Below are 72,089 nucleotides of genomic sequence, written 5' to 3'. Positions count from 1 at the left end.
TTTTATGAAACTTATTAATTACACCTTGCTTCCCTTGTCTTGATAGGCAATTTTGTTTTGTTTTGTTTCTTACATTTACTTCCTTCCCCAGATAATTTCCTCCTGTGATGTTTCGGCATTCATGTCATCTAGATAGCATGCTAAACTTCAGCGTCCTTGATTTTGCTCCTACACTTTGTCATCTTTAACTGCAGGAAGGTCATTCTTTCTGTGGATGAACAACTGTAGCTCTAAACATGTGCTCTTCCTTCAGTACATTAATACCACTTTGCCTTATATCCCCTCTCTTTTCACTCTGTGGCTTTTTGTCCTCGACCCTCATGTTCCCATGAAAATTATTCTGCTTGTTTTTTCATGGATTTGGTCACATACCAAAGGGTCTTGATAGGGATCCCCAGGGCTCTATCCAGAGCTCACTTTCCATTCTGTGTTGCACTGGGTGATTGTATCCTGACTCATGATCCAACACACATAATGATGCCTGTATTTTATAATGTAGATTATTAGATCAACCCTTTCAAAAGAAAATCTACGACTCTATCACCAAGTACCTATTGGATACTCCTACTCTCAGAAAACTCACACTTCAGTGGGAAAGACACAAAGAAAGGCAATTATAGTTCAGAGTACTATAAAAGCACAGAAGGGGAGCACCCACCACAGTCTGGGATGTCAGAGAGATTCCAGAAGGCTGAGGTATTGAGGATGAGCAGTAGAAACCGGCCAAAGAAATGGGAAGAGAAGTAGTGCAAAATCACTAAAGGCAACTGAGTGAAACTGCATGAATGATAGTGCGTGAGGGGATAACACAGTAGAATGTGGCTTAAGAGGTGAGCGGGGCCAGATCATAAAAGACTTCCCTCTTGAATGCTGTTGGATAAGTGCTTAGAAATATAATGGAGTATGACACAGAAATTAGATTCTGAAGTAACAAGGCAGGAGTCAAGGAGTCTGGCCACAAGTTTACTGCAGTAGTTCTCATAGAGAGATAGCTTGAATTAGAATAGTTATTTATTAATTTAGAGTTAAGCAAATGGACTCAAGAAATAGTTACAAAGACAAAACTGACATATTTTTGGAATTGGATATCAGACCTATGTAAAAGGAGATGTCATGACATAAGTATATGGCTCGAGTACCTAAGTAGGTTCAGTATGTGAACAGAGCAGTTTTGGTTGAAGATGAAAATTAGGATTCAATTTGAAATATGCCCAATGTGGATATTCTGTGCAATATTTGGGTGGATTTTCCCAATAGATAGTTAACTATTTGTGTTGAAAACTCAGAATAAATATATGGAGTCAAGATTTGGGGAAAGGGATGATATAAAGATCATATATCGGGGGGGGACACTTTGTAAAGTATATGATTGTCTAATTGCTATGCTTACACCTGAAACTCTTATAGGAAGTCTTGGTTATGCACAAGACAGGTTCTGTAGGTCCGTTCCTAAGTTGAATCTGTATGTTAAGTTGGAACAGGTACACTTATCTATTAAATACAACTTAGGTGTTTGTCTTAACATACTATTTATTTTTACCTTTCTGTGCATATAAATACTCAGACATTTTCAAGCCTACAGAACCTATCTTATTCATAACCCAGGGACTGCTGAACAAAATAATACTGAATGTAAACTGCAATTGAAAGAAATAATTTAGAGCCTATATAAGATTATTGGTTGAATGTGAATAGGTCTCCTCTGGACTGAAGAGAAAGGACAAGGATGAACATATTTGCTGTTATTGGGTACTCGAGAAGTTGGCATATGTCATGTCTGGTTGCCTAAATCTCTTCATGATCTAGGAGCTAATAGGATCTACTCGAGGTAAAATAGGTAGAACCAGATGGCAACTTCAAGACAGTGATGCATTTTGGAATGGTATTGAAGACAATGGGAAATGGAATATGTTAAAGGTAAGTAAAAGATTTGCTAAGTGGTAGAGAAGTCATGAGTATGGAGAATAAAAATTTATTGTGTGTGGTTTTTTTTGTTTGTTTGTTTGTTTATTTTGTTTTGTAAGAACAATGTGATCCAATCATGGCTCTGAAAAAAGTGATGAATATTACCAGTTATAAACATAATTATAACATGAACCCAATCAGTTTGCTGATAACTTTGAAGTAAGTGCTATCATTTAACCCCTAAAACATTCCTTAGAGTAATACTACTATATTTCCACTTCAGAGGTGAAAAAAAATCTTTAAGAGGACAAGTAACTTTCTCCAATTAACCTACAAACTCAATGATAAAATCATATTATATATGGACAAATAATCTGTTTATTAATTTGGTAAGCTTGCTTTCTTCATAAAGTGACTTGCAGTCTGTGAGCAGCAATGGCCATCTATCTCTAGTGACAGCCAGTATCTGATCAGGGACTAGCGACACCCACTGAGAGGCACTGACAGGGATTTCTGCCCAGTCCAGGGTAATGACTCATGAAGCACCGTGTATATTTGAAATTCTGACTATCCCTCCTTTAAATGTCGATGGAGATTTTTTTTCATTTCATGATGTAAAATTCTAGAGGTGTCTGAAGTTTTAAGTAACTTAATTGCTTTCTTCACTGACTGCTAAGATGAAATATGAGTTTGTTTAGTGTGGTTATGCCTGTGTATGCACAGAGCCAGAGTGCTGACTTTTGCTCTTCATTGCATATCTTAAGCTAGCTACACTTGGCAATTCATTTACATCAATAATTGAAAAGCCATCAGTCTCCTCTTGTCTTGAACTTCTTGCTATGCACACTAATGATATGCATGATTGGCTGTTGCCATAAAAATGCGCCATAAAATTTTTAAAGATAATTTAGCTACAGAGAATGAATCAATATGAACTATAGTAGTAACATATGAGAAACAATCTCTCTAATGTCACTTCAAAGCAGTTAATGTTCCTCTTGCTGAGAACCTATCATTGCCTCCAGTTGGAGCTGTAGGCAGTGGTTTAGCACTTTCCTCTTTCAAATCTTGACTAAGGTGCTGTGTTCCCATCCACCCAGTTTTCTAGTCAGCTCGCCCTGCCTGGTGCTGCTTTCATTCTATGCTTCATGGTTTCTACTGTTTTGTCCTGTAAGTAAAGGACCTGCTGAGTTTCATGTGTGTCATCAAATCAGGCATGAAATATTGTGTTTGTTCATTCATTCTAGTATTCATGCACTCATCCATCCATTCATTCATTTGTTCCACAGACTGTCATTTGGCCTTACATTGATTGTCGTCACATAGGTGAGGCTGTCACCCATGAGAAGACACAAATCATAATAGAAATCTGAAATCCAAACAACCCAGAGGCCAATTAGTGCCCAGAGAGAAGTGTAATGTCTAAGTTGAGTTGGGGTTTGCGGCACTGAGCATGGGAAGACGTTGCTTATTTTGTTGTTGTAAGTTGGAGCAGTGTGATTTGCACGTAATTCATAAGCCTGGAGGGCCATCCAGGGAAAAGGGTCAGAGGGCAGGAATAGCTGCTTCTAGCATTGTCTGGCCTCGGCCAGCAACAAGGTCTCTTAGATACTCAGCTTTATATCTCTGCATTTTAAGTAAGGAATAGATTATGACCCTCATTTGACCCCTTCTTGGTGTTTTTGTAGAATATTACTGGAAGAATGTCTGAAAAGTTTCAGCTAAATGAAGTCTCAGTCTCCAGAGAGATGTGAGCGCCTTGATCTTAAGGGTCCCAGGGAATAGATGGAATTGCAATTCTGATTGGGCAGCAAACTTTCTAGGTTCCTCTCTACATTGCCTCATAGGCTATCTTCTTGAAGTGCACAACTGTAACACAACATACATGTGGGCATGCACTCATTCAAACACACACACACTTTGAAACTGACTATGTTGAGGTATATGTTTCACAACCTAGAGCTGCACTACATATATTTGCACAGAACCAAATCCAAAAATTGTTTGCTGGAATGAGATCAATAACTTCTCTTAAACTGCAAAGTGATTTCTTTTGTGAACCTCAGGAGCTGAAATTCAGGTCATCAAGGTTTTGTTACCTAGCAGTATTGTCATTGATTAAAGAAAGGTCTTGCTTGTTATTTTATTTTTTAATTTTCCTTCTGTTCCCAATCTCTATTTGTACTGATCAATAGATCTCCATTCTAAAGTACTTAAATATACACACTAGATAGTGCTATTTGGCATGGATAGATTTAAATTTCATAGGTGTTATTGTGTTTTAATCTCATTCTATTACTTAATATTATTTTTGAATCAGTTTACGTTACAGCATATTATATCTAGTTCATTGCTTCCATAGTGTGTTTCTTATCCATTGCCCTATGCAGTCCTCATATTTTGCTTACAATAACACAGACACATGCACGCACACACCAAATGTAGTCAATTGCTTTGTACAAATCCCATATGGGCCTTCTCTGAGATATATGCTCAGGAATGGAAAGGATTAACCATAATGCTTACTTAATTACATGAAGGTTCTTCTGAATATTTCCAAAATGGCTAAGGACGTTAACAATCAATGCTCCAGAGTTCTTGTCTGACTACATCTTCATCAATACCTAGCATCCTACAATGATCCAATATTTGCTAAATTATGAATGTCTTCTGGTATCTCATTGATGTTTAATTCTAATTTTTCTTATTTTGACTTAGTGTGAGTGGTTCTTTATAGAGAAATTTCAGATATTGTATCTTATGTTCCTATGCTTTGTTTTTGCCCATTTTTTGTTGTTGTTGGATTTCAAATCTGTTTTTCCAGGGTCAAGAACAAGACATTTAGAGGAAGCAGACCAGAGCAGTGGTAGAAGAAAGAGACTCTGGGGTCAGACAGAGGCGCAGTTCTTGGCCTTGCTGTTTAACAGGTGCAAGGCAGTGGGCAAGGGTTGACACTTCCACTTCTTTCCTCTGAGTGAAGTGGAGAAGAAAGGCCTTGGTGAATGTTCAATGTACTAATTTATTTACTGTTATTACTGTATGGTTCACAGTAATCATTTGAAAGGTTAATGGATATTATTTCTGTTAAAGAAAACCTAGTAATTCTCTACCCTTTCCCTACCCCATCTTTGGAAAATTCTGCCAGAAGAGTCAAGATAAGTGGTGAGACACTATCATCTTTTTATTTAATGTTACTGTGACTTTTCTTTCTGGATAAAGTAATAGTATACTGAGGTATACTCTATGTATAATTAAATGTATAGATCTTAAATGTGCATGTTTGTTATATTTATCAATTTATACATGTGTGTAACATGTTTGAAACATGCCCATTATATCAGATAGTTCTTGTTATCCCTCTGGTCAACTTTCTTCATGCCCCCACTCCTGAGAAAGTGTTTATTTTGATGACCACACAGCAGTCCTGCATGTTCCTGGGCTTCCTATACATCAGCTAATACTGTGAATGCTTTGTTGGGTCTGGCTTCTTCGGCTCAGTACACTGTTTTCTAATTTACTTGTGTTGTTGCAATAATCAACAGTATATTCATTTTCATTGTTAACTGGTAGTCTACCATATGAATATACCAATATAGTTTATATACTCTCCTGGTGGTAGACATTGGATTATGTCCAGTTTGGGGCCATTATAACTAGACTGTTAATAAAAATTCTTTATTTTAAGTACGTGTGCATATGTGCGCACATGTTTTAGTATATTTTGGGAAAATACCAAGGAGTGAACTAAGGCATACGGTTAGGGTAAATGGAACTTTCAGCTATTATTACTCAGACAATTTTGACACAAAATGTGTAGGATTTGTATTCTCATGCCACCCAGTTCTCCAACTCTCTGGACAGCAACTGGGTGTCCTACAATCAATTTGGTTTTGACCCTGAAGTGCCTGCTCATCACACTCCGTGGGTTCGGGGGCTCTGTTCCACAGACTTTCCTCACTACAGATACCAGTCACAGCATCGGGTTCCTAGGTACCCACCCCCTCCCATGCATTTTGTCCAACTTGGTGCAATGGCAGTAAGTTCCCACAGCACCCTTTCTCTTTTGGTTTCAATAATTTGTTTAAACAGCTCGTAAAATTCCAGATAACACTTTGTTTAATATGACTGGTTTATTATAAAGAACACAAATAAACAATCAGATGAAGGAATATATAGGGTAAGGTCCAAAAGGATAGGTCCCAAGCACAGGGGATTCTGTCCTCATGGGGTTAGCGTACACCACCCTCTCAGCACATAGATGTGCTCATCAACTCGAAATCTCCAAACCCCATCATTTAGAGTTTTTATGAAGGTGTTATCACATAGGCATTGATTATTGCCTCGACCTCTAGCACCTCTCTGCCCCCCTTGAGGTGGGAGAAGTGGGCCTGAAAGTTGTAGGTTGCTAAGCAAGGCTTAGACTTTTCAATGGTTAGCCCCCATCTTGAAGCTATCTGAGGGCCTGCCAAAAGTAGCCATTTTATTTCAAAAGACACTCTTATCACCCAGGAAATTCCAAGGGATTTAGGAATACTGTGACAGAAGCCAAGACAAAGACCAAATATCTTTCTATAAGGCCACCACCTTTCATTTGTTGACCTTGCTAGATTTGCTTATGCATTCTAGGATCTTTTCTGTTGGTTTCATGTTTTCTACACACAAAACTATGTCAACTTTAAATAGAGTAATAGTTTTATTTTTCCTTTATCACATCAGTACTTTTCATTTCCTTCTTTTGATTTAATGCATAGCATGCTCTTAAAATACCATATTTAATAGATGTTATAGTAGTGAATAACCTTACTTATTCTTCAACTTAAAAAAAGTATATAATAATTTTCTATCATTAAATATGATACTAAGTCTGTTTTTAAGTACTATATTTGTGTTGAGAAAGTTTCCCATTTTTTCTTGATTCTTAGTCAGTTGAGACTTTTCAAAATGAATATAGGGTATTAGATTTTGTCAAATGCTTTTTCTACATCTATTAAAATGACCTTATAATATTAGCTTTATTCTGTAAATATAGTGAATCACATTTTAAAATAGTTTTATGTTAAATCAGCTTTGCCTTCTTGACATAATCCCCACTTGGTTGTAATAGATCATCCTTATCATAGATTCCAAGGTTTAGTTTGCTAATATTTTGTTAAGAGATGTTACATTTATTTTATGTGAAGATAAGTAATTTTTTTAGCATTTCTTTTCAGAGTTAGAACTATGGTGACCCCATTAGACTAATTGGGAATTGTTCTTTCTTCATCTGTGTCCTGAAAGAATTTGTGTAGGGTTGGTATTATTATTTCTTAAATAGTTAAATTTCAAGGTGAAGCACTCCCACATCCAGGCCTAAAGATTTCTTATATAAGACTTTTTCTCAGTATGATTTAATTACTTTAATAACTATAGGGTTATTCATGTTTTCAATTTCTTCTTGTATCACTTGTTTTTGAAGAAATGTATTAATTTCATATAAAGTGTCAATATCATTCAGAGATGTTTTGTGCTTTTAAAATGTGTTCAATCTCCACTTTTATCCAGCTCCCAAACATCTCCATCATTCCAAAGTAAATCTCTTAATCCATTGAGAGATATGATCCCCCTCCTCTTTGATCAATCCGTGGCTGTTAATAGCATGCTGCTTAGTCTCCATGTGTTTGTATTTCCTGCTTTCTTCTTATAGTTGATTTCTAGTTTTGTGTCATGGTGGTCAGAAAAGATGCTTGGTAGGGTTTCAATCTTTTTAAATATACTGTGGCTTGTTTTGTGGCCTCTATGTGATCTAGCTTATGGAATGTTCCAAGTCCACTTGAAAAAAATGTGTACTCTCCAGTTTTTGAATAACAAGTTTTATAAATGTCTGTTAAGCCAATCTGCTCTAATGTGATATTTAAGGCCATTATCATTTGCATTGAATCTGTTAATCATCTCATGTAGGATTGAGATCTTCGTAATATTAAGTCTTCTAATTCATGAACATGGGATGTCTTTCAATTATTTTTTAGTTCATCATTAATTTCTTTAATGTTTTATAGTTTTCATCATGTAAGTCTTTGACCACATAGATTAAATTTGTTACTATGAATATTTTCTTTTGTATGCTATTTTAAATAGAATTAATTATTTAATTTCCTTTTGGATTATTTGCTGTTGGTGTATAGAAATATGGCATGAGAATAAATGTTCTTATTTCAGCAAGCAATACCATGAAAAGGTGACCACCTTAAATATATAGGCTTGTTTTTGATTTGTTGATACAGATCTGTGAAATAATCATGGTATTTCCCAAGTCCTCCAAACATTGTGAAAAGCATTCTTCAAATTCTATCTCCCTTGAGGGTCTTATTAAGGCTTGATTTGTCTTCTTTAAGGTGGATATAAGGTAGGGCTTAGTCTAAAGTGTCATCTTTACTCATAAGGAGTGGCCTTTCTCTTATTTTAGCTGGCTGCTAAGGCTGCTAAGAAATTATTAACGAGGTGTCTCTAGTCTGGTACAGCCATTATTTCATCGTTCCTCATCATTACTTTCTTCTAGTAATATCCAACCTTTAGTGTCTCTCTTCCATTATCAAACCCAGAGCAGCTGTTCTCCAGTGAGTCTCAGTTGGTCTCTTCCTGGATACGGATAGCCTGTCTCAATCACAGACTCATGAGGTACTCCCAGATTCATATGGATTCTGGGACCCTTTTCTTTACAACTTCCACTTCCCTAATATTTCATAAATCAGAGTCAAACAATGTCAGCAACTCCAAATTTCTACCTTAATCTCAATGGCAATGTCCTGATCTGCCATAGTTATATCCATTTTTTCCAAAATAAAGTAACTTTTTAAAAGAAGATAACTGAGCTCAACTCATGAATTCTTCTTCTCTTGTGGTCAAAGTCTTGTGCTACCTGTTTTCCAGTGCCTGAAAACCCACAAGCTACTATATTTTCTACAGGTTTACAGTTGTTAAGGCAGGAGTTATTGGATAAAAGTCACTCTATCATGCCCTGATGTGGACACCCATCATAATTATTCAAACATTTCTGTCAATTCCATTTAGACCAGCGGTTTTCAACCTGTGGGTCACGACTCCGGCGGGGGTCGAACAACCAAAACACAGGGATCACCTAAAGCCATCAGAAAATATATATTTATTATACAATACATTTTAAATAAAATATATATTTCCGATGGCTTTAAGCGACCCCTGTGTTTTGGTCGTTCGACCCCCGCCAGGGTCGCGACCCACAGGTTGAGAACCGCTGATTTAGACCATCGCTTGAGTATTATCTCTCGTAAGCATAAGGTTCATTCCCTTGCATCATTATGTTCCTTGGAATTTTTGATTGAACACCAGTTATTTGGTATAAAAAAAAGAATAGAGAATATGATATGTGATATCTAATTCCAGAAAAGAGCTCATTACTTCTACTGTTGAGGCAATATTGGGGAAAGGGGTCTGAGTGATAAACTGGTACTGGGCATTATTGTAAGTTTAATTGATTTAATTCACCACTAATCTTAAACTTTTGAGGGCTATATTATGATCTTTCCTTTAGAAAATCTTGAGATACTAACACCAGAGATATACCAAAGATATTTTTATGCTATACAGACAAGCTCCCTTCTCTCCAAATGCCAAGAGACCTCTTTTACTTTATGGACTAGCTATAAGCTTTTAGAGTTACTGAGGAATTTTCTTTGTTATCTTACTCCTATCTGCCCCCTGATTTCTGTGCCTCCAGAGATCTCTCTTCTTTCTGCTGCCACATTCCAGCTTTCAGGGACAGCTGTACTGTACTTATGGGAAAAGGATTCCTCACAGATTTCTTATCCTTCATGGAGCCTTCAGCAGATCACCCATTAGGAATGGAAATGGGTTTTTGCGTGGGTGCAGACTCAGTCTGTAGCTAGAGCTCTTAGAATCTTAATCTACTTTGCCAACCCCCACAAACACATCATAAATTTGTAAGAAGTGAAATTTTCTTCAATAACCTGATCTTTGGTGAGCTTGTTCTTCTTGTGCGTCTCTGCTAAAGATTGTAGCAGTCAGGGTTTTTGTTGTTTTTCCTCCTACAAATGCTCATGACTATTTGAAATTTAGTATGATTTGTTTTGGTTGTCTACTAAGTTTCTTAACTAGTTTATTCTCACTGTTAAGTAGAAATAGTTTTCTCTTGAAAACATCTCCTTGCTTTTGGTTTTGTACATATGAATAGTTATATCTAAAGTCAAGTTTCCCAAACAAGACCAGACTGAAATCCACCATGCTTTGAGTATTCCAATGATCACTGTCAGAATTCACAAATGTGTATACAGAACTCAGAGTTCTGAATCTGAAATACAGTTAGATTTAAGGGTTTGGGCTGTTTAAACTCTTAAGTGACTGTATCTCAGAAGCCTACGAATCATGTGTAACTCTTCTCTCTCCAGGCTATGAGTTCTTTTTTTTTTTTTTACTTATTTATTCATTTTAGAGAAGAGAGAGAATGAGAGAGAGAGAGAGAGAGAGAGAGAGGGGAAAGGAGCAGGAAGCATCAACTCCCATATGTGCCTTAACCAGACAAGTGCAGGGTTTCGAACCGGTGACCTCAGCATTCCAGGTCGACGCTTTATCCTCTGTGCCACCACAGATCAGGCCTGAGAAATGAGCTCTTGAAATGCTCCCTTATGACTACTTAATCTACTATATATTACTGTTCCTATAAGGACACTTTCTAGGATAACCCATCAGATAAGGACATGCGGAAGACTTCAAAATCAGAGAAGCAATTCCTTGAGGAGCAGGGAAAGGTATACAGAGAGACACAGAGGTGGAAAGAGGCAGACAGGTTGGCTGGAACATTGGGAGGAGTAATAAGCCAGGAGGTTCTGGGGAGAGCGAGGGTAGGCTTCCTGGCAAAGCTGGAGGCTGGTGACTAAAATGCAGTAACTCAGCCCCATGTGTCCTCAGTATCATCTGTGGAGAAAACCAGCGAACAAAGAAGAGGAGGCTGGCCCTCTTCCTGTAAGTTATTTCTGGATGCATTATTTATATTTGATAAATCATTTAGAGGCAGCTACTTTATTAGCTTATAAAGCACATTATGTGGTTTTAAATTGTTAATACAAGCTGTTGTGATGTGTATTGTATCTCAGAAAAGCCATGCATCACTTTAATTCATAGCCTTATTATGAAGCTTGTTACAAAATTCTGCATTATTGCATAAGAATAGAGGAGTAACATTTCTGCAAAAATCTGAATGTTTTATTTACATCATCAGTGTCTTGGTATAACCCCTAAGAGATGCTTTAGAAGATAGAATCAGATCAGATTTTGAGCTTTTGAGGATAGAGACCTTACGTCCACTCCTTCAGATTTATCATAATCCAGACTTATCCCTTAGGTTCTAGTCTACATTCATATGTATCAAAAAATTCTTATTTGAGTGATCACCTGCAGTTCTCTGGGATCCTCATAAATTTTGATACAAACCTGAACCTAAGACTTGCTTCTCATTTATTCGTGTAAGAGACAACCGTGTGCCAAGTACCATGTTAGACATTGGAGATAAAGTGGTTAGCAGTATAGTCTGATTTATAAAGTTTACCAGTGCTACTAAAAAGTAGGAGAATGGGGGTGGATTTGTACTGGAGTATTGAAATTAACTGAGTTTTATACAATCTATAGATGTCAAGAGTAAGTAACATAGTAGCAAATTAAACAGATATTCAAAAGTCTAAGTGATATACTGACCTGCATTTAAACTGAAGTTCAAACCACCTCCTTCAGGAAGCCACCTTGACAAAAAGTCAAACAAATCCGAGTTTGAATCCTGGCTTACTTACCAGCTGTTTGTCTTAGATAGGCTTCTTAGTCTCATTGGTACACGTCTGTAAAATGAGAATAAGTTGCCTTGTCTCACTGACTCACCATAAGTGTTAAACACATAGATACTTACCTGATAGTCTGAAACATGGCAGGTGCTCAGTAAATTGTTGTTTATTCAATCAGCAATTGAAAGAAGAAGGTAGCTGTGTTCCTCAGACTCACTTGAAACATGCATAGGTACACACCCTGGCATTCACAACTGCAGAGAATCAAGGATGAAATGATCATTTCAGTGGGTGGTAAAGGCTCTAAATATTAATGGTTCCCATTAGATTGAGTATAATCTAAATCAGTAGTTGTGCCTTGGCATCTCTCTTTCCTACAGAACTGCTACTCTGTGCATGGCTCTTTGGACCCTGAGTTAAGGCACTGTCTCTCATTTGAAATCATTGCAAAATCCAGTTAGCTCATGGTAAGTGTTCAACATGAAGAGTAATTGGCAATAATGTAGGCTGGAAGAAGTAAAGCCATAAAGGGCATTGAACATTAGTCTAAATAATCCAGGCTAGATGAACAGATGATAGGGAGTCAATGCTGGTCCCTAAAGATGTAGAGAGAGTGCTACAACATCAGATGTTGGCTTTTGGAAGTCTTATGGACCAAGGATGTGGTGGAGGGACAGATAAGGGTCTAAATTAGAAGTGAAGACCAGGTATTGACCAGTATGGACAATAGAGCAGTCAGCATCTTTCACATTCTGCAGTTATTGCCTCCTCCAATTCCCATGGCATCCCTACCACCCCAACCTAAGTCTTATATTGGCAGCGTCTTCCCCTCTCCCATGCTGCAGAGAAAGAACACCACTTGTGACTATCATTAAGAAATAAACACTCCTGCGAGTTTCATAATGTTGCTTAAGAAAAGCAGAATTAAGAAAAGTATAAAGGAGAGTAATATCTGCATGGTATTATAATGAACTTTGAGACAGGAAAATGCCTCCTTCATGTATATGGAAATGTGCAATAACATTTGCCTTTACGTTTATTGTCTATTCCAGCTTATGGAACTATAAAATGTGAATGCCTGTGACCCAAATTACGTGCACACTGTGACTTAAGTCTCACTAGAAATAATTTTTCATAATCCATGAAGCACTGTTTTGAAGGTTGAAAATAGAAAAAAAAAAGACAAGACTCACATATTTTAGAGTAAATGAAGTTCAATGTTACCAAGTCATTTGCATCAAAAATAGGCATAGGGAGAAGAGTAGGAATCTGTGAAAATCCTTTTTTTAGATGAGATCTGTGCTAACAGGTGAATATCCACACCAAAGAAACTTTTTTCGCCAGGCCCCCTTGGAGTTCTGAATCCACGCTTTAGAAGAAGGGAGAGGAGTGCGAGGTCCCAGAGAGTCACCAGAAGGTGAGTCAATACTCACATTGACTGACGACTAACCTTTTATTTACAACATGTGCTAAAAACTGATTTCGAAACTGGCATTTTTATTAAAGTAAGAGACAGATAAATGACAAATTCTTCTATTCACATTCACGTGCTATTAGATATGGCCTGTCAGCAAAACTAAACAAAACAAAATACAATAAAAAGTATCATCTCAATTAATATACAGGAACTCATAAGTTCACACAGGAACTCTGACACAGTCAACAAAGCCTCAATCTGTCTAAACATTGTGCTCCAAAATAAATTCTCTTCTCTTTCTTGGTTAAAATTATAATTGGAAAAAAAAACAATATACTTAGGAATAAGATTAAAAAATAAGTCCTGGCCAGTTGGCTCAGTGGTGGAACATTGGCTTGGCATGTGGTTGTCCTGGGTTAGATTCTCAGTCAGAGCACATGGAGAAGCAACCACCTGCTTCTCCACCCCTCGCCTTTCCCTTTCTCTCTCTCTCTCTCACTCTCTCTTTGTCTCCCGCAGCTATGGTTCCATTGGTTTTGAAAACATTGGCCCCAGGTGCTGAGGATGACTCTGTGGAGTCTCCATCTCAGATGCTAAAAGTAGTTTGGTTATGAGCATAGCCCAAGATGGCAGGGCATCTGCTCCAGATGGGGTTTGCCAGGTGGATACTGGTCAGGTCGCATGCAGGAATCTCTCTCTAACTCCCTTCCTCTCACAGGGAAAAGAAGAAAAAAAAGATTAAAAATAAAAACAAAACACTAAAATACTTACTGAATGAACTCCCATCAACTCCAAGGCAGTATTTACCAAGTTTAAAGTTTAAGACAAGTTTCCCCAGAGTCACCAGAAGGGCCCCACGGGACAGCTAGGTGCTATTTAAGAAGTGAGATCTCCTTCAGAATTTTGGCCTTGGACAGTGTTCCAGCCCCCGTTCTCTTCCCTTGCTCTCAGCCCCCAGGAACTCACAGGCTTGGCTGCTGCCTCAGCTCGCTTGCCAGGGTTCCTCTGTCTCTCAAAAAGAAGAACAAAGCAAAATGGTTTCCTGTTTGTTTCAAAACAAAGCCTGCAAGCCCGTTTCACATTATTCTAAGATGTTTTCCGCTACTGAAACCAGCGGGGTTAAGAAGAAACACAAGATTCATACACTTGCGTGCACACACAGACACACACACAACCCTTTGCATAATAATAGATCTTTACACAGAATCACACTGGAAAGGGGCAGTGTTATTCTCATTCCTACTTTTTATCTGAAGAAATGGAGGTCCAGAGAGTTAGAGAGTTGTGTTCTGTAGCTAGTAATGTCCGGACTGGACCTGATTTTCATGTTAATCTTGGTTGCCTACCTCCTTCTAACATGGCATGAGGAATATTTTTAAGAGTGCCGGTAAGAGGGATGAAGCTGGTTTTTACATACCTGTTATCATTTTTAAGCACTTACCACTTGCCAAATGATACATGTATGTCCGAACAAATGCATGGATATTTTATCCTAACAACAAACACAAAATAGAGGAATTTTCTACTAATTGTATAGACTGGATTGTTGCTTCATTCTAACTGCACAGTTTTGAACTGTGTACTCAGTTCACCTGTTAAGCTCATGTGCCACTTCACACCCTCTCTCACGCAGGCCAGACCACAGGATGGCCAGACGTGACCTTATATCTGAGCTTCTAGGCCTAGATTTCCTCCACGTTACTCAGGGCAGCAGGGAAGTGCAGGTCAGGAGGTGAGGGTGTAGTTTCTCCTCTGGTCATTATTCACTGCCTGCCCCCTGCCCCAGTCCCTTTTCACCTGTCCTCTAAGTACCCTCTCATCTTAGACTTTAGTCGCTTTGTCATCCTGTAACATGGCTCAAGGCTGCAGTGTAAAGTTATGCTGATTGTACACTGCAATACCAGGGCGCCATTTACATTTGTAGTTAGAACCAAAAGGTATTTTCTGGTGGGTGGCAGTGAGGAGCCTGCAGGAACAGGTGGCTCTTTCTCCTTCATACAAATGCAGCCTTTGAGCTGTGGGGCCGATGGTGACCTTGGTTTGGCTACACGGTCTCAGACAGGGGCCATCACAGTCATATGGCCCTGCCTGCTACATATCCAACTTCTTTTTTCCAATGATCTGCATGGTATATAGTCTTTGTTGCATAGAAGATTCACAATCTAATGAATACAGGTGATATGTATATATTACTGTCTACAGAAAACTAGATTCAACATTTGAGTCAAGTCTAAACAAGCATCTTGTTCTCAACAGAACATATGGATTTACGTTTTACAAGTCTGTACATTTCCCATATTTCCTTTGGTTTAAGATGTTTGTGCCGTGATAACTAAGTTCTTTAAAGTATGGGTTTTTTTTTTTTTGTTTTTTGTTGGGTTTTTTTTTTGTATTTTTCTGAAGCTGGAAACAGGGAGAGATAGTCAGACAGACTCCCGCATGCACCCGACCGGGATCCACCTGGCACGCCCACCAGAGGCGATGCTCTGCTCACCAGGGGGCGATGCTCTGCCCCTCCGGGGCGTCACTTTGTTGCGACCAGAGCCACTCTAGCGCCTGGGACAGAGGCCAAAGAGCCATCCCCAGTGCCCGGGCCATCTTTGCTCCAATGGAGCCTTGGCTGCGGGAGGGGAAGAGAGAGATAGAGAGGAAGGGGGGGGGGGGTGGAGAAGCAAATGGAGCTTCTCCTATGTGCCCTGGCCAAGAATAGAACCCTGGTCCCCCGCACGCCAGGCCGATGCTCTACTGCTGAGCCAGCTGGTCAGGGCCTAAAGTATGTTTATGAGCTCCTTAAAAGAAAAAAAGAAGAAACTTCCCAATTTTTTTTTTCCTTGACCAAAATTACTGATAATATGTTTTTTAAATTTTTTTCCTACTTTGTTGAAAATTGACTACTTATACATGAACTTTTCCCTCATCTTTATGCTATTCTTTGGGGGCATGAATTGTTAAATTCCTTTATCTGAACCTTCTGAAATTGAGAGGCCACACCGCTTTAATGGGACATACACATTGTTGCCATTTTTTTTTTTTTTTTGCTATTGCAAATATTGTGAGCATCTTTTTGTACATTTAAAGATTTTTTTCTCTAAGATAAATTCTGAGAAATGAAATCATTTGGTAAAATAATAGAAATATGTTTAACGATCTTGAAACATGGAACCAATTGATTTGCCAGGAACACTGTGTTATTTCATTCTAATAGAAGCACTTGAAAAAGCCTGCCTCACTGCACCGTCACTAGCCTTGAAACAATTTGAGAGCAAATAGAACACTCATTTTTATATCAATTTCTCTTTTATTTTCTGGAGAAGTTAAACATTCTCTCATATGTTTATTAATGAAACTATATTTATATTTCTTCTTTTGAAAACATCGGTTCATGTTCATCATCCATGTGTCTGTTATTTTGCTCGTGTTTACCTTATTTATTTTCAAGGGCACATTACTTATTAATGGCATTATTTACTTGTCGTATGTTTAAAATATATTTCTGAATTGATATTTTTAATTTCATTTTTTATTTGCTAAGAGTCCATCACCCTCCAGTAACCACAGAGAACAAGGAAATTTTTAAGTATGTATGATTTTAGAATTTTATGTTTTTTATTGTTTAAGATAATACCTTATTATTGGAATTATTGTGTCTGTGTGACATGCATCAATGTGGTGTGATATAACCTGATTATCCAAACAATCAATTTCACCAACCACTTTTACTAAATGCCAGATTTTTCCCATTCACGCGGGCTACTCCTTAATTTCCCTGGGAATCTGTTCTCTTGATACCCCTGTGCTGACTGTACTCATCGCCACCCCCGCTCAGATCTAAGAGTGCCCTTCTTTCTTGCCTTTGACTTGACTTGACCTGACCAATCTAATAATGATTTGACTTAAAAAAAAAAGTTTAAATAGACTATGTACCTGAGGTAAAAATATTCAAGCTGTCTCAGATATTTAATTGGTAAAAATTTACCTCATAAATCTGAAAATCTTAACTCTATTTTCTTAAAAATAACAATAAGAAAATGCCAAGATTGTAAATTGAGAATAACATCCAAGTGGGTAGGAAGATACAGCAAGGAAATGTGTAGGCATGTGTCTGTTGGAAGGAGATACGAGTGAAAAACTGTTTTTAGATAATTGGGGATAGTTCTGGGGTAAGTTTTTATATTCTCTGAAAGCAGTAAGTTCTCTAAGATGTCTGGGAGTCCCTAAGGATGTCCGATCCAGAATCGTAAATGTGAAAACAAGGTAGGCTCTGAGGCTTCATGGAGGCTGACTGGCTTCAAGGGAACAGAACTCTTTAAGAGACTTGACCAAAAGAAAGAAGGCTGTGAACAGGTAGGAATAGATGGAAGTATGATCAAATATTTCCTCCGTCATCTCAAAAATTAATCTTAGCTATTATTTTAGTATGTAACTATCTGTTTCTGCTGTCTCAATCATGTTCAGTTGTGTATCTCTAGTTTACTCTTATGTAAAAATGCTATTTTTTTTCAAGTAGCAGAATTGTTTTATCTGATTAAGTAGTGGGGACTGCTATAATTAGAAACTCTCAGATAAGTATATTTTCCAGCCAATATATGGGTGCTTAAGTTACTGAGGGAGGTGCAGGGTGCCAATATAAGGACCTAAGACCCTAGACTGTGACAATAGGGTCCTGGGTATACTTCTACCTTCGACTTGATCGGACAACAAAACTCTCTATGCCTTGCCTCAGGTGTGCTCTTTGTAAAATACAAGAGGTAATCATTTCAAGTTGTTGGGTTTGGGGGGTTACAGGGAGGCTGCCTGTGGAAGGATTCAGTGATTTCCCTTGTACAGTTTTTATTTCAGCACTGGGCAAGGAACAAGCACGCTCTGTGTATTAGCTATTATAGTATTAATGGCCTACCTCCTGGGGAATGTTAGATGTTGTCTTATTGAGATGTGGAAGAAAAGAAAGATTATATGGCCTCATGGGGACAGCGTTTTATCACAGCAAGAAAAGTTGATATATATGTGCTTTGAGAGCTGAGATTGTTCAGAACTCCGCATGTTCAGAACACAGTTCTTGTCCTGAACAGATGATTAATATATATTTGTAAGGTGGGAATCAAACGCTGTATGTTTTGACCTAGGTAAATACTTGTCTCTTGGGTCTCTGACGGCTCTATTGTACTTTTTTTTTTGTATTTTTTTTTCTGAAGTTGGAAACGGGGAGGCAGTCAGACAGACTCCCACATGCGCCCGACCAGGATCCACCTGGCATGCCCATCAGGGGGGGATGCTCTGCCCATCTGGGGCGTCACTCTGTTGTAACCAGAGCCATTCTAGCGCCTGAGGCAGAGGCCACAGAGCTATCCTCAGCGCCCGGGCCAACTTTGCTCCAATGGAGCCTTGGCTGTGGAAGGGGAAGAGAGAGACAGAGAGGAAGGAGAGAGGGAGGGTGGAGAAGCAGATGGGCGCTTCTCCTATGTGCCCTGGCCAGGAATCGAACCTGAGACTCCTGCACACCAGGCCGACGCTCTACCACTGAGCCAACAGGCCAGGGCCTCTACTGTACTTTGTAGTGATGAGTGTTATGGTTAATATGACCGGGAAGGAGAAGATGCCCTTTTTCTCTAAGCTCCATAACAGTTTGACAATGTTCAAATTCTAGACTATCTACCTTGAGTCTGTTATAACAAAATTTTGCTCTCTGAGAATGCAAAGGGCAGCAGCAATGCTGGGCTGGGTGCAAAGCGGAACAAATTCGGAGATGTGGAGCTACGCAACTTGACCTAAGCCTTGCAGCCTAATGCACACCATGCTTTGCCTCCATTCCCTTCTACTCAAGTGGAGGTCAGCTGCATTCCAGCCGCAAGGTAAACAGAGCATTTATCCCAGTCAATCTTAACAGCCATCTCTTTGTACATTTGCATATAGCTTAACTTTCAAAACACCACAGGAAGCTCATAAAACGCAGCCTGTGCTGACCATAAAAAAAAGAAAAGAAAAAATAAACACAGGTATTTTTGTATATTGTTAGATTTGTGTACTTCCTTGAAGCACTAGAAGAACTGCAGGGGCCTTTAAAACTAATTAACAACCCCCTGTCGGGGACACAGTGCTCTGCAGTGATTTATCCGGGAGTGCAGTTCTGTGCAGCTAGAGGCACAAGGGCTGTGTGCAGACCTGCAGGGGTCTGTGAGTTGTGTTATTTATGACACCCACCCACCTCCCACTACCCACTTTCTGGTAGAGATTGTAATACAATATCAAATGCACGCCCTGTCTTAGCAGAAATAACATCAGATAACTTCACTGTCATACCAACGCTACAGCTAGAACCTCCCAGAACTCACAGTGAGTTTTGCCCCTACCCTAGAAATAGTATGCGTGTTTTAAAAAGGTAGATAAAATGCTGATCCTGCTGCAGCCTCTGGGAATTTCTGACATGTTTTAAAACAGGACCAGGTGCAGTGACTGTTGCCGTGATGATTTAGGTGCCAACAGTTTTCCTCTCTCGGCCACAGAATGATCTGGTGTGAAATACTCGAATTTGGAAGTAACGTTTCCCTCCTGTAATTTTGTAGCTGCAGAAGCAGAATTCTTTTCAGTGGCTAGTCCCCCCCCCCCCCCAGAAGTCCACGAAATGGAATTATTTAGGGCTTGGGCTGGGGGAGTGGAACTTGGTCTTCTCCATCCCCTTAGACGCCTTCCCCGATGTCCCTGCCTCAGATATGGGAGTTTATTACTGACCAGCATTGGGCAGATGTACTTGAGATCAAGCAAGGCAAAGTGAAAACTAAAATTAAATTTTAGATAGAAGGAAAATAAATAAGCATTCCTGAGAGGGAACTAAAGGAGATCTCAACTCAAGGAAACTTGGATCCCATCTGCTGCGCCATGCTAGGTGAGTGCCACCGGGAACCACGTGGCTTTCCCGTCCTCAGGGTCTCTGTCAATGAAAAGAGAATTAACATGGGACAGTCCTTTCGTGGGTCTTAGGCACAGTGAGGCTTCCACAAAAATGCTTAAAAGTGGATGTACGCCTCATCCACTGTTGGTGGGAATGTAAAGTAGTACAACCATTATGGAAGAAAGTATGGTGGTTCCTCAAAACACTGAAAATAGAACTACAATATGACCCAGCAATCTCACTACTGGGTATATACCCCAAAACTCAAACATTGGTACATAAAGACACACGCAGCCCCATGTTCATTGCAGCATTGTTCACAGTGGCCAAGACATGGAAACAACCAAAAGCCCTTCAATAGATGATTGGATAAAGAAGATGTGGCACATATACACTATGGAATACTACTCAGCCATAAGAAATGATGACATCGGATCATTTACAACAACATGGATGGACCTTGATAACATTATATTGAGTGAAATAAGTAAATCAGAAAAAGCTAAGAACTATATGATTCCATACATAGGTGGGACATAAAAATAAGACTCAGAGACATGGACAAGAGTGTGGTGGTTACTGGGGGAGGGGGGAGGGAGAGTGAGGGTGTAGGGGTAGGGGAGGGGCACAAAGAAAACCACATAGAAGCTGACAGAAGACAATTTGACTTTGGGTGATGGGTATGCAACATAATTAAATGTCAAAATAACCTGGAGATGTTTTCTCTGAACATATGTACCCTGATTTATCAATGTCACTCCATCAAAATTAATTTTAAAAAGAGTGGATGTACAAGTGAGAGGAGCTTTGATTGCAGAATTTCTGGTTTCGGATTATTACCTACATCTGAACCATCTCAGCTACTCTTGCTCTCCCCTTGAAGGTGCTTCTTCTAGTAGAAATCGAGGCAGGGACCGAGGAGAAGCAAAGGCAGACACTCTCAGCTAGACTCCAGGCATCATACCTTTATTCGATCCCAATTTAACAGATTCCTGAAAAGCCAAGGGTGGGATGGATTTAAGCATTCTCCCTGCCCTTAGAGGTTGCTGTGGAGCATCTGAATGAGAGGACAAGTATGACTTGACTCAGTGCCTCCTCATCTGTTCTCCTGCTTCCTCCCTCCTGTGTTGGGGGGGTGGGGGTGGGGGCTGGCTCTCCACCCTGGGCTCTCAGGCGACATTTACCTTCTGAGAGAACACAGGAGCTCACCCAAACTTTTGAATGTATTCCAAAATGTCCCATGATCATCTTAGTCTGGAATCTTGACCTGTAAACCCTCATGGCCAACACATAGTGATAGGAACCCACATAACATAGACGGTGTGGTGGCCAGTTGTGCGCACACCTCAGCTGGGGGAGCCCGCCTGAGCTGGGAGAGGAGATGGTCAGATGTGTTGCCATGTGAAGGAAATCATTAATTAAAAATCTCTTTTTTTAACCTGATGGTCTCTTTTTAGTACTTCCATCCTTCCCTTTGTTAAATCCAAAGGGTATGAAGTAGTAGGAAGAGAGAAAACAGGCACTGAGCATAAGCGCAGATCAATATAATACGGAGAAATTCTATTTAACAAAGAAAAACTGAATTTAAATTAATTCAGTGATACTTGGATCTGATAATTTGATAATTTTTTACTGAAATATGAGAAAATATGATGAGATAACATTTAGCAGAACTTTTTTACACATGAAAGATGTTTTTTAAAAAAATAACCACATAAAACCACCTTCTATTTATATGACATGGCATAGAGCGAATCTTACATTACATGTGAAAAAAACCACAGAGAATATTTTTGTACCAATTTATGGATAAGGCAATGGTTTCAGGATCCAAGGTCATGCAACAAATTAAATAAGAAGGAGCCCTCCATGGCCAATAGTTGTAAAACAATGGTTAATAGAGTCTAGAGGGTTTTGGGTTTTTAGACTGGTCTATCTTAGGTTCACTCTGGAAAAATAAATGAGGGTGAAGCAAGTCTGAGGAAGAAGAGAAAAAGGGTATTTTTTTTCTCTTAAAATGAATGAATTACAGTGATACCTTGAGATATGAGCAGACCAACATACAATTTTTTTTTTTTTTTCATTTTTCTGAAGCTGGAAACAGGGAGAGACAGTCAGACAGACTCCCGCATTCGCCCGACCGGGATCCACCTGGCACGCCCACCAGGGGCGGTGCTCTGCCCCCCAGGGGGCGATGCTCTGCCCATCCTGGGCGTCACCATATTGCGACCAGAGCCACTCTAGCGCCTGAGGCAGAGGCCACAGAGCCATGCCCAGCGCCCGGGCCATCTTTGCTCCAATGGAGCCTTGGCTGCGGGAGGGGAAGAGAGAGACAGAGAGGAAAGCGCGGCGGAGGGGTGGAGAAGCAAATGGGCGCTTCTCCTATGTGCCCTGGCCGGGAATCAAACCTGGGTCCTCCGCACGCTAGGCCGATGCTCTACCGCTGAGCCAACCGGCCAGGGCCCCAACATACAATTTTTTAAGATACAAGCTGTGACTCAGTCCATTTCTTTGTTCGAGATCCGAGTGAAATTCTGAGATACAAGTCATGATTCAGGAAGCTGCTGCTAGTTGACACGTTGGCGCATGGGTCCAGTATCAGCAGCACAACACCAGCATCTCATTTTTTCTCACATGTTACCTGCAGAATCAAGTTGAATCTCATGCAGTGTATTCATTCTTGCATCATTTTTGCATTTTTTACTAACTTTTTTTGTGTGCTATCATAGGGCCGAAGAAAATTAATGTAAAGGTCAGTGGTGAGAAGAAGAATGATGTCGATAGAAGTAAAGCAAGAAATAATAGAAAAACATGAGCATGGTGTACGAGTGATTGAACTGGCAAGGCTGTGTGACCGCAATACATCTATAATTTGTACCATCCTTAAACAAAAGGATGCCATTAACAGTGCAAATCCAGTGAAAGGTACTACAATTCTGTCCCAACTAAGGACAAATATTTATGAAGAAATGGAGAAGCTTCTGTTGGTGTGGGTGAAAGAGAAAGAGCTGGCAGGAGATACAGTGATGGAGACTGTAATATGCAAAAAGGCACGTATTATTTATGACGACTTGAAGAAGAAAGAATCATCAACCTCAAAAGAGGCAGCAGAACATACATTTAAGGCAAATCACAGTTGGTTTGAAAGTTTCAAGAAGACATCTGGCATCCACTCAGTGGTGAGGCATGGTGAAGCTGCTAGTGCGGATGTTAAGGCAGCTGAGGAGTGCATCACACGTTTTGGTGCACTTATCGCAAAGGAAGGCTACATCCCCCAACAAGTGTTCAACTGTGATGAAATAGGATTGTTTTGGAAAAATATGCCCCAGAGGACTTTCATCACCGCAGAGGAGAAGAAGCTGCCAGGCCATAAACCCATGAAGGACCTTCTGACCCTTGCATTGTGTGCAAATGCTAGCGGTGACTGTAAAGTCAAGTCACTGCTAGTGTATCACTCTGAAAATTGTCGAGCCTTTAAGACTCAAAAGATTCTGAAAGGAAAACTGCAGGTTATGTGGAACGTCAATGCTAGGGCATGGGTTATGCAGCAGTTTTTTATTGAATGGGTAAATCTCGTCTTTGGTCCTGCAGTGAAGAAATATCTTCAAGAAAATAAACTCCTGATAAAAGCATTACTAATCCTTGAAAATTCTCCAGCCCACCCACCTGGTCTTGAAGATGACATTCTCAATGAGTTCAAATTAATGGAAGTCCTCTACCTCCCACGCAACACGACTTCAGTCTTGCAACCTATGGATCAGCAGGTCATTTGTGTAAAAAGCTTTACACAAAGCACTTGTTCCGCCACTGCTTTGAGGTGACTGAGAATACAGTTCTAACCCTTCAAGAGTTTTGGAAAGATCACTACAACATCATGATATGTTTACGCATTATTGACTTGGCATGGCAAGAGGTTACAAGAAGAACCTTGAACTCAGCATGGAAGAAGTTATGGCCTGATGTTGTTGCAGACAGGGACTTTGAAGGATTTGAACCAGAGACCGAGACCAAGGTAGAAGCGTTGGAGGAGATTGTGTCCCTGAGATAGTTGATAGATCTGGTGGTAGATGAGGGTGACATAAATGAGCTCATTGAGAAACATGAGGAGGAACTCTCAACTGAGGAGTTGAAGGAGCTACAGATGATGCAACATACAGAGCTTCTGCAAGAGATTAGTAGTGAGGAGGAAGTAGAGTCAGAGGAAGTGATTTCTACAAGTGAAATTAAAGACATGCTGGCAATGTGGGAGAAGCTTTTAAGTTTCATTGAAAAGAAACATCCAGAAAAAGTTTCAACTGGTCGTGCTTCAGTACTTTTTAATGACACTTGTTTGTGACATTTATGTAACATTTTAAAAGGCAGGCAAAAGCAAACCTCTTTGGATAGATTTTTATTCAAAAGTCTTGCAAGTGAAAGTGCCAAAAGTGCAGCCAAAAAGGCAAAAACAGGTAATGATTAAATGAAAAATACGTAAAGTTAAGCTAAGGTTAAGTTTAAATTTAAGAAAGTGCATTTTTTTACAATTAAGATTTTGTGGTTTCATTTTAAGTAAAAAAAGTACAGTTTTAGTTTTGTTTAAAGTAAAGAAAATACAGTTTTAGTTTACATTTAGTGTTAAGAAAGTGCAGTTTTAGTTTACGTGTCTACAGTGCCTGCATCCATTCCTCCCTCCCTCCTCCTCCACCATTCACTTCCGTTAGCCGCACTCGTCTGTCTCCAAGGTAAAATACAGAATTAAATAACACTTTTTTATTTTATTTCATATATTTTGTTATGCATTGGTAAAATTTATACATGTGTGTTTCTTAATTAAAAACATGTCTTTTTTCATAATTTAGGATGGTTTGGGGATGTTTCACAGGGCTGGAACAGATTAAATCTATTTCAGTTATTTTAAATGGGAGAAATTTGTTTGATATACGAGCTGACTGACTTACAAGCTCAGTTACAGAATGAATTAAACTCGTATCTCAAGGTGCCGCTGTATATGCACATGCAGTTATCAGAATCTGATTATGCAAAATCTGAAATTAGCCAATTCTTTAAATTCACAATACAAATTTACATTTATGACTTATATAGAGAAGTTTTTTTGTACTTCTAGATTAGTATACCAATTTTACTTTTGAAGGTTTAAAACAGTTTCATTGATACATGTTTGTTGACATAGAATGATAGAATAATGTCTATTAAATATAATTTTTTAAGAAAAATGGTTATAAAATAGAATGTGGTTTGTTTCTGTTTAACATACATGTATTTTATTTATATGTAACATTTAATTTAAAAAAGCTGGAAATAGCATAAATTTTTTTCAGATTTATTGAGGTACAATTGACAAGTCAAACTGCATTTAATTATGCAATGTGATGATCTGCTATACATAAACATAATGAAAACAACATGAACTTTTAATAGTAACTATCCTGAAGTGTTGCAGTGATTTTTTTTCTCACAGTTACCTTTTCTTTGGTGTGTGCGAATATTTCAGTTCCATTCTCTAAGCAAGAGAACATTTGAGTTCTATTCTCTTAGCAAATTTCAATTATACAACACAGTGTTATCTTGGTTTATTAATCTATAGTTACCATGTTATACATTAGATCCTCAAATCTTATTCATATTATAACTGAGAGTTTGCACCTTTGTCCCAGTCTCTCCCCTTTTCCCCTCATATCTCGGCCTCTGGCAGCTACTTTTCTGCTCTGTTTCTTTTTTTTTTTTTTTTTTTTTTTTGTATTTTTTCTGAAGCTGGAAACGGGGAGAGACAGTCAGATAGACTCCCGCATGCGCCCGACCAGGATCCACCCGGCACGCCCACCAGGGGCGACACTCTGCCCACCAGGGGGCGATGCTCTGCCCCTCCGGGGTATAGCTCTGTCGCGACCAGAGCCACTCCAGGGCCTGGGGCAGAGACCAGGAGCCATCCCCAGCACCTGGGCCATCTTTGCTCCAATGGAGCCTCTGCTGCGGGAGGGGAAGAGAGAGAGAGGAAGGAGAGGGGGAGGGGTGGAGAAGCAGATGGGTGCTTCTCCTGTGTGCTCTGGCCGGGAATCGAACCCTGGACTTCCGCACGCCGGGCCGATGCTTTACCACTGAGCCAACCGGCCAGGGCTCTGCTCTCTGTTTCAATGACAGAATTTGTTGTAGATTTCATGCATAAATGATACTATGCAGTATTTGTCCTTTTCTGTCTGGCTTATTTCATAATGCTGTCTAAATCCATCTATTGATATGCTGTCACAAATAACAAGATGTCCTTCTTTTTAAGGGCTGAATTATATATATATATTTTTTCTTTATCCATTCATTTAAAATAATTTTTAACCTCACATATTTTACCAGTCCAAGCAGAAGCCTGCCTTTGCCTGATTATTTCATTCTCAGGTGATAATATAGAGGTATCAACATGATTTTGGGCTCCCATCCCAACAACTTCCGTATCATGCGAGATTATACCACAAGAAAAGCACTATGCACCTCACTGGTTATTGGAATCCATTTTCTGTGTGTCTGTTTATGCAGACTTCCTTTTCCTTTGTGACAGATTGCTAAACCCTAATCCTGAAACACAGAAGTACTGATGGAACTTGTGAGGGGAAGGAGGGATGGCTCTGGAGCCAGAACTCGGAACACTTCTTCACATTCAAAACTCAGCCTTCTCACTTACTAGTTTTGTAATTTAAGGCACATTTTTTTTAAAAAAACATTTGTGTGCTTTCAATTCCTTTTTTATAGAATCATACTACCTACCTCCTAGGGTTTGATGAGCAGTAAATGAGATAATGCCAAGTACCTTACAGATAATGCATAGTGAGCATGGATAAAATGCTCAATTTCATTATCAGTCTGCATGTCCAATGACTTGATTGCAAGCCCAAGACTGTGACAGTTCTGTGGAGGACAGAGAAAGATGTGCATCATTAAAATGAACTTGATGGCAAGTAAAAGAAGAGTGGCTTAAACAAAGTAGATGTTTAAGATCTCGTTTGTGAGGGAGTCTGGCAGTAGCATTTCCAGTATTGGTTCAGGAGCTCAAGTGAAGACGCCAAGGACTTGGGAGCCACCCATGTTTTAACTTAATTATCCTGAAATGTCATTTTGTCCCATGAATAATCTATGTTGCAGCTCTAGGCAGAAAACAGATGGTGGAAGCAAAAATATCTGTAAGAAAATATTCCCCTAGGAAAAGATACCCTAACCTCACCCCAAAGATTTTACTTTATGTGTCATTGTCCAGAAATGAAACAGAAAATGAATTAGAGAATCCAGAAAGCAAAAATCTGGTAATAAAAACAAATCAAAACATGAATTGCATGATTCATTCTCTGGAGCAGGTGAAGGGGTCCTAAGCATGGACAGAAGAGGCTGGTGAGACACTCTGGGAATGTAGTGACTATCAGAGAAAGATTTAATTGGACATAGAATTCCAGTACCACCATGACAGGCACTGGAGTTATCACTGACCCTAAGTGTTTGAATTTAATGGTAGGTATAGCCTATCAATGTCACTGACCAGCCATACCCACTATTAACACTGTGGCATATTTTGCCCTGCCTTTTTGGAAGAAGATTTTGCAAATGTCATTCTTTATTATATAGCTCAGCTTTTGTACCTAGTCATAAATTCTACCCAAGACAGACTTCTAAGTGGTATGGGAGAGTACCTATGATGAAATGAATGCTTTTAATAACAGCTCTGCAAAAGCAATGATCCCTTATCTCTGCATATTTTACAAAGAACTGCGGTTTTTATTTGTTTAATTAGATTTACAGTGAATACTAAACTTTCTTAATTGATTTTATTACTTGCTTTACCAAAATCTCATTTTGCAATGCTTTGCACATTGCCATATAGCTTCAGTGCCTGAAATCATCGCTGATTTAGATTTATGGGGAGAGTTTGCATATTTCACAAACATGACTTTTCTTCTAGTTCTAGCAAAAGGCATTTATTTTGTGTACAAACAAATAATATATCTATTTTGGAATGCTTTTATTTAAATGATAATGATTTATGGGCACTGTAGTTTGGCTGCCTATGTAGCATCTTCCCCTGCCCCTCCCCAAGCCCACCCCTTTACTTGAGCAAGGCCAAACGACAGGAGCTCGCTGACCAGCGTCTTAGGCTTTGGCATTATCTCCACAAGGGGAAGGGGTCAGGTTCTATTCAGTTTCTGTTTGCTTTTATTATTTCCTTCAACTCTCTGGCTGGTTATTGCATTCCTGTATCATTTTGAAATTTATAGTCTATTTAGTAGCATTTTTATTTTTTATGATTATGTCAAACTCACCCATAAGAGGGTCTTAGGGAATATGTTTTAAAATTCTTTCAATAGCAACCACATCCAGAAACTACATAACTGAATTATGAGTTTTATTTTTTTTTACCAGAGGGAGCTATGAAACAGAAATGATTTTAGATGTAGATTATAATAATAATTTGGAGGCATCTTTATGATCTGTGAGTTTCATATCACACTCATGCCTAACACTCTCTGATTATTATTACTGTTCTAATAGATTGTTGCAAAACTTTGGTACGTAGCCAATAACAATCGCTACACCAGGGTACGTGCAAGGGAGCAAGGGGCTGCTTCATATCAAATTGTTCACCAACATGTCAAGAATAATTTGTTCAAACTATCCCAAAGGGCAGCAAAAATTGGTGTTTCATTTTCATACATGTGTTTAAAAGGGCTAAAACATTAAACTATCACTAATGGGGAGGTGGAAAATAATTTACTGGAAAGATACAAGGAAGTTTCAGGGAATCCAAAAGCACAATGTCCTCTTATACAAGAGAGTTACCAGGAAATAAAGTGTCCACCTCTCTGTCCCCTCTCACTTGCAGATATGTGATAGATCACCATCACAGATGGATGAATATAGACATGTTAGCCGATTAAAAAGATGGTCATAACTACAGGCAACATTATGAAGTCTGTATCATGTCCCAGGCCCCTTTCCAAGCATGTTACGTATACTGACTCATTGGATCATCACCATTACCCTAGAAAAGAGGACACTGAGTATGGTGAAGTTAAGTCACTCGTTTAAAGTCACATCAACTGGTAAGTAATAACATGTGGAGTCCTAATTTGATCCCTGCTACCCAGTTTCAGACATGAGCGTTGTCTCTCTTCTCTCTCCGCTGACCTTTCTCTTCCATGTCCCAGCTTCAGCCTGTAGCAGACTGTCCCAGCCACAATACTGCATGTTGCCCTAGTTCAAATGCCTGACAGAAAATGACTAGATTTTCTGGGTTCTAATTCCAAAGACACACTGGGTTTGGCCAAATGGCTTTGGTGAGGGAGAAGAGGTCATCCAGTCGTGTGGTTTCATGGCCAGTGGTCAGGGAGAGCTCTCTGAGATGGGAAGTGACCTGAGCAGTCATTCACAAAAGCTGCCTATTCTAATGTGTACCTTGTAATGTAAATCTTCACATCTAGGGTGGTCATTCATGGGATCTCTATAGATCTGCAATTATTAATTTTAAATAAGTTTATTTTATATTTCGTCAAGAATAATTTCTGAAAGACGAATGAATGCTGATGCATATACTTTCTAGAGTTTATTTCATTTTACTTCTGACTTTTTTGCATAAATTGCCCTCCAGATGGGAGTGAGTTTAGACACCAGAAAAACATAATGATGATTTAGCTGTCTAAAATTTTTGTTAAAAAGTAAAAATAGCTAAATTTAGTTACCATATTTAATCCTCACAACAAATCTATAGAGCAGAATTGATAATATTCCCATTTTAACAATAAAGAAACTGAAGCAAAAAAAAATTAATGAGTATTATACGCCCCACAATGAGACAGTGACAGAACTCAGACTCAAACCCAGTGTGAATGCAGGACCTGAACTTGAAGTGACTACACTCCAGGAATACACGAGCTCATTTTTACTTCTGGGAGCCGGTATTGGTAGGTGCTCTCACCGGGAAACACCGTAGCTATCTCAGACATAAAAATGGTAGACAGAGCAAGCTCTCACCATGTGTATTTGTCTGCTAACACTTCAAAGAAGTACTCTCCATGAATCTTCACAAGTGTACGAACTTCTGGCAGCAGCTGACCCATCTCTGGAAAGCTCAGGGAATTGATAGTGTACCTGAGCGGTGGAGATGGTGGTCAGGATTCAGACCACTGAGATTAGAATTCTAAGTCCATTTCTCAAAAGCTGTGTAAATTTAGGCAAAGCACCAAACCACCCTCAACTTTATTTGTAAAACTCAGTGATGATGCTTACCTCTTAATTTTTGTGTAGATTAAATGAGGCATGATACATGCATAGTTAATTTGGAGATTATAATTCAAGCATTCTGAGTTCTTATTCTCTACTGCCTCCTCTCTGTCTCTTTTCTCCAGTGACAGTACTTCACATCCTTGTCCTCACTGGCCCTTGCACATTATAACATTAGACTCGATCTTAGAACTTATGCTTGAATGGTATGGCTATTCAGTCTGCTGTTTGTATATTTCCTGCTGCTGTTGAATTTTCTTCTGTGATAAGTGAGTGAAATCCTATTGCTCTCAAATAGTTCCTAAAATTTCTTCCTAGAAAGGCTAATGGGGCAATACTGTGATATTTTAACTGGTGCTTGAATTTGTAAAAAGCCAAAGAAAGCATCTTCCATGGAAATAATTTCCGAGGGGGACCCAATAGACTACAGAGATGTTCGCTTACCTCTGGTGTTGTAGAGAGAAACATGAAATATATTCAGCCATCACTGACTTTCCATCACTGATTTTCCCTGGGTGTAACATTTAGGAAATGTGCCATTCAACATTTTAAAATTATATTTTATGATGAGCAGAAGCTGAGAAGTTTAATATCTGCCTTAATAATAATAGAGACCTAATTTATATAGCTCTTTTTAGTTTTTTTTAATGGAATACTTTTATATAAATTTTCTGTTGGCCCTTAAAAATGAAGTGTTTGTTATAATTTCTATTTTATAGATGAAAGAATTGGTTTTCAGAAAGATTAATGGCTTCTCACTTCATTGTTCAAACCTAGGACTCCCATGCCTTGCAACATGGAATGCAGCAGCATAGTGTTTGTAATCCAAGGGACTGGCTTTCATCTCAGTGTGCCGGGTAAATAAAGACAATAAGGCAGGGGTCCCCAAACTATGGCCCGCAGGCCACATGCAGCCCCCTGAGGCCATTTATCCGGCCCCCGCCGCACTTCTGGAAGGGTACCTCTTTCATTGGTGGTCAGTGAGAGAAGCATAGTTCCCATTGAAATACTGGTCAGTTTGTTGATTTAAATTTACTTGTTCTTTATTTTAAATATTGTATTTGTTCCCGTTTTGTTTTTTTACTTTAAAATAAGATGTGTGCAGTGTGCATAGGAATTTGTTCATAGTTTTTTTTATAGTCCGGCCCTCCAACGGTCTGAGAGACAGTGAACTGGCCCCCTGTGTAAAAAGTTTGGGGACCCCTGCAATAAGGCTTCCTTTATAAATTGGAAATGTCTTTGGCTGTGAGCATCAGAAAACCGATTTACAGAGATTTCACCAAGTTGAGGATTATAGATCTCAAACACAAGCAAGTGTGGACTTGGGCCACTTTCAGCATTGGGTTCTTCTTCAGACAATGTCACTGACACTTATCTGCAGTTCCCTCTACTTTTCCCTATCTTCATCACCTATTCTGGAGGTGACACATGGTATCTGTGTGTGGGGTAGAAATGAGAAAGATGGAAGTTTCAATCTCTCTGTTTCCTTTCATAGACACAGCCATGGCATGACTTCCTGTGCCCACACACAATGGACTTTGCTGCTCTATCCCAGTGTAAACTGTTACATGGCCGCCACGGGCTGCCGGACACTGGGGAAAGAATGCTGAGCTGAAAACCAAGAATGGTGCTGCCCACAGATAATCAGGTTGCTCTTCACAAAAAGAAGGGGAGGAGATAGATTTTAGCAGGGCCATAAAGGGTCTCTATCTGACATAATTTTGAGAGAAATGTTGTTCTATAAACATTTTTACATTTTTTTGCTATAGAATACATATGTCATACATTGTGTTATGCATAACATTATTATTATACATAATTAATAATGATAGTAACATTGATTTCCTTTTCCAGAGACAAAAAAGAACTTTGGGGGAAAAATGGTAGTTAATAATAATTATCAAAGTTGAAAACTTTACTCTTCATATTTTAATTGTGTTCAAGTCTTAATATCTTTCAACTCATGTTAGGCTCATGATATTTCAATAAGTAGGATGGAAAGTATTATTATTATTTTAAAAACAAAAATTGACCTTCATAGAAGTGAGGGCAATGCTTAAATTAATGGCAGAGTATGTGTTTGTACTTCAAATCTTGCAATATGATTTCAGAATCACATAATAACTCTCAAGAGCCATCCCTTCCTCCAGAATGGTCGAGGGAGTGACATAAGTGATAAGCACTGGTTATTTTTGTTGATGACACATTGTTGAAAAATTAGCAATAGATAATATTCTCTTGATGTAAGACTTATTGCAGCTTAAAAAGCATGTTTGCTCTTTGCTATTTAAAAAGCATGAAATAGACATGGCAAGTGAGAGCCCAGTTTCAATAGAATTTCTGATTATTTATGCATTTCCCCAAAGTCACTCAGCTTATAAACAGAGGGGCCGGGCAGAGCACCAGCCTTCTTGATTTCAGCCCAGTCACTATGTCACCAATCCTTGTTACCTTTAAGAAACTGGATTTTTTAAATCCTGACCTCTCATGAGGACTAATGTTTTGTAAAATCTAATTAATCTTAACCCTTGTAAGTCAAAACTTAAAAAATTAGAGCTATATCCATAATGTACACATGGTTTGTTTGACTCCCACACCACAGTCACATGCAATGCTGAGAAAATATAATTAATTGCCAATATTTTAAAATTAGGTGTTAAATATAATCCTACATTTCCAGTTTATTCATTAATTAGTTAGTAATCTAACCATCTACACCTCGACCACATTCCTGAGTGGAATGAAGGAGCAGGACTGCAGACCAGGCAGGGGTCCCTCAGTTTTCCACAACCCCTATAACTCCCTGGGGGCCCTTAATGAAGGCACTAAGACCAGACCCTCCACTCCGTTGATTTCTGTGCCCCCTTGGTACAAACAGGTAAGTTTGTGATCCCATGGTGAACTTATTAAAAAGTCATTTCCTGATATTAGATACTAGAGCAGATGGTACAGTAGTTTTCTTCTTCATTTCTGAGATTTCTTTGAGATCTCCAGATTCAAAACAGAAGAAAGAAAATTGGTTATTTCCAAGTGAAATGGGAAAAAGACAAAATGGTACTTGCCTTCAGCCTGGCCATAATTGGTGTATGCCCGCAGTCACCACTGGACAGAGCTGGCGTGGGGCGGGGCCTAGTCTGGGAAAGAACAGAAAAGTCCAAATGCGGCTGCTAAGAATAAGGGAAGGACACAGATCATTGTGGAAAACGCAGGCCAACTTGGCGCCGTCTCCTCTGCCATTAGAGCTTTGATCTGGGCCATGCAAGGGCTTCGGTTTGACTGAGCCCTCCATACACACCCCATCATTAAGCTAATAGCAAAGGAGGCCTTCTTAAAGGGATTGACTTATCTCGTGTTTTCTCCCTCCCACATAAATATAATTAAATATGAAAGGTGGTGATGGCAGTTGAACATCTGTCTTCAGCTTTCAGACTTTTCACAGTCTGTTGATTAGGTTATGTTTTGTATTATTCCAATGTCCACAGCTGTCAAGTGAAATGGGAGCAGACCTGCCCGGATGGGGGAGCCGAGGGCCGCAGCAGTCCGTCACGTTCCGCGTGGTAATAGCCGGTGACAGTTTCTACTCTGAACAAATTGTTTTCCGTGGGTTGATGGGTCTCAGCTGTTCTAACCTGGGAAGCGATGAATTTTTGCTTTCATTTGGAAAGTAAGATCGTTTCAAATAGAGTCACTGGCTTCTTTGGGTGTTACTGTTTCTTCGTTTGTTTTGTTTTCTTGCTCAGAGCTATGTGTGCACGCATGTGCAGTGGGGCTGGGGTCCATTTTCGGCAGCAAGCTCTAAACTTACCTTCCAGTGTTTGTGTTACTTCTGATATGTGGGCGTAAGAGATCAACCCCAAGGCAAGGGAGCGTTTCAGACAACCTCATTCCTACCAAGCTCTCTGAGATTGATTTCTCATCTTGATCAAGAGCAATTGTTCCGGGGCTGACATCCTTTTCCTTGTGAGTGAGGTTAGCTCACACCAATAACCTTGGGGAATGCCAAACCATGGAGCGCTCATGAAAATGGTAGTCTGGGAGGCACAGTGGGCCATCTTTTAGAGGCGTCTGGCCCACAGACTTAATTTTATATGAGCTAAGTGTATGCGCACAGCAAGGAAGTAGAATATTTTTAAAATGGAAAAGTCCAGAAGATTTCTCCTCAGTACCTACGTGTTCCCTTCCCCTTCCTCCAAATCAAAACATGGTCTTAGAAAAGGATCCAAATGTACTTGGACCCAAAGGGATAAATAGTTAATGATTTTTTGGTTACTTGCATTTTAGTAAGAAATACTTAAAGGTACCTACCTACTGCTGTCTGATCCAACCTTCTGTGATAATAAAAGTGTTACATATAAAATGTGGCTGGTACAATGGAGGGACTCAATATTTTTTATTTCATTTCAATTAACTTGAAGCAGCCACATATGGCCAGTGCCTAGCATGTCAGATGTGATGACATAGATCATTAACAAGGGGCTTGGAAGCTTTCAACTATTTTGAATAGAGTGTGTATTTCTGAGGAGGGCTTCATTATCCTGTCACGACTGAGATGCCACCAATGGCTACCTGAAAGAGTAGCACTGACCATTTCCATGTCCAGCACAGGTGGAGTTCATCATAGACATCAAGAAGATATTTAAAGAATGAACATGCCAGTGAATGCATAAGAATGAGAACAAATAATGCAATTGACATTTGTATGAGGCAGACCCTGTGAGAAGCATGAGTCTGGCTTCAGCTAAGCAACACTTCTTTGAGGTACCTATTTACTGATGTCCTTGTTTGTACAGGTAAGGAAACTGAAAGGTAGAGAGTTAGGTCTATTTCCCAGGCTAAAAACATAGTAAATAATGGAATTTTGATTTCAACTCAGTTCTATATGACTCTAAAGCCCACATTCATAGTTGTGGATACTGTTGTGACTATCTGTTTTAAAGTACAGCTTACTTTAGGAGCAATTAATGAAGCCCATATGTTGTTATAGTGACGTAAATCATCAGGGTCCTTTTATTTTCTTAACTTGATGATTATGTTTAAAGTAAAATATTGTTGAAATGCAACTAACATAAAATAGATACTCCATTAAAGACAGCTGCATATTTTTTTTCTACTCTCATAATTACATGACATTTGCATAAACTCCAATTGTATATGTGATATCAATCAGAAGGGTCACTAAGTTATAAATGAATCTCATAATTCATTCTGCCCTTAGTGTCACCAATGACAAAAGTACCGCAAAACTGTAGTTTTGAAGATTTAAGGGTCCCCAAGAGAATAGCTAAAAGCATTGGTCCCTAGAGAGAAGAGCTACTGCTGTATATGAGTCTATTCTCCACTCAAAATCAGCAGTGCTATTTATGAATTTATCTCATTGTCTAAGTAGCTATCACATAGTGAAGTCAGAGGTGGATGTCTACCAACTATATTGAATTATTAACTGAAGAATGGGTAGATTCTACCATCATTTCCCCTGAACATAGCTATAGCTTTCTGCCATTCACTCTCTCAGATTGTGTTCCCACCCACAGCACCTGTCAGACACTGCAGAGATTAGTGGAAACTTGTCCATTGGGTATATTAACAGGGGGAAAAATTCTACCTCAAGGCACTTAGCTATCAGTTGTAAGATCTGCAGCACATTCAAAGGAATTGATTTGTTTTAATTCTTCAGTATTGCTAATTGGCCCCAAGCTGATTGCCAGTTAACATTTATAACATAAAATTTAGGTTAATCATTTGATTGCCATACTTTGCATTACCAGCAGAGTCTGCAATTTCAAGGCTCCTCAATTTGATTGTAACTTTTGGTGACCATAATAATGTACATGTTTTTCTGTTCCTCTATGACACATCAGTGGTTCTGATGACACAAAATATATTCAGTTTGCCCCTAGTAGATAACAAAGCAACCAAATGTTGGGGTGGATCATGGTGGGGATTTATTTTGGTCCTATAGCAAAAGTGTGTTCTGCTCTACACTGATTAGGGTGAAAATAGGAAACTATACCTAGAGACTGTCGGAACTCTAAGTCCTGGAAAGCCAGACAGAAGAGTGCAGACTAGTCATTCATTGCACAGGAGTGCTGGAGGATGGGGTGGCGGTGGGGTCAGTGCTGGAGGCTGAGTCTGGAGAAATGTCAAATATCCTCGTGGGTGAGGAAAACATTTCAAGCCCATGAACCTGTTTGGGATTAAAGAAAAAAAAATAGAAGTGAGGTCATGAGAAAAGATGAGTTTAATCCTCCTCTACCAGGAGCTAGGCTTTGTCTCTATAAACCCAGAGAGAGCATCCAAAGCTGTATAATTACAACACCAGATTTTATTTATTTTGGACATCTTTTTCCTAAAACAATGTTTTTCCTATAAACATAAATCTCTATTCCCTTGTTTCCTTCATTTACATTTGCACTGATCTGGTAAGACAAGCAGTTGAGATGGGGAGAAATTTCTGGTTGAGCATGTGTCAGCATTATGCTAAAAGATGTAGTTGCATATATATGTGTGTGCTCCCCAAATAGTTGGACATATTTCCTCTTAAGTAGACAGAAACCATAAGAGAGGAGAGGAGATGCTAATAAGTGATAAGGAAGGAAGCAATAGAAGAACATTTAACACAAACTAAAGCACAGGCTGAGTCAGCAGTGCTTCATTAAGCAGGATGACGGGCCTCCCTCCTTCTCCTGGTGTAGGTGATGGGGAAGGAAAATCACTTTGGCTTGATTCTGAAATTTTTGGAAAGGAAACCTGTCTATTTAGGGCCATACCTTTGCCTGTTGTGAGTTTTTACAAACAGATGAATTGCAATTAGAAATGAAATGAGGGCAAATTAGGAATGCTTATTAAACAAATTACAACCAGAAATTAAATGAGTCTGTGTCTGGGATCATTGTGATGTGTAGAGCCAGGAGCTTTCAAATACTACAATCACAAGTTTATGCTAGGGGAGGTCAGCTGAGTGTATGGAGATGTCTGGTCGCAAGGGTGGTACATAAAACATTCGGTGGTGAACATTCTCTGTTACAAGCCCTTGCTGATCAGAATGAAGAATCTTATTTCATACTCTCAGATAAAGCATGAAAGTTTCAACAAAAGAGCACAACAGTCCCAGGAGCACTTTCTTTTATAGAATATGCACGGATATGTATATGTGCTTCCCAAAATGGGATCTTACTCCTTATAATGATTATATTCTATCTTTACCCCATTTTCCAGTGGTCAGAGACAAGATGTTCCTTTTCCTTTACAAAAATGTCTTATCCACATATCCCTGGTCCCAATTTCCCTGTGCTTCCTCTGGAAACTTTATTCCTGCGCTCACTCGTATTCTTTCTTAGTTCAATTGCCCATCTCTGTTTATTCACTTTGACTTACATTATTTGAGACCACATCCTACAGTTAAACGTAACAGCACTGGAGAATGTGTTGCTTTGCTAAACTAGCATTTCCCCTTCATCATTTGAGGAAACTTTCTTCCATTTCCTTTCAGTTCCCAGCACCGCACCATTGGATACCACCATAGAAAAGTGTTACTCTTCAATTCACATGTCCTATATGTTAAAAGTTACATATAGTGAGGATGACCACTTGCTGCATGATAACTATCTGATTAATTCCCATGTGCTATCAGTTTAACATTCCCCCATCCTGTGTCACTCAGCTGGGTCTTGACTTCCAGCCCTGCCATTTGGAACCTGAGATGCAATAACATTGAATGATCCCATTCATTTATCCCTGTGGAGGTTCTTGGATCAATTGACCCTTTTCTTTCTCAAGCTGAATCTACTTGCCTTTTTTTTCTGATTTTAATCGGGAATACCTATATTCCCAGGATTTGTATGGTTTTGGTCAATTAATCCAAATATGTTTTCTAGAGACCTACTTTGTCCATGTACTATTCTAGATTCTGAAAATAATAAGTAGGAATAAGAGAGACAACATTCATAAACTTGGTAGAGTAGGGTGGGAGTGAGTAACATGGAAAAGACTATATGCAACCTCTTAAAACTAAACAAACAAATATTATATTTTTTTTTGAAGGAGCTAGGGTAGATGGGGAAGTTAAAATCATTTTGTTTTCTTCATTTCATACTGAATGAGCAGAGTGCTCACAGGATTTTCATCTTTCTGGCATGCTCTGCAGACTCAGTACAGCTCACCAGCCAAGTCAAGATTGTAGAGAACCACGTGGTCATCTTTGGCTTTGAGGAAACTTCTTTAAGGTCATCTGGATGCTGTGCTACTTCAAGTCATTTTATTTTGTTTTCACATTAATTTGTCAATCTACACTTCAACATATTGAAAATCTATTTTGTTTCATTAAGTTGAGTTGAGATGAAAACATTTTCACATGGGAACCTCCCACTAGGTCCTTGGCATGGACCCCTGGTGTCCCATTTGTGCCCAGTATCAGTTATAGCGACAGTACCTGTGATGTCCTCGACTCCTTTGCTGTGTTGAACAAGTTCTACTGAGAGATCAAAGATCTGCCTTTAAACACACACACACACACACACACACTTTAAAGATAGAGAAAGGACTTTACCCTGGAAGAATACATCTGACACACATGGCTAATTTGGCAGATTTAGAAACCAGTTATGCAGAAACGTGAGGACCACATCTCTAGCTTGCCCAACCATATTGTGTCTCTTCCATCTGGGTTAGCCTCCCGTGTCTCTGTCCGTGGGAACGATTTGACTGGCTTCAGGAAGCTGTTGTTTTCATCTCTTCCTTTGATAACAGCAACTGGAAGAGCCTCGGGAAAAAAGGCAGAAGGATAATGCCATGCTCGGACACAGATTCGCAGCCTGCTCGCATCTCCCTGGCTCCAGCACGAGCCGGGCCAAACAGCATTGGCAGGAAACTTTTAGGCAGTAATAATGTGTGGGACCTGATAGAGGACAGCCCCAAACTAAACATTAAAACAACACTTTATGGACATTTCTCTCTGGCCTTCAATGAGTGATTGCTGAGGCAGGTTTTGTCATTTCCACCTGAAGCTCACCGTGGGCGCCCAGTGGTCAGCCAAAGATTAATATGACAGAAGATGAGAAAATTGAGTGTTTAGCTAAAGCCCCTTATCTAGGCTTATGTGCAGGAAAAGGTGGAAATAAAATGTGGGTTGTAGGGAAAATGTTTTGCAATTATCAGCTCATCACTGGACTTCTCTCTCAGTGCACATGATGAGCTAAGGCAAATACCGCTCGAGGTATTGGCACAGAACACACTCTGAATTAGTAGAATTTCTTCCTCCATAACTGATTATGTCATCCTTAATGGATTGCCTGATGTCCATGAGTATTTATACCTGTGATGGTTAATGTTTTGTGTCAGCTTGACTGGACCACAGGGTGCCCCAACATTTGGTTAACCATGACTCTGGGTATGTTGGTGAGGGGGTTTCTGGATGGGATTAGTATTTGAGCCTATGGACCCAGTACAGCAATCTGTGCTCTCTCATGTGGATGAGCCTCATGCAGTTAACCTAAGGGGGAATAAACAGAAAGGCTGGCCCTCCCCTGGGTAAGAGGCAACCCCTCCTGGTTTACAGTTTGGAGCTAGGAACAGTTCTTTCTTGCCTTTGGACTGGGGTTGGAATTAACTTTTTCTGAGTTTCCAGCATGCTGACTGCAGATCTTGGAACTTGTCAGCCTCCATAATTCTGAGTCAGTTCCTTATAATAACTCCCTATCTATCTATCTACCACCTAAATGCCTAGCTATCTATCCTCCCTCTCTCCTACTAGTTTTGTTTTTCTTAAGAGCCCTGACTACACCCAAGTAACTCTGTCATTAGGCTGTTCTGTGTATTTTTAAGGGACAACAATGGGGGTGAGGAATCCGAGGCACATTTCTTAGCTTTCAAAAGGTTCTTTCTTCCCTGGCCAGTTGGCTCAGTGGTAGAGCGTCGGCCTGGTGTGCAGAAGTCCCGGGTTCGATTCTCGGCCAGGGCACACAGGAGAAGCGCCCATTTGCTTCTCCACCCCTCCCCTTCTCTTTCCTCTCTGTCTCTCTCTTCCCCTCCTGCAACCAAGGCTCCATTGGAGCAAAGATGGCCCGGGCGCTGGGGATGGCTCCTTGGCCTCTGCCCCAGGTGCTAGAGTGGCTCTGATCGCAACAGAGCGACCCCCCTGGTGGGCAGAGCGTTGCCCCCTGGTGGGCGTGCCGGGTGGATCCCGGTCGGGCGCATGCAGGAGTCCGTTTGTCTCTCCCTGTTTCCAGCTTCAGAAAAATACAAAAAAAAAAAAAAAAAAAAGGTTCTTTCTTTCCTTGGTTTTGTCTTTGGTTCTCATCTCCTCTGGCAAAGGGCCTTTGTTAATCTGCATAATGATATCAACGATCTCTCTGTTTTCATCCACTTGTTCACTCCAAGTTATCATAAAGCTAGAATTTCTTATGTAGTCATCTCATCAAGACTCTATAACTGGATTCTTGCTTTTGCCCCCAGTACCTAAAATTACACACAAAAGAGTGGCAAGTGTATCCCAAAGTAATCCCATGGCAGGTTTATGTGTGGACCCAGAAGCCCTCATTCTTTTTATCCTAAGGGACAGAAAGACACATCCAAACATTCCAACACAGCAAACCCTGACATGCTGGAGAATGACTCAGTAAATTCTGAAAGAGAGAAGAGGAAAGTTGGAGAGGCAGAAAGGGAGGAAGGGAGGGAGAGAGGAAGAGTGTGCTTGCTTTATACAAGCCACTGTTTTGCAAAGTAATGTCACGGAGATAAATAGGAAATAGGACCCTCCCTTTAGGAGTTAATAAACCAGGGAAGGATGGGAACTTGGACACACTTAACTCTCATCATAAAGTAAAACTCTTAAGGCACTCTCACCACTGATGGGCTTCCCGGTGAATCCAGGCCATGCCTAGTTCCCGTTCAATGAAACAAAACAAACGTTTCAACAAAGCTCTTTTTCCCTAATGCAAGGAGATGCCTGATCTGACTCGGACAGCTTTCATGTGCGCATTATTTTCTGGCAGCACTGTGTTCCAGAAATGCTACAAAGAAGTGTAAGAAAAGGGAAAATACTCAAGAAAGGGTACTTTGATTATGTTCCCCTTTGCTGTATAAGCCCAGACCTGGTGACAAGACCTAACAGCAGTGCTGGTGTCTCAGGAACTCAGAGACACTCCTGACTCTGTCCTATTGCTCATCCTCATGGTACCACCAGATTTCAATATCAATTATCCTCATGAGCAAGGATCTACGTGATTCAGAGTAATTTCCATTTATTAATAATTGCACTCATGGATAAGACACACTTTTCCTAGAGTTGTCCTTCCTAGCATGTCTAAATTTAATACCAAATGAGAATGTCTCAAGCACTAAAGTAAGTACTTTACCAACCACTCCTTCTTCAGGCTTTATAATAAAATGGTAAGATGAATCTTATTTTCTCTAATGTACAGATGAGAAAAAAAATGAGACTTAAAGTGGTAAAATGAATTACTCAAGGTCACCCAGCTGGTAAGCAGAAGAACTAGAATTGAATCTTGAGTTTGCTGAACTCTAAGACCAGGTTCTTGGCATCAAACCATGGATCCTGAAGACAGACTCAAGTAGCAATGAACATCTAAGAGAAGGGAGAGGTGAGAGGCAAATAAGGGTAGAAAAATTGTTCAACTCCCTCTTCATTCTCTAATAATCAATTTGTCCACTTAGAAGGTATATTTAACTTCATTTTGTACCAGTCTTTCTGCACGCTCTCAGAAAACAGGTGTATTAATGTTCATAACTTCAAACTCAGAAGTGTATTCTTTGACTTGGTGGCAATTTGCTTTCCTAGTTCTTTCCCTTCCTGTCCTCCATTTCTTCATAATCTCTCTTGTTCTTTGTTTACTGGCCTCCTTTCCCCCAATGCTTAACCTCTAGGTGAAGTTCAAGCCTCTTCTTCTCCAGAAAGCTTGCCTTCCTCCAACACTTAACAAAAGATGTAACCAGTAATTAACTGTTCCTTAAATATGGTTTGCTTGATTTTTCCAAATGGTCTATAAACTTATAGACAAGGTCTATGGATGAAACATTTCTTCCTTATTAGCAACACATTAATAGACCCTTAATAGTAGCTGGATACATTCAGAATAATTTTCAGCTAGTTGTATTTTTTGAAATGTAGCCATATATTTCTGGGGCTTCACTTAGGTTGCATCTTCTCAACATTGATATTTTTGTTTAATACATTAATAAAATTGGTGTTTTCTCAGTTTTATGGGTTCTCCCTCACCACCTGGCAAATATTCATTCTCCAGATCCTGCCTAACATCTCCCAGTATCAAGAAGAAGCATTTCATTAATTTGTAACTACATATGTTTTGTGTAATAACAAGAATGAACTCTGAAATTCCACAGAGGGAAGAAAAGGTAACTGATTACCTACATGGTTTTTATGCACAACAATGTAATTTTTCAGTGGATTTAAAAAATTGCAGAACCTGATACTCAATACACAAAATTGTCCGTATATATTTCTTGTTTAATTTTGTGAAATGTACTGGGCTCAGGTTCGAAAGAATTCCACCTTTTCCATCAGCTTAGTTTTTTTCTTTTTCATTGCTAGCACTCTGGAACCTTGAATCTTGTTGAGATTTGATGGTGACCTCACAGGTACCTTATTAATAATAAACCAGAGGGGCTCAGCAGAGCTCAGGCTTAGTGTAATAAATCATACTACGAGCAAGTGCCGTGCTTGCAGTTTTGGAATTCAGAGGAATATAATTACCAAGATTGAGGGTCTGGCAAGTAATGAGAGTGACTCGGGGTGGGGACTGGCCTTTCATTGGTCTGGCACATGCTTATGGCTATTAATTACATTTGCATTTTACATTGCTAATTTCCATTATTCTTACCAGTTACAACATAATTGAATAAAAAATGAAGCTGCAAATGGCAGGTCCAGATATTACACTGTGCCTCTGTCCAAGGAAGTTTACACACCATTTAAGTTATTTGAAGTGATTGATAATAAGACAAACTTCAAGGTGACTAATGGCACCCAAGTCAGCAAATAATCATAATGGGAGATTTTAGGAGTTTATAAAGGAGAAGGAAGATCACGTACAATTAACATGAGGATTTTGTGCTTGTCAATTAACCACCATGCAATTCAGTTGTTCTGTTTCTCAAAAAACTTCTTTCAGTCACTAAGGCAGATAACTAACTGCTAGTGTGGTTCCAAGTCCATATGTCTTTAAGACCTAGTCTGTTTTCGATGCCTTTGTGCTTAGGTACTTGCTAAAGGTGGTGGTATCTGTTTAATGCTAGCCTTCGGTCACAAAAGCATTTCTATCTAGGCTATTTAGCATAGTTCAGTGTTTTCTAACAACTTGAAAATGGGCCTCTTGGATATTCTAAAGGAAATGCTGAAGCCTCCCCATGCACATGCACATAAGCGTGAATATACTAGCACTTGTGAACAAATTAGGGAGCAGAAGTAGGGAGCACTTGGACTTCCACTTTAATGGGTCCCAGGATGGAGAGGCCAGGTGCAGAGGCAAGCTGCAATGTCACCAACCCACCTTGGTATAAATATTCATAAGAATGACTCCTGGTTACTGGGAAAGGTTGACCTGTCTTTTGCCCTTTCTTAAGATGGCAGATAGACAGATGGGTGATGTGTATTTGGTTAAAATTTTCAAGCAAAAATAATTGTTCCTTAATTAAGCTTTCTAGAACAAACTTTAACAGTGAAAATGATGTTTATTCCAATGATAGTTTAGTCCTTGATGGAAAGAGTTGAATAAGGTACTTCTGTAAACGGCAAGTCCACTGGCCCAGGGTTCCCCTCGGCACTTGGGAGGCCTGGAGCGATCGGCAGTTTTGATGGCTACTACTCGTCTGTGAAGTTAGAAAACCCCACAGTATGTTCTGCTCTCCTTCCTGGAAAAGGCCAGACTGCACCCATCCTGCCAGTCACAGCTTGAAACATTGTGCTTTTCCAATGCTTTCTTCCTCGTCACCCATACTACTGAGACTTTATGATCATCAAAGAGGAATTTAACTGGGAGCCTAAATTCTACAAAACATAATCATTAATCTCCCTTTTTAAAGAGAAGAGAACAGAGATTACGAGAAGGATGGAGCTTTGATTCAGTCGGCATTGGAATTGAAAATGAAAGCCAGTCGAGTACTCTCCACATCGGTCTTCATATAACCACTGGGAATACTGTTCCTGGCGAATTAAGAAACCTGTTGTAACTGCTTTCAGGCAAACGGCAGCCTGAGAACATTATTGACCTCTGTCAGAGAAAAGCCTGCTCATAGATCTAGCAGAGATTCATGTCTAATGGATGTGTTTTCTTCAGTGCCTCTCTGTTAAACGAGATGCCTTTAACAGCATCATTGGAATGATAGTAGTTTGTTCTAGCATCACATTAAATGCTCCAATGGCTGTGTGTGTGGTCTCTCTTGGGTTTCTTCTTTCTTCACTGTGCTGTGAAAACACACACTGCGTGTACGTGATTATTATCATTGTTGCTAAGAAGTATGAGACCATGGGTCTCTGGCCCATCATCTGTGCAGAGCAGTGCCAGCGAATCCTGCCCGAGTGTAATAACAATCTACAAGTAAAGCCGTCATGGTGAAACCTATCAAAAATGTGGCGATTTATGAAAATACGTCCCTCAAGCACACCAAAGTTGTCATCAGAGTGAGTTAGCTGCCAATTTACTTTTCCATCTTGTAAAAGGGCACAGAATTCTACTGTGAAAATATCAGCTAATGCATTACTACGTCTGTGAACGATAAAGTTGAAACAAGAAATGAACGTTATCACTTAGCGCTTTTCCAAGTATGTTACCGTCTTACAGAATGCTGCAGTTCAGGCTTCTGATTTTGGAAGATTTCTTTTAAAGGAGATTATGATGAATATTTTCTGCCTATGAATTGGCAGATTTCAGCCAATGAGCACTTATTAAGTGTCGACTGTGGTCTAGGCACTGGGTCACAGAAAACAGGACAATTTGTTAAAAACTGCTAGCATACAGCCAGAATATATATTTACTTATATCTTCAATAAATCTTTCGTTCATATTGAACATTTGGTTAATTAACTTTTGGCACACTCCACATTCACCTGTATTCCTCTGGGAGAAAAAGAGAGAGAGAGAGAGAAATGTCAGCACAAGAGGCAGTGTTTGTTCTGGCCCTTGAAGGATACTTAGGTTTGTATCATTTCCAGCCACCTTATTAGTGTGCTCTTGTTCTGCTTCACTTAGCTGTGTTCTTTCAAAATCAAAGACATAAAGAAAAATAACAACAGTCACTTCTGTGACCCTCCTCCTGACCCTGGCTCACTCACTCTAATGAGTTCCTATAACACTGGAACATGGAAGTTTGCACATTCGCTAACACTGCCACACTCCTGGGATCATGGGTGGAGGGGAAGAGTGGGGCATTGGGGGTTGTCTCCTGGAGCTTTCTGACTGACTCTGACACAAGAATCTCATGTCCCACTCTATAGCAGGTGAGCAAGGCATGCGGTCACAGAGGGTACAGAGTACCTTTCCCCTGACCACCATTTGCTCACTCATCCTCGTGGCCACACCATGCTTTCATGGACTCCTCCCAGAAAGCCTCTATGCCCACCAGCACAGTTACTACCAAGTTGGACCATCCATCCTTCCTTGACCTTCCGTACCTTTAAAAGTAACACTGTCACCTAAAATCTCATCAGTCATCCCTTCTACTTTTATACTTCGATCATTTCCTTCTGTCATAGACTTCAACAAATATTTATTAAACCTACTATATTCTTGTTATTATTGTGGAAGCTTTGAAATAGCACTGAGCTTAAAATATATATTTTTTCCCTCTTTGAGTGTACCACATATTGTGAGGAATGAGATAGCAAATAAGTGCATAGAAGATACAGTGATAAATACCCTGAAGAAAACAAAATTGCAATGAAAACAAGTTCTTGAGTACTGTACAATACTAGAAACAGTGACCAGGGAATGCTTTATGAAGAGGAAGTAGCTGAGCACAAATCTAAAGGGCTTATAATTAGACAAGAATTTGTCAAACAGACATTGTTTTATTACTCCATGAGATTGTAAAACAGATGATAGATTAGATGATAGATAGATAGATAGATAGATAGATAAGATTCCCTGCCTCTTTTTCAAACCTAACTGCAGAACCGGGTACATAGTGTTTATAAAAGAATGAATAGTTGCAAGCATGAGAAAATGAATACTGTTTATATTGTCTAAGTTTTTTAAGTCTCAGTTCCCATCCCCCCAAAATGTTAAGGTAGAAGCAGTAAAGGAAATCACATATTTCCCGAGCTCCCTTATTTCCTAACCCCCTTTGGAGTTAGCAGGGACAGATGACTGGTTTTATCAAATAACACACGAGCAGAGGTGACGTGTATCATTTCAGAGCCTATATATTTAAGAGATAAAGCATGAACCTCCAATTTTTATTTCCCTTGCAGTGGAAACCTTGAAGGCCATGTGATAAAATGAAAATGTCAAAAATAGAGTACCTTAGATCATTGGATGAAGAAAAGTCCCATTGAAGTGCAGCTGAGACAAGTAACTTTATTTTGCTAAGTCACTGAAATTTAGAAATTATTTGTTACCATACATTGTCTAGTCTATTCTTACTAAATTAGGGTGTACACATATCATGTCGAGAGTGTATAATCAGTCTGTTATGCATTGATCATTAAAATGTAGAACAAATGAGACCAAGATTTTGCTAATTATATTGCGATACTTTGGTTAGCTGAAAAATATAGGCATCAGATTGGTTCCAGGAAGATAAAGGGTTTATTCCAAGATACCCATGTGGTTTCTGGAGACTCTATAGATAACAAAGATGATAGTGAGCCCCCAAATAGGTTTCTTGGAGCTTTTAGTTGCTGTTCCATCCACCCTGGATTGCACGGTAGATAGGTCAAAGGATAGGAGCTTCAGCTTGTTCAAGATCCTGATGTGCTCTTAGGGAACTGAAGTACAGAAACACCTATGTCTTGGGAGGGCTCACAGTGAGTATACATGCTAAAACTGGTAGTGTCTTTTCTTCCCATGGTTCTAATAGGGTACCTAGCTATCCCAGGAGCTCCTGCATATAGGAACTTTAACCTGTTACTCCCCGTATTTCCCATACCACTAAGAAAAGGAAGGATCAGTGAGTTACTGATAACTGTGACTGTATTTAGTTGCTTAGTTCATTCATCGTATGGTTCTTGACCAGTTGAAAAACAGTGAAATAAGCAAAAGAAAGTCAACCAGACTGATGAGAATACAAATTTACTTTTGGATTACTTAGATTTCAGAGTTTGAATCTGGAGTTCTCAAATCCTAAATCAATCAATTTTAGCTTTCACTTCTTTTTTTTTTTTTTAAAGAAGGATTGTCCTTTTTATTTTATTTTTTTTAATTAATTTATTTTTTTCAGAGACAGAGAGCAAGTCAGAGAGAGGAATAGACAGGGATAGACAGACAGGAATAGAGAGATGAGAAGCATCATTCATTAGTTTTTCACTGTACATTGCAACACCTTAGTTGTTTATTGATTGCTTTCTCATATGTGCCTTGACCGCAGGCCTTCAGCAGACAGAGTAACCCCTTGCTCGAGCCAGCGACCTTGGGCTCAAGCTGATGAGCTTTTGCTCAAACCTGATGAGCCCTCGCTCAAGCTGGCGACCTTGGGGTCTCGAACCTGGGTCTTCCACATCCCAGTCCGATGCTTTATCCACTGCACCACTGCCTGGTCAGGCTAGCTTTTACTTCTTTAAACACCAAAGACCAAGCTATTGATAGGTGTACTTATTTACAAACAAAATAAACTAACTCTGGATGATAAAAACAGAAAAGAAAGACAAATTGAGAACTTCAGTCAGAGATATAAAGCCAAGACCATGCTCAAATTACTGCAGACCTGATATGGTGAGGATGCCACCACCAGATACCACACTCACTCTCTGCTCTATAGTTTACACTACTTCCCCCAACACTACTACCCCGGGGCACTGGACGCCACCATCAGCGTCACAGACACTGCTTCCCAGGAGACTTGAAACCTCTTCCCCTCAAAGCCTGGTTAACATTTCTCCTGTGCTCTCTAAAGGCAATCTTCTGAGCATGATGGACTCCATTGGCTGCATGCATTTGTCTACCTCACCTTCACTTTGCAACTCAGAGCAACTGGGTTCTTTTTTCACTCCACTGATTCTGCCCTTTGACTGAGATCTCAGGGACTTTCTCATTGGAAATGCAATGAACACTTTCTCCAGCTAAATTTGGATGGATTTTATATTCCTCATCACTCCCCTTTTCCTTGGCACCAATTTTCCTGCTCATGCCTTAAATACTAGTATCCTAAGGGTTTGATTTGCAAACCACCTGTCTGTTCACACTAAATTTCTTGGGAGTCCAATACACCCTTGTGGTTTTAATTATCACCTACATGGTAATGATTCCTACATCAATATTTCTAACCCTAACTTGTCTTCTGAGCTTAAGACTTGTACATGCACTGAAGCCAGTGGCTGGGAGAAGGTCAAGGAGCCTATCCCAGACAGCTCTTGAGCTTTGACCTCTGTGTACATTTCCCTGAATAACCAACCTAATGGACATGATAATGGATTATAACAGTAGTCCCCAACCCCTGGGCTGTGGATCGGTACCAGTCCGCAGAGAAAGAATAAATAACTTACATTATTTTTGTTTATTTATATTTAAGTCTGAGCGATGTTTTATTTTTTTAAAAATGACCAGATTCCCTCTGTTACATCCATCTAAGAGTCACTCTTGACGCTTGTCTCGATCACATGATACATTTATCCGTCCCACCCTAAAGGCTGCTCTGTGAAAATATTTTCTGACATTAAACTGGTCCGTGGCCCAAAAAAGGTCGGGGACCACTGGATTATAAGAATTCCCATGCCTCTCATAAACAGATTATAATTTTAAAAATCAAACAAATTTACAAATAAAACTTGAGAACAGGAAAAAGGGCTTTGGAGAACCAGGGACGCAATCAATTACTGTGGATACCCTAGGATGTTCTATCTCTATGCTCCTTTTCATAGCTACTTACTCTTTCTACCCACTTCATTCTGTGCTCTTGCTGTTGGATCTTTTTCTCCTGTTTCCTAGATGGAAGAACTTATTATCATAAAATCTTATCCTCAGTCCATTTGAGCTAATATAATAGAATACCATATACTGGCTGGTTTATAAACAATAGAAATTTATTTCTCACAGTTCTGAAAGCTGAAAGTCCAAGATCAAGGTGCCCACAGACTCAGAGTCTGATGAGGACCTGCTTTCTGGTTCCGAGAGGGTCGTTTTCCCTCTATGTCTTCACATGGTAGAAGTTGCAAGGGCGACCTCTGGAATCTTTTGTATAGGGCACAAATCCCAGCTGTGAGGGCACAACCCACATGACCTGATCGGCTCCCAGAATCCCACATTCAAATATCATCATATCAGGGATTAGGTTTTAAGATATCAATCATGGCTGGGGGTGATGCACAATCATTTAGTCTCTAGCCAGGCCTAAGTTTTTTGGGTTTTTTTAATCATCTAAGTTTAAATAGTTTAAATTTAAATAACCTAAGTTTCAGCAATATTGTTATCAAATGGGGAAATATATTTACTAGATTAAAGATAGAAGGAGTTGTGCCAGCAGAAAGATAATAGTTATCCACTACAGTGATAATTCTGTACATATCGGCTGCATATTTCATAGCTTACAAAGTTATTTTTATCAAAGAAATTCATAGCTATTTTCTCATTTCTTTCATGTGCAAACCCTGTGGTTTAAGGGACATTACCCTCATTTCACAGATGAGGGAACTAAGACTCAAAGAGAATAAAAAATTTAATCTGAATCCAAAAGCTAGTGAAGACTAGTGCTAAGACATGAATAATTACCTATAGTCTTTAATACAAATGCCTTGGAATGTTGATTAATTCATGTGGACATGTGGGAGTCTCTGAAAATCAATGATGACTCAGCATCAGGGTTGAGCACTCTGCTAGGTGGGATATGTGTTGCCAACTGTAGTGTCAATTTCCTTTCTTCTGAAAGTAAAATCTTGTTTCAAGAGGAAATATTGTTGAGATCTCTGCATCTATAAAACTAATTTCTTTGTCTGTAACACTGGATTTGTTCTTGACGTTAGTTATGCCATGCTTATTAATTCTCATTGAGAAAAGTTACTCTTCTGGGGTCATTCATTTACATGCCAAGTGGATTTGAGCATCTCCAGTGGAGGAGGCTGCATGCTTGACACTCCCAGCCCTCAAACAATTCATTGTCAGTTGAACCAGGGATGGATGCATGCAACTGTGTACATGTGATATAGGCCGTGAAAGATGTACAAACAGAATATAATGGGAATTCTAAGGAACTTACTGTAATGTGGAAGTCAGGGAGAACAGTACTTGAGAAAGTGCCCCTTTAGTGGAGCCTTGGACAGTACTGAGTGACTTAGGGGGAAATAGACAAACTTGTAGGGAATAGGCTTAGCAAAGCCTAACTTAAAGCTCAGTCCTGACTGGATCTGTCAGCTTAGAGTCTCGTGGTCCTTCCCCACCAGGGTTGTGTATTCAGTGGGAGTGATGGCTCTTCCTCCACCTTCAGATCCATCAACCCTCCCAGAAATGCCTGCAAATCCCATTTGCTATCTATATGAGTCTACAATTCTGTTTCATTCACTAGGTAGAATCACACACATTCACCAAGACTTGGGATTTGTTATTATAAACACTAGATTATTGTAGTTTATTGCTCTTTGCCACCCTACACATGTGTCTTTGTGAATAATAAAATGAACTGGTTTTCAGTTTAATAGGATATTACGATAGAGTTGTATAAAAAGTTTAAGGAGAGATGCATGGTCTCCTGAAATGGTCAGTGATTTTTTTGTTTGTTTGTTTGTTTTAGTTTTTGTTTTTAATACAGTGAGAGGAGGGGAGGTAGAGACAGACTCCTGTCTGTGCCTGACCAGGATCCACCTAGCAAGCTTACTAGGGAGCAATGCTCTGCCCATCTGGGGTGTTGCTGTGATGCTCAGCAACCAAGCTCTTCTTAGTGCCTGAGACAGATGCCAGGCAGCCATCTTCAGTGGCCAGGGACAACTCCCTCCAATTGACAATTGAGCCATGGCTGCAGGAGAGAGAGAGAGACAGAGAGAGAGAGAGAGAGAGAGAGAGAGAGAGAGAGGGAGGTGAGAGGAGAAGAGGTAGGAAAGCAGATGGTCACTTCTCCTGTGTGCCCTGACCGAGAATCAAATCCAGGACTTCCTTGTACTGGACCTATGCTCTACCACTGAGCTAACTAGTCAGGGCCTTGGTCAGTGTTTATCACACTTGTTTTTAAACCATTGTGCTTGCTTCTCTAGGACAAAGGTGTGCATGGGGATGGAGACCTGACTGAATATGACTTTTCCTGGCTTATAACTAGGAGAAAAGTTTGTAATTGCAGGAATGTCTTACAAATATATATATACAAATTGCAATTTTATTTTATATAATAAATAAAAAAATATATTTAGAGCAGCAGCTATTTACTAAATTATAAAACAAAGAAAAAAAAAGTCCTTGGCTGTGCTTGCATTGTAATTAGAGGATTGGCATTAAACATGTAATATGATGTTATATATGTAAGATATGACAGAAGCTTGTGTAGTGATACGTGCTATCTGAAAAATAATGCTGGCAGTGAGGTTATATTGGATAAATGAGGTCAGGAAAGACCCAGAGTTAGAGTTTGGAAGGAGATGTGAATGAAGAAGGAAAGTGAACAGTACAGAGTCTGAGGGCAACGCACAGTAAGGAGGAGAAAAGTGGAAGTGCCCTAACACTGGAATAGCCATGCAGTTTTGATGTTGTTGTTTTGTTTTGTGTTTTAGAAACAGCAAGAAGGTCACCCTGGTAGAAGCAGAGTAAGTGAAGGAGGCAGTATAAAATCTAAGAGATAAGAAAGGGCCAGATCACATGGGCCCTTGGAGTCCTAGGATCAGGAGTTTATAATTTATTCTGAGTATGATGGGAAGCCACAAGGGTCTTTTAAAGACAACAAATAACTACTCTTTGAAGAAATAACTGTGTTGGGGGTGGGAGGTAACAAAATAAAGCAGAGAAAAAAGTTTGGTGGCATTTGCTCTGATCTAATCTTGAACTCAGTAGTTGTATAGGAGGGAAGATATAGATAAATTTAGGATATAGTGTGAAAGTAGTCTTGTAAATGAAATAACAAAGGGGAGTGAGAGAGAAAAATAGTCTTTAAGGATGACTCACTGTTTTTTTGACCTGAGCCACGGGATGGTGATTTTATCACTTACTGATATGGGAAGATGGGAGGATGAGTCAGGTTTTGGTGCAAGTAGGGTTGAGGATGCATAGATTAGATTCCTGAAGTGAGAAGGTGACATTGGACACATCCTCTTGGATGTATCAAGTTTACAGTTGGAACTCAGTATAAGGTCAAGGAAAATTTGAGAGTCATCAGAATATAGATGGTATTTAAAGCCATGGGATTGGATACAATCATCTATGGAGTAAGCCTAGGAAAAGGTTAAGAATTGAGATTTCAAGCACTCGGTCAGAGAAGATAGAGTAACATTTCTAAAGCTGGCCCAGTTTAAAATCAAGACTTCCAAACACCTTTGGGATGTGTGTGGTGTTCATTATCAGCGTGTCTTGCTTCGCTCTGTGCTATCCATCTGTGAACTCCAGGAGGCTGACGTCTCAGGGACGCTTCAACCGGGCCCCCTGCTTTCTTGCTTCAGTTTGGATTGAACCATTAGGTGGAAGCCATAGGAGGCTGGAGAGAAGAGGAGAAAGAGGTCAGAGAATTTATTTCCCTTTCTCCTTCAATACAGGGCCCTTGGCTGTGAGGAACGAATGTCAGAATTGAAAGTAACTTTATAATTTTTTTAAGTTTGCTGTGATATTAACTAATTCCACTTAAACTCCAAAGTCACATGTGAAAGCACTTTCAAAAGTCAAAGCATCAACAGTTCAAATGCCATTGAAATGTGTAGAGCCAGTGGCCAGGGCCAGGGCCACTATCAAAGAAAGCAGCCTGACCCATGCAGGTTCACATTGGATTCAGACAGTCGGTAAAGAAACAACGAAGCCACAAACTGGTGGGCCATAGTCTTTAATTCTAGCTTGCACCCGGCGGGCAAGTAAAAACATACACTGGGCTCCAAAACCCACTCACATTCAGTGCTCACAAAGCCACTGACTTATCTGAGTTTCCTAGAATCAAAGGTTTCTAGCTCACCAGCCTTATTCTCCTCAGTTCCCCATCTCCTTCCTTATCCCAGATACAAACTCTACACAAACTGGCATCTCACTCAGCACTCCGCCATCTTGGCTGCTTCTCCTGGCCTTCTCCACGTGGCCTCCTTCTGCTCTCTGCTCTGCTCTCTCCTCTAATGATAATCTCAGGAGCCAAGAGGGCAAACTCCCGTTTTGCCCCCACTTTATACTGTAGCTTCACAACCTCTAATCCAATATACAAAGTAGGGAAGTCTCTAATACAAAGTCACTTCCCTGAGGCATGATTGGATTGTACCACCCCACATCAAAAAGGGTGGGAAAGGCTTAATCCCAAAACCAAACCCCAGGCTACAAGGATTCTCAACACACATTAATATCACCTGGGCAACAGCCTCACGTGGGCAGCGCTATTTTTTAACAAAGTGAGCATAATATATTTTATCTGCCCAACAAATGTTTACCTGAAACTTATGTACTCTTATTGATCAATATCACCCCATTAAATTTGTTTCAAAATAAAGTTTTTTAAAATCTAAAAAAAAAAAATCTTAAGGGAAGAAACAAATAACAATTTATTACTACTTTCTTCACTAGCTTAAAAACTCTACATTAGCTGATACTCTGTATATTGATGAATGAATGAGTGTATTTAATATTTTCCTGAGACCCAGAAATAATATTGCCTGGGTAAAAAAGCAAGTGGGAACAGAAACTAGTGTTAGGAGGATGGAAGACAATTCTAGGGAACCTGGAAAGAGAAGATGGAGAAATAATATCACCTTGAAAACATCTTATTGACAGATTTAGCCTGGGGCAGAACGGACTCAGGGCTACAGCATGGGTTATAAATCTTGACATGGGCTTCCAACAAGCACTGAAATTCATGTTTCTTTTAATTTTGAATCGGGTGGTCTAAAGACAAAAGCAATCAAAAGTCATGGGCGTGGATTTTTTTTCCACTGCTAATTCTGCTCACACAATCTCCCTGGGCATACAGGCCTTGTTCCAGGGGCAGGTCAGAAGTGTTAGCTGAACTGACAAAACCAGTTAAAGGAAGAAAACATCCAAAATGACTAGATGGGCAAAGAGCCCCCTCCTGTCCAGTCTCATTCACGAGTCCTTGTGACAGGTTGAGGCCAACTTGACCAAGTGGGAAAGGTTGATAGACACTTCCGTGTGTGTTTTCAATTGGTCTCATGCTGGCTGACCTTGCAACTCTCTGGCGTTCTGTGATAGTGATCAAGACCTTGTCTAGTAGTGGTGGGTTGACTGGGGATCAAACGACTCAGCCGGGCGTAGGCTTGCCCTAACAGACTCATGCTGATGGGCCCGGGCTTCCAGGTCAGGAGCTCACCAAAACAACACTGACTGTTTCATTCCCTGACAGCTCCTGGGAGTCCGACTGTGCCCGTGATTGATTCCACGCAACACAGCTCTCCAGCCACATTCATTTCGGCCAGAAGCTGATATTCTTGTTCATCATGGCTGTGAAAAATCCCCAAACTCATAGCAAATGCTCTCTGTCTGAATGTGGAAATAAGTTGAATTTTTGAATTAAAGTCCTTTTTGGCAAAAATGGATGTTTAGAAAGACCATCTCTGAAATCATCAAGACCAGATGTCTTGTTGGGGATGAGCTTGCCCCTGGCCATTTCTTTGAGGTGTTATTATTCTAGCAAACAAACAAGCAAGTCCCTGGTAATGTGAGTGAGAGCACATTGCCCTATGTATTGTTGTAAGGTACCAAAAAGCTGCAAATTAATATTGATGTTCTAGGAAGAAAAGGTCAGGCTTTCCTGTCCTTTCCTTGGAAAATGGAGGAAAAGGAATGTAGAAGTCTCCTGACTTACAAGAAGGACTAGGGTCATTTGGTCTTAAGTTCTCTGAAAGGATTAAGGTTAACTGAGAAACTTCTTCTCTTTCAATAGGAGGCAGAATTTACATACCACCTTGCATTGGTTGTAGTTCCTCCCTTTCCTGGAATCTTGAAAGTAAAATACCTCTAGGCTACTGAAGGAAGAGGAACCCTGAAAGATTTGTAAATATCTTTGATTGTGTTACCTTGAAAGTCTTAATGTTTCTGTGTATCCCCTAGACCAGGGGTAGTCAACCTTTTTATACCTACCACCCACTTTTGTATCTCTGTTAGTAGTAAGATTTTCTAACTACCCACTGGTTCCACTGTAATGGTAATTTATAAAGTAGGGAAGTAACTTTACTTTATAAATTTTATAAAGCAGAGTTACATCAAGTTAAAGCATATAATAATAATTACTTACCAAGTACTTTATGTTGGATTTTCACTAAGTGTGGCAGAATAAATCTTTATAAAACAACTTAATATAGTTCAATCTATCTTTTTATTTATACTTTGGTTGCTCCACTACCGCCCACCATGAAAGCTGGAATGCCCACTAGTGGGCGGTAGGGACCAGGTTGACTACCACTGCCCTAGACAAATGTTATAATCTTGTTAATGATTGTGCCATAATGTCATGCTCTTCCCCGCCCATGTGTGATCAAGGGTATATAAGCAGCCCCTGAACTGTTTTGGGAGCTGCATGATTTGGGCCTGCAGATGTCCTGTGTCAGCCATATGCTGCCAGCATATTAAAATTTCCTTCTTTAATAAAACTCTTCAAAATTTATCTAGATCGGGTGTCTTTATGTGGACTGAATGAAGTGAGGTACGGTGCCTTTCAGAATCTGGGGTGCAGTACTTTACAACAGTATAGCATCTCCTCTTTGTCCCTTTTAGAGAATTGGTGACATAGCATCTGCAACAATCTGGCAGGCTTTAGTTAGTAAGATATGTCCATGTGCTGACTGTTTAATTTTGCTAAGCAATTAGTATTATTTTTTATGGTAAATGTGCAAAGATATTTATTTATTTATTTATTTATTTATTTATTTATTTTCACCTCATTGATGTATAATCAATGTATATGATTGTCAGATATTTAAAGTGTATTGTAAAGCCAGTAGCCACAGCCACCATCACAGCCGCCTGGCCCATGCAGGTTCGCATTACATTTGGACAGACGGTAATGAAACAACGGAGCCAAAAACTGGTGGGCCATTACCTTTAATCCTAGCTTGCACCCAGCGGGCAAATAAAAACACACATTGGGCTCCAAAACCCACTCATTCAGTGCTCACAAAGCTACTAACTTATCTGAGTTTCCTAGAATCAAAGATTTCTAGCTCACTAGCCTTATTCACCTCTGTTTCCCATATCCTTCTCTCTACACAAACTCTGAACTAACTGGCTTCCCCTTCAGCACTCCACCATCTTGGCTGCCTCTCCTCTCCTCCATGTGGCCTTTCTCTGCTCTCCTCTCTAATGCCATACTCTGGAACCGAGAGTGAGCAAGCTCCTGGTCTGCCCCACTTTATAGTGTAGAAATCAAAACCTTTAATCCAATATACAAACAAGGAAGTCTCTGATACAAAGTCACTTATCTGAGGCATAATGGGATTCCTCATGAGAGTGCACCACCCCACATCATGCAATCAGTCAAGGGTGTGGGGAAAAGCTTAGTCTTAAAACTAAGCCTCAGGCTATAACCACTCTGCCTGCTTACAGCCTGTCCCCCACACATAATGTAAACTATAAGCGAGCAAACCTATATATCATACTTACAAACTTATTTGACCAACATGTAGATAGTGACAACTTCATATACATGTGCATTGTAAAATGATTCCTTCCATTTAGTTAATTAACACATCCATCCCCTCACATCTTTATCTTTCTTGTCTGTGTGAGAACATGTAAGTTCTACTCTCTTAAAATTTTAATTAGACAATGTAGTGCTCTCAGCAATCATCACCATGTTATACATTGGATCCTCAGACCTTATTCCTGTTATAACTGAAAGTTTGCACCTTACTGTCAGTCTCTTCCTAATCCACCAATGCCCCTAGTCCCTGGCAACCAGTTTTCTATTCTGTTTCTTTGAGCATGACTTGTTTTTTTTTAAAGATTCTGTGCAGTATTTGTTTTTCTCTGACTTACTTCATTTAGTATAATATCCTCAAGGTCTTTCCATGTTATCTAAAATGGCAGGATTTTCTTCTCTCTTGAGGCTGAGTAATATTCTATTATTTTTATAACAACTTCTTTATCCACTTGTCTACGAACAAACACTTCTTTATCCTATCATTCATTGACAAATGTTTAGGTTGTTGTCATATCTTACTCTTGTGCAGAATTTTGCAATGACCCTGGGAATATAGATATCCTATTTTTATTTCATTTGGATATATATCCAGAAGTAGGATTGCTGGATGATATGATAGTTATATTTTAATTTTATGAGGAACCTCCCTAGTCTTCTCTACAGTGGCTGCACCAAGAATATTGTTTATTTTTAAGTTTCAAAGTGTTGATTAGAAGGAATTAATCAATGCTGCTGCTAGCCCATCAAGGAAGCAGAAGGGAAGAGCTGGAAGTTGGTCTGGTAAAGAAAGCTAGGTCAGATTACTCACTGTTTTCATGTATCAAAATGATTATCATCACAATACGCATTATTTATAATATCTCATGCGATAGTGTATGTGAAATGAGATCTTTATGGAAAAGTGCTTTTAAATACTTTTTGCAAATATTAAATCCTTATATATTTAAAAAACTATTATGACAGTAGCATTTTCAGATAAAACATTAAGCTACAGAATGCCAGAGGGCTTCCTTGTTTCTATACTCGGAACAGAATAATATGTAAATATAAGCAAGTTAGAAGGGTTTGATGTTGATGGACTAGGGAAAATAATCATTTAAGCATTTTGGAATGATTGTATAAAAGGAATTCAAAATTTTCTGAAATTCCAAGGTACTCTAAGAGTTGAGTGGGGGGAGGGAGACTTTATCAGCCTACAGCTAAAGAGTTCTGTGGTCAGCACAGAAGGAATTCAAGATTAAAAAAATAATAAAAACTTGACCTTTAATCTCTGACAAAAATGTTCCCAGACCTGTGACTTCCACATGTTATTGAGATGGCAATGGTCCTATGGGCAGGGGTCATTTCATTTCCCTGAAGCAGCCAGGACAGCAGAAGGCAGAGGTGTACCTTTGATAACAGCCTGTTGTTTGATGTGCTTTCTTTGTTTTTAGCTCCACTTTAAATAAAATGCAAAATGCCCTTTGATGCCCAAAACATAGCAACACTAAATACTTGATGAATTTGCTACTGAGGATCTTGTAAAATGAGGACCAAGCAAACTGCTCACACAGTTGCCGTGGCTCTGCCCTGCTCAGCCGTGCCTAAATGGGCAGATCCTTCCCAGTGTCTATGTCTGTCCAAGAAGGAGGGACCTCTGAGCGCCCTACCCAGACGGAAGCAGCGGCTGTACTGCACAATTACTGTATGCAGTTGCTTATGCCTTTTCTTCATAAATAATACATTAAACTTCAGTTATAGAAAACTCAGAGAAAAAAGAAAAAGGAAAGATAATGATTTCTTGACAGATCTTGAATGGAAGGCTTTAGCACCGCGTTAACTGAGCTTGACACACCATTTTTAATGTGTGAGACTTTTCTATTTTCCAATCTCTTTATAGTTAATTGAGAAGTCCCACTTAGGGCTGAAGCAAAGAGTTTAATAAACCTCCTCCCTAGAATCATTAATTCAAAATATGTGATGTTGATTATGCATTTTTGGGGGGGTGTTGATAAGTACTCTCCTGGTGATCTCTGCATAGAAATAGACTGAATAACCATGTTTTGTGAATAGAATCCATAGAACCCACACTGTTCAAATTGGAATGTTTTATTAATCACAGTTCTTAAAAGATATTGAACATTGGGGGGGATAGATCAGGAAATAAATAATACATACTCTTGAAATGGCCCTGAGATGAGTAGCTGTTCTCTTTATAAATATTACAAACCTCACATAATCCCTTAGGTAAAGACACAATATTCAACACACATAATGATGAACAACAACAAAACAGCATTTTAATTTGAACCAGAGAAGCCCTAGCTATGATTTGCTTATCTGGTTAATAAAATATTCCCTTATGTCTTATGAGCTAGGCTATTAGTAGCCCCCAAGTAATAAATGATTATCCTGAGATGCAACAACTGACTCACATAGAAATGCCTTTGGTCATTATCAATAACTAAATAATATGAATAGAAGAGATATTCTCTATGCATGGAAGGTGAGGGTATCATTTTAGTATCATGTATAGCACCAAATTTATTTTTAGCATACATGTGTTTTTACTTTTGTAATCATTTACCAACAAAAATCTGGGTATTGCTGAAATTTGGCAAGTATTTTTTTATATATATATATTTTTTTCTGAAGTGAGAAGCAGAGAGCCAGAGAGACAGACTCCCGCATGCACCCAACCAGAATCCACCCGGCAGGCCCACTAAGGGGTGATGCTCTGCCCATCTGGGCCATTGCTCCGTTGCAACCAGAGCGATTCTAGCACCTGAGGCAGAGGTTATGGAGCCGTCCTCAGTACCCGGGCCAACTTTGCCCCAGTGAAGCCTTGGCTGTGGGAGGGGAAGAGAGAGATAAATGAGAGGGAGAAAGCTGGAGAAGCAGATGGGCCCTAATCCTGTGTGCCCTGGCCGAGAATCGAACCTGGGACTTCCACACATTGGGCTGACACTGTACCGCTGAGCCAACCGGCCAGGGCCGGTAAGTATTTTTGACTGCCTGTATTCTTTAATAAGAATTGTCATTGGCGTACATTAGCACTGCAAAACTAATTGCCCTAATTAGCAAATGTTATCAGTGACAAACTAACACAGAGCATTTTATTTTCTACAACTGTCATTAATAATTTGTTTAAAAAATAAAAAGAAAAGTAGTTTTTTAAATAGCCATATGTGAGTGGGTGTGTGTATGTGTGTCCATGGGGTTCTCTGAGACCAGAATGACCCATATCCTTCTCTCCTGACTTTTGGTTTTAGCTACTGAGATCAGGGGTGATGACTAAGTCATTTTAAGTCTCTGGAACCCCCTTTTCCCAGCAGCTCTGACATTTCTGCCTGCTATTTTCACACTGGTCTCTCACTCTCTTTATAGCTAGCTATCTGCTGACATATTTCAGGCTTGTCTTTTCAAGTGGAATGAGGCTGGCAACTATATCTAATTCATCATTTTGTGGCCATAATCTGAGCCTGAGACAATGTCTTCTTACAATGTCTTTATATAATAGTAAGTTCACCTAAAAAAAAAAAGTGTTGATTGATTGATATTTGAGTGACAAATCAATTTAAGGACAAGCAAAGCTTGTTTGTTTTTTTCTTTTTTACTTTTGCTCTGCAAAGTCAGAAAATAAAAAGCACACCTGCTTATATCATATTTGATTAGAAATGATGTATCATATATTCCCCATTCTTGATTTTCTGCAGAATGCAATACTAGCAGATAGTCTTAGACATTTCTCCTATGGAGAATCATACTCATGAGAAGACAGATTTTGCTTCATTTTACTAAACACTTTTGAGGACCTATGAGGACCAATTCATTTAAGGTGCAAAAATATGCACAATAAAACACTCTCTTCAAGGTATATTTTTGAAAAAAAAATAGATATAGCTCTATAATAGAGTAAAAAGTAGATATAAGAATGAAAAGTGTTTATAATAAGCTCTCAAAAGACTTGCTGTTGTCTGAAATTCAGAGTGGTTATGCACCTTGTTGAACTCACAAGCTCCTTGAGTCCAAAGATCTATGTTTTTGTTTCCTCTTTTATCTCAATTCCCAGCAAGTTCTACAAGGAAAATGATACTATCAGACATTTATCCAAAAAGGGTACTCTCTAGAAATTTCTCTTTTTTTTCTGATATTCTTTGTTGTGCTTCTATAAGCTAGTAAGTGGCTTGGATAGCCAACCGCTCTGGTAGGATAACAGATGTACCCGTTTTTCCTTCTCACTGTGTGCCTGGCCCTCCGTGGAAGCCGCCCCTATAGGTCAAAGAGGTAGACGTTCTCTCACAAACTCTTTAGCTTGTTCAAAATGAGCAAGGTGCTTGGCAGGGGAAGCAGTCAAGCTGGCAATTTAAAAATACCCTAAATAGTTCACATCTTCAAATACATTTATTTTCATATCAATTCAGAATTCTAAGGACTCTGTCTCCCATGAGTGACTGAATGGAGGAACACTCTCTCGGGTGTATATTAGAGCTGACAACAGTCATAGGCATGACATAATTGCAAAAGTAAAGTGGACTTAGTGTTTCTTGGTAAATTTGCATCTGTCTTCCTCTTTTGTAGGGGCAGGAAGAGAGGCCTGAATGTTGAAGAGGTGACACTATAAATGCAGTCACAACAGCCGACATCACAAGTGAAAGAGCTTTTTCTGAAACAGCACACATTTCTGTGTTTTGGAATGTGTGTCCTACATGTTCATTTCTAAGCAGGTCACGGTGAGTGAGTTCTGTGTGTGAGTTGGTTGAAATACTTCTATCATGCCTCTGTGTGTGTGTGTGTGCACGTGTAATTTTGAGTGAGAAAACCCTTCCTAGGAACTAACCCTTTCCAGGAACTAAGCCAGAAGTACTACACAGACCTGGGCCAGAGAGCAGTTCCCGACCTCTGGAAGAAACAGAGTTGTACGGTGAGTTGATAGGCACAATGGTAACTGACAACCTAACAAATCCCCACTTCATTTGCTTTCTTATAAAGTGGGTGCTCGCTGGCAATGAGAAAACTTACTCTCAAATCCTTGGTTAAACTTTTCTTGGATTGTGGTCAAAGAGCACAATCTGGTGCATGTTCTTGGCTTCTTCTTGGTGAGTCCTACACTGAGCACAGCGGTGACCTGAGTGAACCCTGCTGGTCCCCATGCACTGCAGGACGTCACTTTCTACCTCGGATAGCAAGCCGCCCTCTCTCACCAGTTCCCAAAGCCCCTCTTTATCCTCAGAAGGGTTTCCATTGGCCCCCACAGTGAAGAAGGCAAGGAACGGAATGCTGCATTTGTCTGGATGCATGACTTTACTAGTCCAGAGAACTTCAAATAACCCCAAGTCTCTGCCAACTACTCAGCACACAGTTAACACGGTGATCTCGGGCAAGTTACCCAAAGTCTCCATGCCTCAGTTTATTTATTCATCTATAAAATAATGACAAAGATGTACCCACCATAGAAGATGCTTGGGAAAATTAAAGGGAGCATGCATATGGTAAAGGCCCAGCACACTCCTGACCAGTATGTAGCCTTTGATATTGCTAATTCATGCTATCGACGCTGCTTCCAGGGACCTGGGATGGAGTTTACTGGAGACCCACAGGATCATTATGGAAAGGTGGCTGTTACATCCCATAATCCTTGGAAACCAGGAGCTTGACAAGCACTTTAACTAACATCACATTCTTCTCCGGACTCATTCACTTACCGAGGACCAGGTGACCCACCTTCCCCTTGAATCTCCTCACCGGTGACTCCAGGCCACACCAGTGTCCTCTCTTCCATTCCCCAGAGCAGGTCATCTGCACGTTATAGTTTACTACGTCACCTCTGAGTTGCCCCGCATGCTTCTGCCCTGCTATCCCACCTCGACTGTGAGGTCCGCCCAGTCCTTGTGGTCCTTTAACCTTGCAGCACACACGCGCAGAGTAGATGAGATTTGTGAAGGCAGAATCCGGTGGGAAGTCCCTGTGTCTGAGGGGGTGCTCCGTGGGGGGCATATGTCCTCTCCTTACCCACCTGGGTGCCAGAGTTTGATGATCACTGCCCACTGTGTCTTCTCTGCCCTGAAATCTGTGCTCAGTAATCCCTGAAGTGGTTCTCAGACCTGTATGTAAAGGCAACACAGATTAAGTAACAATGGCTAAGCCCAGTTTATAAAATAACTCTATGCAGTTTTCTAACTTCAGCATAATTATGTAGTTAGCAAACTATAAATTGATGTTGGAAGTGTGCAGAGATATTTCTTTCATTGTTAAAGCACTGCAGAGGCTTTCAAATTTCATTATTCTATTCTATTTTAATATATATTATTTCTTTTCTTCTAAAAAAATAGAAAACCGCTGACAACTGTGCACATGAACCGACAGAAAGAAAAGAGTGTGTGTGGAAGATGAAGAGATGGAAAGCTGTTCTAAGGAAGGAGCACTGCATTGTGGTCCTCCGGCTCATCAGTTATCTCTTCTCCACCCGGGTCCCATTCATAAATATCTAGTGGTCCCTCCATCCCAGGTCCCATTCAGATTATCTAGAGGTCAGTAGTACCTACAGACTGAGTGAGTGGAGGAATGAGATAGGTCCAAATTCAAGTCTTGCATCTGCTGTATGCACGCAAAATAATTACAGGCAAGTCTTTTGGCATCTGTGAGTTAAACAATGAAGATAATAATAATGAATGTATTACCTTCAAGAGTTGTGAGAATACATGCATGGTGCCGGGTATAGCATGTCCTCCTACAGGCAGACACTATTATTTTTTTCTGTGCATTGTGTCCCTAGGTGCTTTTTGCCAGCCTGTGTTGTAGTAGCCTCTTCCTATGTAACATCCTTGTTATAGGCTCTAATGCAGAAGACAGGAACAGATCCACCACTATTTGTACCTGATGCTAATTGTTCCCAATGCCCCAAGTGCTTTACTGCAGAAAGTGTGGAAAGTCGAGACTCAAACGTTCTCGGAGGCAAAGCTGTGCCCTCTGGCTGTTACTCGCGGCTCTAACATAAGCCTCCGATCCTGCGGGTGCTGCTGGGGTCGTGCTGCAGGTCTGTCCCTCTGTTCAGTCCTCATTTTCCCCCCTCACGTTTCTCTGTAAATACTCCTAAGTTGATGATGAAAACGCACTACGTGTGGACCTCCAGATGAGAGAGCACTTTCCCTAAGCAGGCAAAGGGATGCATATAGTTCATTATTGCTTACAGCTGGGCTTCCAGAGAAAAGTCCCCCAAATGGGAGGAATCACAATGGTTATTGACGTGGTGCTCGCACCTGACAATCCCTGGTCGCCCAGGGGCCTCCGCCACACTTCAGACACCCAAGCAAGTCAGAATTTGCATTCTTCATCGATGCTGCGTCCAGCCATCCACATGTCTTGCTGATTTCAGAGAGAGTTAGTGACATAACTGGCCTGGGCTGGGTCAGATGAGAATCAGAACAAGGTTCTTTGCACTCCAAAGTGCCGTGACATTGACCCAGCTCTCCCAAGAGCCACCCCCAGTCTCCTCCTCCTGGGTGTGCACAGCCAGCTGGAGGGATCTGAATGAGCTCTGGCATGAGGTGATACACTGTAAAAACAGTCATTGTCATGATATGGACCTAATCATGATTTAATAATTTTTATAAACTGAGCACATGAATCATATTTATGCTCACTATTCTAGAGCACATGGGCCCTGCACAGGGCACACAGCAGTTCATTTAGGACTGACTCATGGATGAACCACTTGGGCATGACTCTCAAGTGTTTATCGCCTGTGATTAGAAATACTTCCAGGGAGGTTCCCTTCCCATTTTCACACGTGGTTAGTTAAATGGAAGGAAATTTGGGTGGCATACCATCTGCATATGTCTTCTCTCCTATTTCCTTTAAAACTTCTAAATGGAATTATTTCTATACTGGGATCTGTTTGCAACGCTGGAACTCTGCCAAGGTACAAAAGCGAGAAAGATTAGCTCAGAGTCTGCCCCCTGCAACCTGGAGAGGTCAGCAGAGGTGAAGGGCGCTGTCAGAAAGTCATCCCATGCTGGTGGTCCATCCTATTTCCACCAGGCCGGCTGGCTGCAATTTTCACCTCATCCAGGTGTGGAAACCTTTCCTGGGGAGAGGAAGATAGATGTAAGACCGCACGGTGAAGTCACTGTCCCCTTGTTACTAAGGAAGGGGGTCTGTGGCTTGGCCTCTGATTTTGCTCAGGCACTTGAACTATTCATACTCTATTAGACACATATGAAGGAAGGAAATTGGACTTTCTCAGGTTGCAGATGTATCAGCAGGGATGTACAGCTGAAAATTAATTCTCTGACACAGACTGATGAAGCCAGCAGTTTTTTGCAATACTGACATATATTTTATATTTTTTTTATTACACATGATCTCAGGGTCACATATTTTTCCTAGTTCAAAATACTGTCAGTATTTTGGCAATGGGCCTTGGAATTCTCCTTTTCATAGAGCATGTTCATGTCAATTAGTCATAATGTCAAGAAATGGGTCAGTGTGTCTAGCAATGAAAATATGCCAATGAAATCTACATATCTTAAAATGGATACAGAATGTCATATGACCATGAAGTGCTAGATGAGCCAGCACTGTGTTAGATCTATATTATAGCTACAACTAAACACTAACAACCTCTTTCATGTTCTATTTATCTCTGAAATCTGCTTTTTTACATGAGATCTCTTAATTTCTTGTGTATGTGAGTAATAGCTTAAGTATTGCTAATTAATCAAGATTCATTCATGGTGCAATGTTGGATGTCATTGCTAACCAAATATGTTATTTTTAAATCTGATCTTACTTTTTTAAAAACATTTATTTATTTATTTATTTATTTATTACTTTTATATGCTCTACTAAAGCTTCATACAAAAATCTCTGGTCATTAAATCATAAATGTCACTTATTATCCATGACACCTAGAGTGAGTCCCTTTATTGTTCTGACTCCTTGAAAGAAAATAGCTGCTGCTTTATTTCACATGGTTATTTTGATGGACAAAGCACTGATGTATTTTGGAAAACTTCAAAACTGATGAAATAGTAAACAAATTTGTGAGGTTGTTGCACAAGGATGTCATTAGACTAACCCACATTACATTTTGTAGCAGAAGTAGTAGTATAATTAAGATGATTAAAATTTGTAACAGCAATAGCATCTAGAGGATACTCCATTTATTGACTGAAAAATAAGACCGAAGGATTTAAGGATAGTTGGCAGGACTCCCTTGACTGCCCATCGAAGCCAAATAACTGTCTCTCTCTGGGCTACACACACCTAATAGCAGAGAACACTTTTAGAAACCAAGAACCATACTGGAGAAGAAAGGCAGAAACCAACCAGGAGCAAAACAGACATCTCCAAATGCATCCAAAGCAGCCCATGCCAAGGCTGAGTTCAGAGATAAAAATCTGTAGTCCTTGTACTTGAAAATGCTGAGTAGGTTTGGCGATGTGAGGCTCTGGTCAGCTGTCAGCCGATTCTCTGCATCTCTCAGTGTTGTAAACAAACTGCTTTGTAAAGTGAATCTTGAAAGAGATTTGAGTAAACCAGCCAATCTTACATTACAACAACCATGCAAAGGAGCTCATTGTCCCCCTCACCCCCCCGATCCACCCCTCCTAAAGTGTGTGGCTTTTCAGAACTGAGTGTGGGGAGGGATGTGTGTGTGTGTGTGTGTGTGTGTGTGTACGCGCACGTATGTGTGTATGCATGTGCGTTACCTTTTGAAAACTAGAGAGAGTTTAATCATAAGCTAATGTTTTTAGAAACAATTTTTGGCCCTGGCTGGTTGGCTCAGTGGTAGAGCATTGGCCTGGCGTGCGGGAATCCCGAGTTCGATTCCCGGCCAGGGCACACAGGAGAAGCGCCCATCTGCTTCTCCACCCCTCCCCTCTCCTTCCTCTCTGTCTCTCTCTTCCCCTCCCGCAGCCAAGGCTCCATTGGAGCAAAGTTGGCCCAGGCACTGAAGCTGGCTCTGTGGCCTCTGCCTCAGGCACTGGAATGGCTCTGGTTGCAGCAGAGCGATGCCCCAGAGGAGCAGAGCATCACCCCCTGGTGGGCATGCTGGGTGGATCCCAGTCAGGCGCATGCGGGAGTCTGTCTGACTGCCTCACCACTTCCAGCTTCAGAAAAATACAAAAAGGAAAAAAAAAAAAGAAACAATTTTCTCTGCAACTTAATTCTTTTTGTTTATGATAAAACCTGGGATCACAGTTAAACATAGTAGCCAGTAAATTTTGGAAGAATGACAGGTGACTTACATTGGGCTTATTGGTGGATGAGATCTGAAGAAAAAAAAATGGATAAATGAATCACCAATGACAAGGAGGGAAGGAAGCAACTGACCTCATTCTGACTTGAGCGCTATTTCTGGGTTGGAAGGTTCACTGGGAAAACAAATAGTAAAGGGAGGTGTGTGGTTGCTGTGGAATCCTAAAGAAGAGGTCATACTTTAAAATTTTTTAGATAATCAGGTACTTACTCACTCACCTGTTAGAATATGTAGTCTTATGATGCATTGACCGAAGGCTTGCAGAATCCAATTCCTCCTGGCTGTCCTACAGGAAGGAGCCATTTAGAATTTACCAAAGTGATCTTTTGCACACAGGCAACCTCTTGATTGTTGTTTTCCTTCTTTGCCCATCATGTTGATATGAAAATAGATGGAAAATATAATAATTATTACTGTTTTCAAACATTAAGTACAATTTTTTAAGTCTATCTCAGTTTTGTGGCATTGTACATGAAGATTTATATAACAATAACAGTATAAGAATAAATTTTATGCCTTGAGCTTGAGAAATTAAAGTTGTATTGATATAGATGCATATGTCATAAATAAATAAAGAAAGAATGCTACAGTATTTATAACAGATGAAGTGTATGGCTAAATTACCCAGGAGTTAGGAGGGTGTCGTATCAGGTATGCGAGAAAGGCCTGAGAGTGGGGACTTCAATTCAGTCAATAGTTACCAAATACGTCCCCTATCTCTTCCTGAATACATAGAACATTGAGATGAATCCATCACAGCCCTCATTCTCTGCTTAATTACATATTTTTTTAAAAGTTTGGACAAATAGGAAAATAAAAGTAAAAGTAGAGATTAATAGGTGAACTATTGTTTTTACATGAAAAATTGGAAATGCATTAAAGTTTACTCTGAAAATAGCCTGTTGGCAACACTTAGCTCTGGTACCATTACTTTTCTCAGTGAAAGGCCCAAATCGCCCAGCATTTTATAGGATTCTGTAGAGAAAGCTGAGAAAGAGAAGGTCTGGGTCAGCTTGATCTGACAGATGGTTTGGTTTTCTCTTGAGTGCTTTCAAATCTTTTTGAAATCTCATTCCTACAGGTTGAGACATTATGAATTTTTTTCTCAAAAGAACTTTTGTTCACAAAGAGTGAGAATTAGAAAGAAAGAGTTTGGAAATCTCACTGGTATGAAAACCAAGGCCTACTATTCTTCTTCATTTGACATGCCAACAAAGTACCATTAAGTGCTTTTTCTCAAAGAAATAAGAAGTCATGCTTGGATTGTGTATCAGGAAAGACTTCACAGAGCAGTTGGAATTTGAATGGAAATCTAAATACAGATTGAGATACTTAAGGGAGAGATAGTTGAGAGAGGGCATTCTGCTTGCAGAGATTATGAGTGGAGACACAACGAGAAAACAGTATAAGACACGATGCAGATGGTACGTAATTTTGTTTTATTAGAAACTAGCCTGTCATGATGAAAAACCATGAAGAAAATCCTGAACTATTGGTGTCAACTGCATTCTGGACAGCTTTAAATTCTAAGATGTATGTAAAATCCAGTGGACTGTGAGAGGATCATGGAGATCTTTTTGGCGGTAGTACTGTGGTTGAAGTTTATCTTATGTGATTATCTAAGATATGGCAGGAAGGTGATAAACAAACCAATTAATGAGCTATGAAAAGAGCCAAGGCAAAACATAGTAGAAGTCTAAAGTAATTGGGTAGCCATATGCAGGAAGTGGAATGAGCACATGATATTCACATTGTGAAGGTAGAATTTGGTGTGGCTTGACATATGCAACTTGGAACACAGTAGTGCTCTGAGGAATGGAAAAGAGAATGGGAGGGTGCATGAATGTAACTCCAAGATCATGTGTCTGGCTGATTAGGATCATGAGAGTGCCATTATAGGAAACTTGATAACCCAGAGTAGGAGCTGCTTGTTCCAGATGATGGATGTACAGTCACGTGGAGGTCTAGGAGTTTGAGGAGCAGAAGTGTATTGCTTACCAAGTCATCTTTGAGAGTGAAGAATTTGGTGGGAGTAAAGCAGATGGATTGGAGATGGCAGTGTTTTTAAATGGAAGCTGTTTGATTGTTTGGAGAAGACTCAAAAGGGCCATCACAAAATGGCAGGAGACATAGGGAATAGAGGGACGTCATAGTAAACGGTGATCTGTGTTGCATAACTAAACGGGTGTGTGTCCTGCAAGTGTTCATGCACATTGAATTTAAAAATGATTTTCAGGGCCATAGAGCCTACACGATTTAAATATGGAAGTCAATTTTTAACAAAAAGAGCCATTCTTACTAATCCTTCTGGGAGGCACACATACATCCACTGAAAAAAAGGGGAGAATTCCATTTATTTTCATCGAGGGGCCCCCACAGTCAAAGGATAAAGACAAGAAAGACACGTATTGATAAAGAAGTTTTAATAACTGGAAAGAAAGGATAACACTTTTCAGTTTACAGAACTTGAGTAAAATTACCTGACATCTATTTTTTAAAAAGAGAAGGAAATTTAATTGAATGCACAGTTAGACATCTATCAAAATGAATTTTCTTTAAAAACCTCATATAACAATATTCCATTTCTCTCTCAGCATAATGATTTCTTACCAACAAAGGCTGTCAGTGTTTCCTAGAAGCAATATTGAAGCGACTTCTTGCTGGAAATACAGCAAATGAACTTTTTCTGCTCCCAGAATCTCTCTCCTCATTAGGCTAGTTAGAAATCTGCCCGGGGCTCCCAACCCTTCTTCTCTCTGACGGATGCTAAGTGTGGAGAAGCTAATGGACACTTTAACTGTTAGGGGGCTTTAGATTCAGTCCCTTGCAGCCTGGCAGCTCATTCCAAGTCCTTTCAGAAGAACTGCAGTCATATCGACAAATATGATGGTTAAATATGGGCTGGAAGGGAAATAGCTTTTTTTATTCCTCATGACTAAAGGAGTACTTGTTACAAAGGAAGTAATGCATGAAGGTTTCCAACAGGCTGGACGCTCACCTCTCCTAGAGGTCCCTATACCGGACAGTTCCTTTCTTTGAAAGAAGCAACAGAGGAAGAAAGCCTATTCTTTAGATCCAGCTGTGCTGGTGTAGCCTTCTCTACGGGCCATAGTGTCATATGATTTTTCTTTCTTTCTTTTATTTTTTAATTTTTCAATTATGGTTTACATTTAATATTATTCTAACAGCACAAGATAGTCAATAATATGGAGATAACTATGTAGGGGGCCATGTGGGTACATGAGATATTGGGGGGACCACTCTGTAAAGTACATGACTGTCTAACCACTATGTTTTCTTTAAAATGCCATCAACTTGGCCCTGGCCAGTTTGCTCAGTGGTAGAGCATTGGCCTGGCGTGCAGGAGTCCCAGGTTTGATTCCCAGACAGGACACACAGGAGAAGTACCTATCTGCTTCTCCACCCCTCTCCCTCTACCCTCTCCTTCCTCTCTGTCTCTCTCTTCTTCCCCTCCCGCAGCCAAGGCTCCAGTGGAGCAAAGTTGGCCCGGGTGCTGAGGATGGCTTTGTGGCCCCTGCCTCAGACGCTAGAATGGCTCTGGTTGCAACGGAGCAATGCCCCAGATGGGCAGAGCATCGCCTTCTGGTGGGCGTGCTGGGTGGATCTCAGTCGGGCACATGTGGAAGTCTGTCTGACTGCCTCCCCGTTTCCAACTTCAGAAAAATACAAAAAAAAATGCCATCAACTAGCAATTGGTAATAGAATAGAACAACCTTAAAATAGTTTGTGTTTCAAATAAAGGAACATTCTAAGCTCCCTTGAATGGGACACACAAATTCATGTAAATATATATTATCTTTAAATAGGTGTAATTACCAGTTTTCCCAATTACTTTAACTTTTTTTGATTTCCCCCTTCCTCCTCTGTACCCTTTTGGCCCTAATATCAGCACCAACAAAACTGGGCAGTGGTTGTTTTCTGATTATCTGCTTCCCCTTTCTCCAGCTAGTAGGAAGGCTTTCAAATAATGATTTTCTTTCTCAGTTCTCCCTTAACAGACCTGGCACTGAGTGAGGGTCTGATTTTACAATCCTTGACTGCATTCTTAATCTGCAGGTTAAATTTAGTTTGGGGGACATTGGCTTGATATTTCAGATGGGTTAGATTCAATAACCCACAACTGTCTAGACATTCAAATGAGGTCAGAAAAACAAAATCTATTCTTTAAAATTTATTTAGCAAATCCAGATATTGATGTGGAGACAGTGTTTTCCACAGTCAGCTGAAAGCCAAATTTGTTCTGATTCTACATACAGATCAAAGTGGCAAGACCCAGAGTGTTCTATCATTCCAAATGTAGGCTCTTTTGAAATCTATAAAGACGTGCTTATGAATTTGGCTGCTGCCGAAGCGTTAGGGCACAGCATATTCACAATGACTGCCATTGCTAGATGTCAAGAGCTGAATTAAAAGAAGCATTGCCTAGCTAAGGCACTGGAGCTCAAAATTCATATTGATGGACCTATTTTCTCCATAATTTCTCCTCATGATTTCTTCAAGTCTATTGGCTATTTTTTTTCCCTTGGAAAAACATGATGTATTTTGTATGGTGGCTATCAGACTTGATGGTATAAGGCTCAGCTCATGTCTCCCAACACTATATAAAAACCAAGGGCTTCAGAATCCATA

The sequence above is a fragment of the Saccopteryx bilineata genome, chromosome 6 (assembly GCF_036850765.1).
Source record: "Saccopteryx bilineata isolate mSacBil1 chromosome 6, mSacBil1_pri_phased_curated, whole genome shotgun sequence".
Classification (NCBI taxonomy): Eukaryota; Metazoa; Chordata; class Mammalia; order Chiroptera; family Emballonuridae; genus Saccopteryx; species Saccopteryx bilineata.
The sequence above is the reverse complement of the archived record's forward strand: the minus strand, read 5'-3'. Positions refer to the sequence as shown.